The sequence below is a fragment of the Lethenteron reissneri genome, chromosome 37, assembly GCF_015708825.2.
Source record: "Lethenteron reissneri isolate LAM-NWPU_2019-01 chromosome 37, ASM1570882v1, whole genome shotgun sequence".
Lineage (NCBI taxonomy): Eukaryota > Metazoa > Chordata > Hyperoartia > Petromyzontiformes > Petromyzontidae > Lethenteron > Lethenteron reissneri.
Window position 1 is genome coordinate 11,491,040 of NC_083815.1, and position 72,089 is coordinate 11,563,128.

The 72,089-nt window shown below is 46.0% G+C and overlaps 1 protein-coding gene across 1 annotated transcript; it reads right to left on the reverse strand.

Moving 5' to 3' along the window:
• Positions 1–17,646: 17,646 nt before the first annotated feature.
• On the reverse strand, positions 17,647–47,284 carry LOC133351475 (uncharacterized oxidoreductase YjmC-like). The gene is made up of 11 exons (XM_061566706.1): positions 47,196–47,284; positions 36,461–36,609; positions 35,556–35,744; positions 33,152–33,213; positions 31,678–31,726; positions 28,031–28,134; positions 27,383–27,518; positions 25,629–25,747; positions 22,989–23,084; positions 22,376–22,486; positions 17,647–19,882 (listed from the first exon to the last, which is right to left on the reverse strand). The coding sequence occupies exons 1-11, from the start codon at positions 47,201–47,203 to the stop codon at positions 19,823–19,825; spliced, it is 1,083 nt and encodes a 360-aa protein (XP_061422690.1). The 5' UTR covers positions 47,204–47,284; the 3' UTR covers positions 17,647–19,822.
• Positions 47,285–72,089: the final 24,805 nt, after the last annotated feature.

The following is a 72,089-nucleotide window of genomic DNA, read 5'->3' on the forward strand; positions in this document are numbered from 1 at the left end:
AAAGTCATCAATAATGTCACCTTCAAACCTCAACCCTCTTAATACCCGAGTACATTGCCATGAACAGAGACGAGCTTTCCCTTAAAGAATGTTAAAATAACAATATCTCACGCTAAAGGTCCATTACTTCAACACTCTTTAAACCATATTTTCACCAGTTAATTTTAAATGCGAACTGTTTATGGACGTGAAAAGCACGTGTGATTCACAAATACAAATTCAAATAATGACAGTACGTAATGAAGATGTTTTTGTTGGGTTAGATCACGTAAATATAAATGTGTCGTTAACCCACCACCACCCGACACAGCCAATTATCAAGGTTTGTCACGTAAACTAAACGTGCCAATTAGTGACTATTTAGGGAAAGCAATGTGGTGTAGAGTAAACCCAAGACATTTACAATTTGAGTACTGGGACGTTTCGCTGGTAATTACATCCAGCATCATCGGGTGATTTTTCCAGAATTGGCACGTTTTGTTGACGTGACAAACCTTACTAATTGGTTTGTGTCGGGAGGTGGCAGGTGAATGACGCATTTATACTGACGCGATCTCACCCAAAAAGACTCTTATTATGAACAATATTGGTCGCGAAAACCTACGTGTCAAACTGGCAGCGCAGATGTATGTCTCCCCCTTCTGCGTCGTTTCGCAAATACGTCGTCACTTTATTATAAACACCACTCGCCGATCTGTGTCACCTCAACCCACGCTTACGTCGCTGACAGCATCATCGTCCGTCCTTTCTCCTTATCCCTCGCCTCTCGGCCTCCACCACCACCCACGACCACTGCCCTGTTAATCGTTTTCATTGACGTCGTTTCCATATTCGCCGTCGCACCTTTCAGGAACGCATCCCCTGACATAAGCCACCGGGGTATTTATTTCTCTTCATCCTCACTTGAGTGCAGGCATTCGACTGAAGCCAAGGCCATCATGGAACTCTTCTGCGTTGTCACCATACACACCGAACCGGCAACGTGGAGCGCACAGTCGCACGGCCCGTCGCAATGAGACGCTGCGACCGCATTCGTTCGAAGGGGAGCGGACCGCACGTACAAAACCTCTTCCACCGAGCCGCCGCCCCGGTGACACAGCCCAGGCGCACGCTCGCTGCGAGTGGCCGTATGACGCGCCAACTGTCCGAGATCATAAAGCGTGCGACCGGAAAGGGAAAAGGGTACGGGATGACCTACCCAGATCGCTGCTGAAGGATGGTGACGGGGCCCGCGCTGCCGTCTTGGGTGCGAGCACTTTTGTCTGCTCCGCGCGGACGTTTCGAGCTCGGTGTGAGAGGTCTGCCACGTGTGGCACCTTCTCGCCGACAGGAGAGGGCCGCTCGCAAACGTGCACGAAGACGTTCCTCTCCGCAGATGTTCTTTCGTCTCATTCAGCCACCGAATGTTCACGATGGAATGCTTACCGTCACCCCAAATTGCCAAGATGTGAAGTCGAGGCATGGTTGCCACCTACTTCAGTGACACTTAATTTGCTAAAGACCTGGTGAATGTGATGCATTTAGAAGCGTACGTGTGGTACTTCAAGCTGTGGAGCCATCTATGCGGCGCCACGGTAGTGAGAAGTTAACTATCTCGCCTGACCCAGACGCCTGTATATTTGGAGTTTGCGTGTCTCTCTCTCTCCCCTGAGTCGCGTGGACTTTTCTCCGGGTCCTCCGGTTTTCCCCTCCACATTTATAATCAACATCACGCGTTTAGAGTATTTGGCTGCTATAAATGCCCGCATCGTAAGCCACTTGGTCAAGCTATCATTTGTGGACAGGTCGCTCCTGAAAAAGAGCTGTATATCTCAGTAGGCCATAGCTGGTCAACTAAAAATAGCAAATAGTCCGTCACGATAACATCCCACTCCATTGACCATATCGACGCCAGGAGCAGTGGTTCGGAGCTGATCTGGAGAGGTGGCAGCAAGGCACACACTTACCGAGTAAAAGAAACAATATTTTAGCTTCGTTCAAGAAGCGAAACCTTTCCGAAGCACACAACCACCAACACAGTTACTGCCTCCGCGTGCAGCGTCAGCGTGTCCTCTGCCCTCTCTGCTCTCTTACGTGTCGATGCAGTCCCACGTGTTTGGCCAGGAGAGATTCGCCGAGTCTCACGCCTGCTTTCCAGAGGCTTCTGCCATGATTTCGCAGTCAGGGTGGGGGGGGGGCTATGATTGCTGCGTAAATTACAATTGGGCAGTTTACGGGTCACTTTGCAAAGCTGGCAAAATTTTCACTGCGACGCACACACGCAAACATCTCACTCCTGCGAACGGCATCGCGGGGATCTTTAACACCTACGGTGAGGTAGACGTCTTTATGGTTAGTACTCCTGCTGTATTAAAACAAAAACTTAACTTTTTTTTATTCCACTGAGACACACAGCTCTTTTTCAGAAGCGACCTGGCCACAAGTGATAGCCCTACGAAGTGGTTTATCACGTGGGAATGTACAGCAGCCAAATACTTTAAACGCGTGATGTTGTTTCTAAATGTGCAGAGAAAACCCGGAGGACCCGGATAAAAATCCACGCGACCACGAGTTGAGAGACACGCAAACTCCAAATATACAGGCGTCAGGGTCGGGATCGAACCCACAACCTCCTGAATTCTAGATTTGAAGCTTTCGTGACTGCAAGGATTTATATTCTTAGGTTTTTTTCGGTAAAGTCACGTAGGTAAAAAATTGAAATAAAAATTAATAAAAGTAAAATAAAATAAAAAAATCACGACGTTTCGGAGGCAACACAAGCTTCCGTCTTCAGGTGGAACCGTCACAGCCACGACAGCTCCTGAATACCAGCCTCTGGATTAGGACTCTAAATCTCCGCAACGCGAGGCCAGGTTATCGGCACGTGTTGTGGAGGAGTTGTTTACAACCATCTGATTGCACAGCTTGAAATCGTCGCCATATGTATGTTAAACTTCTTTCGCACCACACGTAGCTAACCGTGCTAATCGGAGAGGTGGATAACCAACTGAACACGAAAAGCAGTTCTCAAGAAAGTCGAGTTTCCAATCTAGACTTGAACGTGCATAGCTCCGGCGGCTTCGGAAGGAAGAGCGTTCCAGACGGCCGCAGACGCGCGTCTGAAAGGTCGCTTCTGCGGCCGTCACTTTACACGAAGCTCCGCGTCTTCAGAGCAGCATGCCGTGACTTGTCTGCAGTGTGTGGGACATGTATCGCACGGCAAAAACACAAGCACCAGCGCGAACCTCTCTGTATTTGTGTTTCTAGTGCCACAACTGTGGGCCCGGTCTAACTTGACCTCTGTGTGTGTGGAACTGAAAGACATGGACTCTAATAAGACTGCCCACGGACCACACGCGTAGACATGTGCACGCGACTCGCGTGCGGCACGCGCGCCCTTTCTGTCAATATCGCTGCACGTGGCTAAAGTGGATGGGCAGAGATAGTCAAAGTTGCAGGGAGGAATGCCCCGTAGGTAGAGAAAGCAACAATGGGTCATGTGACGCAGCGAGAGAGAAGACGTACGATGCCTCCTGGTCCAGACCCCTGTGAGGGGTCGCTAGGGGCTAGGCTGAGACTTCCCCACTGTTGAATACAGACAGTTGGCGTCGTACAATGTGATCTCTCACTAGAAATAAGAAGCTGGTTTATTTTTAATCTAAGACGTGAAGGCGTTGGAACCACAGCTGGTCCTCTGTGGTATTTAGGAGACTGAGTGGACCAAGTCCAGTTTCTATTTGCGGTAGGAATTGGGCAGCATTGCAGCCACTTACCGCATGAAACCACGAGTAAGTAATTTATGAAAATATATCACAATGGAAGGAGACTGGTCAGGAATAATGATGCCCACGCGCGTGTAATTGCCAATGCAAGAGTTCAGTCACTGAATCCACTCAGCGCTGAAGCTGCATGCGAGATCTCATTCCGAGCACTTCGTTTTGCAGAACGAGTTTTTGTTGCGTGCTCAGGGACAGGAAAACCGCAATCAAAGTTATATTTGATAAGTGACACGCGTGTGTCTGCGTCTATACATCATAGCAGCACGTACTGTATGTACACCAACGCCCCGGCTCTCAATCTTTCCCAACGAGTAACGGGGGTTCGGCACCGTGCAAGGCAGTTCTGAATTTGTGCGGAATGGCTTCACAGTTGCAGCACCAACAACTCTACAGCAACGAACTCACTCTCTTTATTTTCGACCAGGTAAGGCACCTCCGATTTCCTCTCACCTCCAACAAGCACAGTTGGCTCCGTACGGTGCGAAAGAATATCAAGATACATACACTGAGCGTTAAATAGATGTTGGTTTTCAGAAGCGATCTGGCCACAACGCATAACTAAACAAAGTAGCATATTATAACGTGTAAATCTATTGCAACCAAATACTCGAAACGCATTTTTCTGAATGTGGAGGGGAAAACCGGAGGACCCAGAGAAAAAATTACACGCGACCGCGGGGAGAGAGACACTGCAAACTCCAAATATACAGCAGCAGGCGTCAGGGTCGGCATCGAACGCACGACCTCTTGTATACCAGGCGAGGTAGTTAACATCTCCTAGCCACCGTGTCGCCCCAGGGAGTAGAGGCGCCGTGCGTGTCACTGCGCCCGATTCCCTGCAGCCTGGCTCCACAATTGTGATTGGCTGGCGCGTGCGGATTGGATTACCCGCAGTGCCCTATACTCATCTCTCCCGACAACGTTGGAAAAAGGCACTCGTGAGTGGGGCAGTCGGGGTACCACAGAGAGTCTTGCAGGGCACGGATGAGTACTGGTGCATTCTAGATTTGAAGTTTTCGTGACTGCAAGGATCCATACTCTTTGGTCCTTTCGGTAAAGTCACGTAGGTGAAAAAAAATAATAATCGAAACGTCGTGATTTTATTTTATTTATGTTTTTTTTTCACCTACGTGACTTTACCGGAAGAACCAAAGAGAACGAGAGCTGGTGCTCGTTCATGCTTTTGGCAGCCCAGAGCCAGTGGTGGGAATTCCCCATTTCTATTGAGCTCGCGGGTTTTGTTTTAAATAATACCCCATCCCTGGTGAGCTTCGCGCACAGCTGGACTGCGCGTTTTCATTATCCCAGAGGGATGATGGTGGCTGAGTCTGTTCCAGAATGCGATTTGAACTCACGACCTTTCATTTTCCGTTTGGTATTCAGTGCCCTAATAAACAGCAGCAACTAAAAACAGACTGCACACGTAGGCACTGTGTGTGCAAAGGTGCGTATTTATATAATGACGACACCAAAGTTCACAAAACCCTCAAACACTCCGTTCTCGTGTCTACGCCGAAGTTAATTGTAGGGGATTAGCTACTAATTGAGAGGTGAATGTCGTGACAGTGATGTGCGTGTGTTGTGTTTGTGAGCGATAAATACTGCGATCTGTTCGTTGTGCAATATTCCTGAAGACCTCCGCGCGAGTTCACTGCAATGCTGACGCTTTTGTCTTCGTTTCATTGCCGCTGCGCTCATGCACCGCGGATCTCCTGTGTAGTATAGCCAGCCAACTGGCTAATCGGGATCATCCGCGTAACAAATCAAGTAAACTCAAACGCCGGCATATAGAACGAAGCGTCGGGTTGGCACGGGCTCAGCTTCGTCACGATATTCCACCGTATCGTGCACTGCCTGGAAGGCCACGTTGGCATTGCTCCACCTCGCGGCAGGCGGCACTGGAAGGGGGCCTGGTTTTCTGAGCATCACTCGTCGTGCATAAAAGTTCAACAATGTTTTCAATTAAATTAAAATTGTAAAAAAAAGACTATAATCAAGAAAAAAAACCGGCAAGCGAAATGTCGACAGAACTCTTCACCGGTCACGTGAAAGCACAGCAGGAGATGGTATCGGTTGTTGTTTATGGCTATATGAGCTAACATTTATACTTTTGTGAATAAATATACAAATAGGCGAAGGGCACACCAGAACCCTACTCCTTCCCAACAACTCCGCCCGAACGATAACATATTAACAATAAAAATAAATAAACTGTACCGAAATTCTATTTAACAAAAACAACCCAACTCATCATACGACAGTTATATGCGCAGACATGTAATTCATGCCACTCGCGCTCAAAGCTTTTCAACAAATTGGCAGAAGATCTACGCGGTATGGTGATAATGATGATGTTATTGATGTCCATTCTGGGTTTTCACAGATGCCCGGATGATTCGGCCCACAACGACCAGCAAAAGGGGCTTTACGCCACTAGTTAAAGGATTCGGCCAGAGATGGCTTTGGATTCAAGTAAATTCCACTGTTCATTATCTGTAGATCCGACACCATTACAGATGCATTCATGACGAGCGAGCCCACAGCCCTGTGCATTGATGTTCACAAGTCGTTCGCTGTCGCTATAAGAATACTGTGCAGACCTAATCCACGGGTGAAATGATTTGGCTTTGTCCACACTAATCTTGACTCAGCTGCTGTATTGAGGAGTCATTTACCTCTGCCCTGAGGAATGGCGCTCTGAAAGCACCTGTGCAGCACATCATTTGCAGGTGTTGGGTGAGGAGGGGAGTTCGGGTGCAGCCAATGTTTTTACAACTTTATTAACCCCGAGCCGGCTCAGGTATTCCTTCTTTTTTGCAATAACAAAATAAATAGCCGGCAATATTTTTTTCGTTAATGTTTGAAGTGCCTCTACCAGCTACGTATCATTGGCAAGCGTCTGTCGTGACTACGTTGTCAGAGAAGGCCGAAGTATGTGGGATTACACACAGGTGTCAAATGTAGTGTCGGTGTCTAGTTGTTGAGGCAACAGCACAATGGGCCCGTGTGTACATGTAAACAGTGCCCTGGGTCAATCTGATATAAAAACATATACACAGATTTGTTTTTTCTCTTCCCCCCGCTTTCTGTTCAAATTGGTAAAAATTACAGGGGTGGATGGAGAGCCCTTAAGGTTAAACGCCTTCACTGGAAGCACTGCACCCAGCAATTCCGTATCCCAAGTTTAATCCTGGATGTGTGATAATGCGTCTAATGCATTCCTAATGCATCCCTGTCTGTTACGGTAATTCGCTCGGCAGCAGATTAATATCAGTATACAACATGCATCAATTGGAACACCGACAGACTGGGCATTGCAAACCATTCGTTTTGCAGCTATACAGAATGCATCGGATATTCTACGTTCTATATGATTAGCAGTTGGCGTGGTTTCACAACAGCTGCAATGTCAGGGTGGGCATGTACACGAGCTGAATGCCATCTTTGTGTTATAGGAGTGACTCTAAGACAAATGTACAGGACTATGTAGATTTGAACTTCTTTCGCATCGTACGTAGCCAACCGTGCTTTTTGGAGGTGCGGGGGAACGGCAGCAAACTAAACACAAATTTTGATTTTAAAGTGCATCGCTACAGTGACTCCCTAATTCTGGAGTACAGCGCGTTCCAGGCGGCTGCAGAAGTGCATCTGAAAGCGTGCGATGTAGTGGCCGTCTTTGTTTAATTACTACCAGAGTGGAGCGGAGGTAATGTGGTTTGCTCGCTGCTCTATGAATCCACTGACCCGAGTTCAATTCCCGGGCCACGTCAGTGGAGAGGGGGGGGGGGCAGTGGCGAGCAGAGCTGTCCATGGGGGCGGGGGAGATGCGAGAATAATCTCACTATATGGGCCCCCCGAAGCCTTCTAACTAAACCGAAAGTATAGGCAGTCATCGAGATACGAACATCCGACTTAGCAACGTCCGCACTTACGAACGAACCACCGTAAGACGTTATTATTTATCCGACCATCCGACGAGCTAACGTTCGGTCGCACGAACCTTCGGTGGTACGACCGAATATAATTACGAGCGAACGATTCGCACGGTTGGATAGGTACGGTGCGAAAGAAGTTCAACATACATCGAACCGAACCGCGGAAATATACTTTTCAGCGGAGCGATCCTCTGCGAGATGTAACACGTGTGTGCGATTGTGGTGACTCATTACTCCCCTTTGCGACAAGCAAGTCAGTATCAATACTCAAGTGAAGTGTTTTACTGTTAGGAACCTCCTGGTTACACCAGCCTACAGGGGATTATTGTGTCCGTCCGTCCGTCGTGCAGGGAGGGGCTGGGTGGGGAGGGAGGGGCTGGGTGGGGAGGGGAGGGTGGGGAGCGGCTGGGTGGGGAGGGTGGGGAGGGGCTGAGTGGGGAGGGACTGGATGGTGGGTGGGAGGGGTAGGGCTGGGTGGGGAGGGGCTGGTCACCCCGTGGTGCCCTTATAAAACTCAACGTTTAACCTACTCACGCCGGCTTGTGCCCGCCCTCACAGTCGGGCATATTTGCGGAATACACCACGCCGCCGTTGACCCTTGCCATTGACCGAGCAACCCAACGTTCCTACCAGCTCCCTCCGCAGGAATGTGTTTGTATAGTATGTTTAATTTACTATATAAGCATTTATTAAAGTATTACAATGAAAATGTACTTGTTAGCTATGAGTTTAACAAAGCTTCCCTTTTCTGTTCAACCGTAACACATTTTAGAACAATGACCGTGTGTACAATTAAATGTTGAGTACCGAGATAAAACAAATCGATTTACGACGGCTCTCAGGAACGTGATCCGTTCGTAAGTCAAGGACTGTCCGTGTTTCATCTCATGACACTGTGACGTCAAAGCGCGCCCCCCCCCCACCCCCAAAACGCAGGGCCCGGGGCAATCGCCCCGATTCGTCGTGTACCCCTCGGGACGGCTCTGGTGGTGAGTGAAATCGGCATTGGTTCTACATAGCCACCCCCACCCCTTCCCGCACCATCAACCTGCACTGACCAGCGTGGTGAAGTATGGTATGTAATCAAAATAATAATACAAACTCCCATGACCAACATTCTGTGGGGATGCCTTCATCCATTGGTGTATTGAGAAGGGCCAGAGTTTATAGTCTTGATTATTGCCAGTTTTTTTATTATTATTATTTCTATGGATGTGTGTGGAGGAGGAAATCTTTCACGGTGCATGACAGATTTTATTACGCGCTGAAACCCCCAATCTGCTTATCTGTGGAATGTCCAGAAGATGGCAGTACAGCAAATGGGTTCACAACAATCCTGTGCAAATTGGTTTAATGTTATTCTTCTCGTGTTTGCGTGGCGTTTCTCAAGGCGCTTGCATGCCTCCCTAACTTACAATGTACTTAAAAAACGTGTAATTGTTCAAAATGAGTCTTCATCCTGAGGCTTTCCTCATTAAAGACCTATGATAATTTTTGAAGCATATTAACTTTGTGATACCGCATTGGCGTGAGTGCACAAGCACAAATAAATTTCGATTTAAAGCTTTCGTGACTGCAGGGATTCATCTTCTTGGTTCTTTCGGTAAAGTCACGTAGAAGGGAAGTAATATTATTATATTATTTTATTGTGTTTTATTTTTATTATTTTATTACTTCCCTTCTACGTGACTTTATCGAAAGAACCAAGAAGAAGCACAAATAACACTTAAAACTCACATACGTCAATAACACCGTGGTCTTAAAATGGATCAAATATACAATAGGCGGCGTTTTGGCCCGAATGACTATGAAGAGAGCCAATTTCCCAAAACGTTGCCAATTAGTTAAAATGTATACATGTCTAAATATGTACGATTATATATTTTCCCTTCTAATGCCACAGTGTTATTGACGAATGCGTTTGTTTCCTTTTTATGGAAAGGGAGCATACTCCACCATGGGCATGTGGATTTTTCGTATCACAGATCTCACAACATAATTGTGTTTTTTATTGTCACAGTTCCTATAAGCACGGGCCTGAAAGGCCCCGAAATGCCAAGAGGCCAGTAACAAACAGCGCTAGCGAAGGTGTAATAGATCATGTAGATCATGTAACACAATGGCAATAATACGGGACAATAATAGAAATATATCTCAATGCTCATTTGAGCAGGGAATCACATTGACTTGACTCCGTAGCAGAGTTACAGGGGGTTTGCCCTGAAATGGGATGCAAGGGCCCTGTGACGTGAAAAACAACTGTTAAAATATTTATATTTATTTTACCAGGTAAGGCCCACTGAGCTTGAGAGAAAGTGGCTTATCGCGTGGAAATTTTCGCGGCAAAATACTCTAAGCGTATGTGGAGGGAAAACCCGGAGAGAAATCCACGCGACCACGGAGAGAAAGACATGCAAATTACAAAATATACAACAGGCGTCAAGGTAGAAATGGAACCCACGACTTCCTGTATACCAGGCGAGGTTGTTAACATCTCGCCAACGTGGCACCGCGGCGCCCCTTTAATGTTTCCCAGCAGAATTAGTTTAAGTGGCAAACCGGAGAATGAGTGACGACTCCTCTTACTGTGGTTCATGAGGCACAGCGTCTTAATTCACGGTGCTGCTTTATGTTTTCATGGCGAGCGATGGACATTGTCATTCCCCATCATCATCCGCGGCAACGCTTTGTGAGTTTCTGTTGTTTTCTGGGGTTTGTGCTGGTCGACCCACATAGTGGCTTGTGCCTGCGCTATCTGGCAACCGAGCTGCATTTGAACGTATTGGCCGTACACCATTGGAGCGAGATAAAAAAAGACCAATATTTTCGCAATAACTATTTATTTTCTCGTGATTCGTAACCCCAGTCAGAAAATCTTGCGTAATGGTGGTGGTGCGTCAAAATCAGTTCTCGTGATGTCGAAGCAGTCGGAAAACGAATGTTACGAGCAGCTAAACATGAAGCTTCACAGTCTGTTGCCGTATCGCAGCACCGAGCCTGATGACGATTGGCTGCTCCGTGTTCCAAAGGCAGATCTGACTCCTCGTGCCCTGAGACTTGGTCACACGGTTCCTCGATTCATCTCTGGAATAATTTCTTGGCGGACGGTCGCATCAAAACATTTGGACTCGTGGTGGCACCACACGCTCGAATGGGAAGGCAGCTGCTGAATGGAAGGCAACTTCTGATGGAGAGTCTGCGGTTCACTCGAGGGCAGCAGCGACATCGTGAGAGTGGTTTATGAGGACCGGTGGGTTATGGTCCGCCGTTGTACCGCCAATACGTCCATTTGTTCTACAGCTATGCCTTCTGATAGGACTCGGAAAGTCAAAGCCTGTACAGATTTTTATAATGTCAATCCTGCTGGAAAGCGTTGGTCCAGAAAGCCCGCAGGGTGATGGGTTAAATTATTGTTGTGTTTTTGTGTGCAGACAATTTAAGTTTTTTTTTTATATGTGATTCAGCACGATAGTATAGAATGAGTTTGTTTGGGATGTTAGAAACTCAGCATCAACACGTTTGGAACGGCTATTTAATACACACAATGGACAGGAATGACAAGATCAACGGGCTTACATAATGCGCATGCATAATGTGCGTTGACTCATTAATCCCCCCCCCCCCCACCCCACATTGTGCAAGAGCGCAGAAGCGTGGTCACCACATCTCCGCCTCTACATAAGGAACGAAACAGGTGGAATTCTCCACAAATCTAGCTGTCGCCTGATTACGCTAGTTGTAATTATTGGCGAAACGTCGTACTCAGATTGTAAATGTTGTGGCTTGGCTCTCCAACACACCGGTGTGCTGTACTAGTGACGAATTGGCCACGTTCTGTTTACGTGACAAACCTTACTAGTTGGCTGTGTCGGGTGGTGGCGGGCTATAACGACACATTCATATATTTACGCGATATAACCCAAAAAAAACTATTTTATGGATCAACACGTTTGCAGGGTATTGGAGAATTATGGTGTGGGTGTATACAGTATTTAAATGACCCAACGCTACTGAAACATTATCTTCACAATGTCGATAAAGACGACTTCAGAAGGCCTCTGTGCCTTGAGGTGTTCATATCTTCACCCTCAGTTGAAATTTTGTTCTGATGTGTCAGAAATAACACTGGTAGAGTTTCTGCAATATATATATTTTACACCATACAATAGAATGTTCATAATATGACGAGAATCGTGACACCAATTTGCCACAATTGTATAATTTTATTTAGCATTGTTATTGTTTATTTGCTTCCCGGATGAAGAGAGATTACTTAAATATACTGTTTTTCAATCACTGCAACTTTATAGTCAAGAGAATAATGCTCGTAGAGTAATACCCCGATTAATGTCTTCCCCCCGTTTTACGTCGTTTCGCAAACACGTCGTGACGTTGTGATTAACACCGCCACTTGATCTGCGTCGCCTCAAGCCACACTTACGTCGCTGACAGCATCGTGGTGCGTCCTTTCTCGTCGCCGTCAGTGTGAATTGATGAATGAACTAAGGAAATTACGACAGAGACAAGCAGGCACAATGTCTCCATATACCGCCACAAATGTATTTAGATATACACCATCAGATTGGAGAGGTGACCGAGTGGTTCTGAGGTCCACAGTGGCTAGGAGATGTTAACTTCCTCGCCTGGTATGCAGGAGGTCGTGAGTTTGATCCCGACCCTGATGCATGGATTTTTTGGAGTTTTAATGTTTCTCTCCCCGTGGTTGCATGGACTTTTCTCCAATTCCTCTGGTGTTCTCTCTCTCCATAATTGCAAACGCGCGTTTAGAGCATTTAGCCGCGATAAATTTCCACGTGACAAGCCACTTTGCCGAAGTTCTCGTTTGGGACCAGGTCACTTCTGAAAAAGAGCCACATAGCTCAGTGGGCCTTACCTGGTAAAATAAAACATCGTTTATAGATTAAAAATAGTTGATGGATCCGAGAACTCAGTCAGTACTGCTGCCATCCTGAGTGTGAATCAGGCCAGTGAGCTGATGATCTCACCCCGCTCGAAAAAAGATACAAGCTAAGCCTCTTCTTGGTTCTTTCGGTAAAGTCACGTAAAAGGGAAATAATAAAATAATAATAAAAACATCATAAAATAAAAATAAAAGAAAATTATAAAAAATAAAATACAATTATTTTATTATGTTTTATTTTTATTATTTTATTATTTCCCTTTTACGTGACTTTACCGAAAGAACCAAGAAGATGAATCTCTGCAGTGACGAAAGCTTTAAATCGAAATTTAAACTAAGCCTCATTGTGTTACATTCATGTTTTACACTTGGTACGGTTAAATCCTATCTCCGAGCATTATAAATATAATTTTGACTGTTAAATGACAAACGTTTTTTTTCCTCCAGCGGGGTGCGTGTGAAAGTGCTGCCCCCTCGTGTGCTGATGAGACATTGCCAAAACCGGCCCAGAGTTTGCTTGTATTGAACCATCGTTGCTGCAATAGTTGCATTCCTAGATTGTCATGATACTTTAGCGATGTGTTCAACTAAACGTTCACGTGCTATGTAGAGGGACAGATATATGAAACGAAGCTTCTTAATCTTTTTTACTTGTAATCTCCACAATAAAAAAATAAGTATTGTGTTACATGTATTACTGTATACAAGTATGCGTTCAATTAGTACCCATATCGAACAAAGAGGCTCCTTGCCCCGACACGTTTGGCAGTTCACCACCATTGCTTCAAGCGACATTGGCTCTGCTGATGAGACACGACATGTCGGAGACTGCTTGTGTTGAACTTACAATGCTGTGGGTTGTTCAATCGCAGAAGGCCACGCATCTGATGGGATGCGTACAAAACGCTTCGACAAATGAAGCGACTGTTGTGTCAACTTATTTATGGTGTGGATAAAATGGGCACTTGAGATTTCATATACAGTTGTGATATCTCCTTCCGAGAGGTGTTTTGTAACACGAGGCGATGATGATGATGATGACGTTATTCTGCTCTGTGAGCGTTCTGAATGGATTATTCATCTCGTGATAGTTAAATGTTAATTTGAAGCTTTCGTGACCGCAGGAATTACTCTTTGGTTCTTTCGGTAAAGTCACGTATGAAGAAAAAAATAAAATTAATAATAGAACACGACGTTTCGATTGCAACACAAGCAACCGTCATCAGGTGAGCACTGTGTGTCTGTGTCTCTCTCTCACAGTCCCTCTCTCTGTTTGTCTCTCTCTCTGTGTTTGTCGTTCTCCGTGTCTGTGTTTGTCTCTCTCTCTGTGTTTGCCTTTCTCCGTGTCTGTGTTTGTCTCTCTCTCTATGACCACCACAACCAAGTGGCTTTTCTTTCGTGTTGTGCGCGGTGCTTTTAGCGCCACAGCGCGTGTATTTGTAGTGTTAATTGCATTTGTTTGCTGGTGACTGTGTTTCATATCGAAATTCGCCTCCAGTGCTGTTGCTTCTGGCGGCAATAAAAGTTGTTTAAAAGTCTGTAGATGTGTCTCTCTCCGAGCTTGCATTTACATACAGTGCTCACCTGATGACGGTTGCTTGTGTTGCAATCGAAACGTCGTGTTCTATTATTCTTTTTTTCTACGTGACTTTACCGAAAGAACCAAAGAATAGTTAAATATGTTTGGGGGAAGAAATAACATAACGATCAATCAGATTGGTCTGAGTAATGTCATATTAAAGTGTGTCCCATCCTCAAAGTAAGTGTAGTGTTATTTATATTCATAATGACAATTATTTTTTTTATTAAGTGTCCTTTTCGCCCAGGCTTTTCGGAGTGCTTTAGACAAGAGAAGTGACGTACATCAACAACAGACGCCGTTCGCCACTTAGTGGCGTTGGCGGAACTCCAACGGCTGGATGTGGATTAGGGGTTACGATGTTTTATGCGTATGGATTGGATGACCTATAACTAAACCACCCGGTATGTGCTCGATTTCACGAGGCCTTGAAGCTCGGCAGAGTTGAGCGTGGATATGGCCTGGATCTATGACTGATGGGTTGTCAGCACGCACAAACGACGGTGCCGTAAACATTGTGAGCAGGAAAGGACTGCAGACAAACTCCATTGTTGCTCTGCAGTCCCCCCCTCCATCTGCACCAACGCACTACTGACCAGCGTGGTCAAGTATGGTCATATGTACCTCATGATCCGCACTACTTTGGGAGGCCCTCATCCAGTAGTGGATTGATAAATACTGGGCTGTTTATGTTCATCTGGATTAGGGGTTGCAGTGTGGGGTAAGTATCAGCATTTGGGCCTAATGGTGGGGGTTATGACTGGGGTTTATGTTTCATGGATAAGGAGTAAGTGAGATCGTGTGCAAGTAATTGGGCCAATGAGCAAGTGAGTGGCACGTGGTTGTGAGTGGGCAAACATCAATTGAATGATTTGAGTGAGCAGGTGGTTGTGAGTGGGCAAACATCAATTGAATGATTTGAGTGAGCAGGTGGTTGTGAGTGGGCAAAAATCAATTGAATGATTTGAGTGAGCAGGTGAATGAGTGGCCGAATTAGCACGTGCAAGGGGACAATTGAGTGAGTGGTGAGTGGGTGGGTGATCGAGAGGGTTGCTAAGTGTGTTCCGCGGTGCAAACCCTCCAGATCAGCTCCGAGTCACTGCTGCTACCATCATTATGGACATGACACTGGAGTGGGATGTGATCGTGATGGATTATAAACTATATATATATATTTTTATTTTACCAGCTATAGAGCTCTTTTACCAGCTATAGAGCTCTTTTTCAGCGAAGTGGCTTATCATGTGTAAATGTAAAGCAGCAAAATATTTTAAACGCATGTTAATTCTAAATGTGGAAAGAAAAAACCGGATAGCATGGAGAAAAATCCACGCGACCACGGGGAGGACACGCACACTCCAAATACGGCAGGCGTCAGGGTCAGAATCGAACCCACGACCTCCTGTATACCGGGCGAGGTATTTAACATCTCGCAACTGTGGCGCCCTGGTCCGGGTGCCAGTTGACCAGATGGGGAACCATCGTGGATGAGGTGGCCTCTGTCAAGCCCCACATTGCTGTGTAGGGGGTCTGTGGGGGCCAATCGCATCACACCACCATACCATCTCTCCAAACATATCACACGGAACCATCACACCACACCACCGCACGCTCTCTACACACAATCACACCGTCTCTCCACAAAATCACGTCCATGCACAGGTCCCACTCAGGAAGGGACTTGAAACCGAGATTTAAACGTATAATGATTATTTATTTATCCGCAAATTCGTAACCCCCAGTCAGAAAATTTTACGCGGTGGTGCGTCAAAATCAGTTCTCGTGATGTCGAAGCAGTCGGTAGACGAATGTTAAAGGCAGATAAACACGAAGCTTCACACCTTAATTTTGGAGCTTTCGTGACTGCAGGAATTATTCTTTGTTTTTTTCGGTAAAGTCACGTATAAAAATAAAATAATAAATTAAATAATAGCATACGACGTTTCGATTGCAACACAAGCAATCATCATCAGGTATAATGAAATAGCGACATAGAATATAACCAGAAAACTATAGACAGACATATAAGCAGACAGATATCACCAAGATACATAGAGAGAGCAACCCAGGTACAGAGAGAGGTGATCGTCTCTGTGGGGTGGCCTTAAATAGACAGAGGGGGGGCGGAGGCAGAGAGAGGGAGGGGGTAGGGAAAACATTTACATGTCAATGAGTACGAAGGGAGGGGAGTAAGGTAAGCAGGCTTAGAGGGAGACAGAACACACTAAATTAAATAACCTAGCAAAGTATCGAAATGTTATGTAAAACGACACAGAGAGTCTCTGTGTCGTTTTAGATAACATTTCGATACTTTGACACAGAGACTCTCTGTGTCGTTTTACATAACATTTCGATACTTTGACACAGAGACTCTCTGTGTCGTTTTACATAACATTTCGATACTTTGCTAGGTTATTTAATTTAGTGTGTTCTGTCTCCCTCTAAGCCTGCTTACCTTACTCCCCTCCCTTCGTACTCATTGACATGTAAATGTTTTCCCTACCCCCTCCCTCTCTCTGCCTCCGCCCCCCTCTGTCTATTTAAGGCCACCCCACAGAGACGATCACCTCTCTCTGTACCTGGGTTGCTCTCTCTATGTATCTTGGTGATATCTGTCTGCTTATATGTCTGTCCTATAGTTTTCTGGTTATATTCTATGTCGCTATTTCATTATATCTGATGATGATTGCTTGTGTTGCAATCGAAACGTCGTATGCTATTATTTAATTTATTATTTTATTTTTATACGTGACTTTACCGAAAAAACCAAAGAATTATTCCTGCAGTCACGAAAGCTCCAAAATTAAGATCGAACCACTTCTACGGGGAAGTTCCAAGTTTACCTTTTTCTCTCTCTCTGGGGTTCTTGTTCTCTCTCTCTGCCTGTATATTTAGTGTAATTTTCTCTGTCTACACTCGTTTTGTATCGTTCTTAGGTTCTGCTCTGTCTGTGTGTCTCCGTTCCTCTTTTTTATGTTTTGTCTTTCTTTGGAATTTTCACACTTAAATTCTAACTTAGCAATCTTTGAAATACGTAATCGACCAGGCAATGCGTTAATTGTGTGTTGACCGACTCTCTGTGTCGTTTTACATAACATTTCGATACTTTGCTAGGTTATTTAATTTAGTGTGTTCTGTCTCCCTCTAAGCCTGCTTACCTTACTCCCCTCCCTTCGTACTCATTGACATGTAAATGTTTTCCCTACCCCCTCCCTCTCTCTGCCTCCGCCCCCCTCTGTCTATTTAAGGCCACCCCACAGAGACGATCACCTCTCTCTGTACCTGGGTTGCTCTCTCTATGTATCTTGGTGATATCTGTCTGCTTATATGTCTGTCTATAGTTTTCTGGTTATATTCTATGTCGCTATTTCATTATACCTGATGATGATTGCTTGTGTTGCAATCGAAACGTCGTATGCTATTATTTAATTTATTATTTTATTTTTATACGTGACTTTACCGAAAAAACCAAAGAACGAAGCTTCACAGTCTGTTGCCGTAATGCAGCACCGAGCCTGATGACGATTGGCTGCTCCGTGTCCCAAAGGCAGATTTGACTCTCGTGCCCTGAGACTTGGCCGGACCGTTCCTCGATTCATCTCCGCAATCATTTCGTGTTATCAAAAGATTATGACTCGTGGTGTCACCACACGTTCAAATGGGAAAGCAGTAGCTGAATCGAAGGCAAATTCTGATGGGGAGTCTGCGGCTCACTCAAAGGCAGTAGCGACGTCGTCACTCTGTTTTACGAGGACTGGTGTATTATGCTGCACCTGTGTACCGCCAATACGTATTTTTTTTATCAAATGAAGAGGGTCTGACGTCGGGCAGTCAAATGATCTACATCTGTGAGCTGATTCAAGTTGATATCCCAGTTGCCCACAAGGGGACGCTGCGATTAGGTGTGTCTAGATTTTCGTGTAACACCATTTTAAACAATCGGAAATTCTGCGGCAACCAATGCCAGTGATGATTGTTGGCAACGATTGCTCTACAAGTGCCGAAGTGGATCATGGTCTTATAGAGCGAGTATGGGGTCAGTGGGGTCTATCGGTGTCTGTGGGGATATAAAGGGGTCTTCTTCTTGCGTACGGCTGATGGAGATGCAGAGCAACAACTACTATTTCACATTCAGGTGGTCAAGACAAATAACCACAACATATAAAGGTAATAGAAATAAAATAATAATTTTATTTCTACTATCTGTTTTCTTTTTATTATTTCATAATTTATTTTATAGACTAAATATATTTATTAAATAAATACAAATCTTTTCGTTACTTATTTTTACCGAAAAATGAATCCTTGCAGTCACGAAAGCTTCAACTCTAGAACTACAACAGTAGCCAGCGTAGTAGTGGCGCTGTGATGCCTCAGTACTTGTGGACCGGGCATTTCATCGTTATGCGTGTTATGGTTAGTTCTGGATTACCACGGTCGCACACTGGCGACTTTTTACTTTTACATTTGTGCATCAGGTATCCGCGTCTGCCATGATTTGTGCGGATGCGGTTGAGGGTGGACCACGAGGTTCGTTGAAGATAAAAACCAGGGATCTTCTGTCTTGGGTCTTTCACGAGGTGTTGGCTTGTGAGTTTTTTTGAACGCCATTCAGTCATTGAAAAGGATAAACAGCGTTGACTACCCCACAAAGTCGTAGTAATATTTGTCAATCCCAGAGGGATGATTGCCCAAGTCACAACCTTCAATTTGCGAGCAGCTCACTACCTCTGAACAACTTTGGTGGTTCATGTCGTCAGATAATAATAAACTGATAGTTCTATGCTGCAGCAATTAAGCCAATTACAATGCGATTGCTCATTAAACTGAAAGTAAATCTATTATAATTCCATACTGAAATTGTTATACTGCTGTATGTCATCTTAAAACATAATCCAATACTATATTGTTAATTTTAGCAACAGAATATGAAGATGCCTACCACAATACTTTTTAATTTCCAATGTACATAACTACAACATATAAATTGTTTCTTCACACTTAAAGTTGAGCGTATTTAGTGTTCATTTCATTTCTAAATGTACACTTTTTTTTACGAAGAAACAGTGTTAACAAGATACAATCTTCAGAGTAGCACCAGGCATTGGGTTTGTTCACCGTTAAGAGATTATCAAATGTATCATTGGATCGAATAAGATTTTATGAAGCATTTTGACAAGGGCTCTCCACAGTGGGTTTTTTTATTGTAATTTTTACAACAATAATGACGCTGGCTCTTCAGCCTCTTCGGTTCCTGAAAAAGCTTCTAAGGACACGGAGCCAAACGTGGGACGTCGTGCCGAACGACGCGCTGTGCCAACAGCGGAAACATCCCGAGGGGGGCTGCAGTGTACAACCACAGCACGACTCGCCTCTTGCCGTACTGCATGACATTAAAACGCAGCGGATGTCTGTAAAACCCAAAAAAGTCGTCGACTTGTCCAAAGCACAAATTGAATGCCAACCTAAGCACTTCCACTATCACACCCCCCCCCCCCCCCCCCATTTAGTAGAAACGTACAACGCATTCCTACGTTCATCAACACCCACATTGCGGAACCAGACGATAGCGAATGATTTAAAGCTCTTTGCGTACAATCCCACTTTTGTGTCCGATGCACTTTGTTATTCATTTGTCCATCACTGACACTGGCAGGGGTGCAACGCCCAGCTCTTTCGCCACATTGTTCTGCAAGAATAAAAAGAACATTTCACACGATTATGGCGGTACCAACTACCACCAGCAGCTCCTCTGTGTGTGTGTAACCTTGGCCATGAACACCAAATTGTGGACCACAGAACTTCCCACTGCCACGAATATATACATTTGAAGATGGTGCATCTGCAATGCAACGACTCTCAGACAGAGCGATCGAACGGCTTTGTGGCTGAGTGGCAAAGCATGTGGCTCACAGTAGCTTGTGAGTTCAAATTCTGTTTGGGAGTTGACTCATTATTCATCTGGGGTCTATATAATGAGTCGCGCTTTGTGTGGAAGTCAAAAAGTGTTCGCTCTATGGAGAAACTTGCCCCTGTCATTATGATGGGGAATGTCCCCCCATTGGTGCAAAGGCTATCAACAGGAGATGAGCACCGATACTTCGAAGCTCATATGAGCAGGAAATTCCTGGGATTTTTACTGCAGTATTTAATGCAGTATTTACTTTGTCACTACCAGGGTCCTGTTTCATCAAACACCGACATTTTTCCACCTTTCCTAAACTAAAGCAAAAAAAAACATGGAAAAGGAAAAATCACCTGAGGGGTTTCCCCCACTCTAAAGGTAAATCTTCTTATTTCGTACGGCTGATGTAGATGCAGAGCAACAGCTACAATTTAACTTTCAGGTGGTTCAAGTCACATGACCGCATCAGGCGCAGCGGAGTGTATCGCTGTGATGTCTGCTTCGTATTTGTGGATCGGGGATTGAGTCGTATTACGTTGTACGGTCTGTTCTGGATAATCGTAGTCACACGCTGAAGCGTTTTTAATTTTCCATTTGTGCATCAGGTATCTGCATCTACTGCCATCGTTTGTGCAGTGGATGCGTTTTAGGGTGGACCATGAGCTTCGTGGAAGATCAAAGCCAGAGAACTACGTTGGGTCTTTCACAAGGTAAACAAGAAACCTCTATCTTAAATTTGGAGCTTTCGTGACTGCAGGAATTACTCTTTGGTTCTTTCGGTAAAGTCACATATAAAGATAAAATAATACATTTATTATTTTATCTTTTTTACAAAGAGTAAGAAACCTCTTCTGGACTTACATTGAGTCACGCTCGGCTAGATTCCCTCCACCATTGTATCACTACCAACGATACCCACCTGACGTGGTGGACACCACGTGACACGGATACTCAGTAAGTATAAATAGGCCCACATCGCCAGCGGGGTCGGCTACAACGTCACCTGCCTGTGCCAACGCTCCTCTACTGTCGCATCCACTGCCTCCCAAAAACCAACCCCTCGCCCACATCGCGGGAGGTGGTAACAGGTAAAGTCCAGGATTGCCAGACAGGGCGAAGTATGGTGGGTGGTTCGACCACCTGGGCCGCTTCGTTAACCAAGAAGGCCTGTCTGGACTCACCTGGAAACGTGCTGGCTATTCAGGCAGAAGAATAGCCTCAAGACCTCCTGGTGCCACCCTCGATCACACCATTAGCATTTACTAGACGACGTGATTGTCAGGAAGCTTGACAGCACAGACGTCCGCATCACTCGTGCCATGATCAATGCAGACGATTGCTGGACTGACCACAGACTAATTCGATCAGTGATGACTCTCAATCTAAACCACAAACACATCAACTGACCAAAGCTACAGAGGAAAAGAGTCACGGTAACCAGACTAAAAGATCCAGCAGTATAGGCCCGACTGAAAGAACTAGCTTAAAGACTCAGCACCAACCAGGCTTCAGGAAATGTTCATGAGTACTGGACACAACTGAAGACGGCATTTATAACCAGCTGTGAAAACACCATTGGCTACACAAGAAGAAAAAAACTGTGACTGGTTTGATGACAACGACCAGGAAATCGCAGGCCTCATTGACAAGAAGCGGAAAGCATTCATCGCCTGGCAACAACACAAACAGTCTAGCCAGAAAAATACAATCATAAGGAGGCCAAATCGGAAGTACAAACTAAAATCCTTGAACTGGAGAACAACTGGTTCAGACACAAAGCAGAAGAAATAAACATCTCGCAGATTCCAATAACCCACGTGAATTTTTTAAAACAACCAAAGTCTTATATGGACCATCAAAACAGGGCCTTGCACCACTTCAGTCTAAAGATGGGACAGAAATCTTCAAAGACAAAAATGCAATCATCTCCCGCTGGCAGGAACACTTCAGCACTCTTTTAAACTGCAACGCTGTTGTAGACGCTTCTATATTCAGTGAGTTTCCGCAACACTGAGGATTTAGCTGGAGAACCAACGATGCCACTGGATGCTTCTAGATGCTACTTACACACCTCAGTCTTTGTTCAGCTTGCGTACGCATTTCACGTGTTATTACGGGCTGTGCTTTACCCCTATATTGTATATTATTTGTAATAACCCGATTTTTCCCATAACGTGGTGTTCTTCAGGAATGCAACTACCACCGCGTTGTAGGAGAACAGACTGTAGGAATGACAGGGCGCTATGCGTGTGGTGCTGCTGTCTGTGGCCTTGGTACCATGTGGCTCACGACGTGCACAGAGTAGGGGATGCCGCCCTTGCCCTCGCACTCGGCGATGTGCTGGCGCTCCGGGTCGCCAGGCACCAGCACGCTGGTGGCCCCAGGCGCCTGCCAGCAAGTACAGCACACACATGGAATATCAACGGAGGGCAGAGGTTGGGTCCAGTAATGACAAGAAATATATGCGACTGGACAGATGGGCAGTGGCGGTGCCGGTGGTGACTATGCACGCCTGAAATCCGGTGCCGTGGAGGCGATGAGGGGTTGGAGGATCACACGAGGTGTTGTGAAATCCCCTTCCCATGGGCGTCGCACGGTTTGAAGTGTATTACGTTGAGCTTCTTTCACACCGTACGTAGCCGACCATGCTAAACAGAGGTGTGGTCGCGTGGACTTTTCTCCAGGTCCCCTAGTTTTTCCCTCCACATTTAGAATCAACGAGTATTTGACTGCTATAAATGTCCACATGATAAGCCACTTAGGTGAGCTATCATTTGTGGCCAGGTCGCTTCTGGAAAAGAGCTACATAGCTCAGTGGGCCTTACCTGCTAAAATAAAATAAATTAGTTTGTTTGTTGTGTCATTTCCGAAATGGCAAGTGACCTCGTACCGGCGGCAAGTGGCGGTGGATGCTCAAGAGGTCAGCCATGCGAGACTCGAAGCCTGGCGCAAAGCAGCTGAGATTGACGGCGACGAAACACTGCCCCTGCACAGGTGAGCACACACACGTAAGCATACACAGGTGAGCACAAACAGGTGAGCACAACAACAACCGCCATTCGCCACTAAGTGGTGGTGACGTCACCACGACGCTTTTGCCAGGCAATGTACACCTTGAGGCCCCGTGAAGTGTCGAATGCCCGCTGGCAGGAGGTCACGGGGCAGACCCAGGTGCCACGGGTCGACTGACTGAGATGACTGGCTGATGCACCACTTGTGCCCCCTACTGTGCCAACTTGCTCTGCTTTAGCCACCCGGCGCTCCGCTCGTTGTTGTGAGCGTCGATCCTCCGCCCTCCGTTGTTGTTGGAGGGCGACTGCCTCCAACTGCCCAGCAGCGTCTTTCACGAGCCTCCTCCACAGAGGCCTTGACACCGCTGGTACCAGTCATTGGCAAGTCCACTCAGCTCCACATCCTCCTGTACCACATCACTCCATCTCTTCTCTAGCCTGTGACACGCCCGTTTAGCCCCCTTTATCCGGCCGAATAAAAGCTGTTTAGGCATGCGGTGACTAGGCATGCGGGCTACATGACCCAGCCAACGCAGCCTTGCCTGCCAGAGGAGCTTACCGAGGGGACTTTGCCCAGATCTTTCAAGCATTTGTGAGCTCCTCGTACAATCCAGCCTGGTTAAACCCAGGATGGATCGTAGGCAGGCCAGCCTAAATGTTTCCAATCGGCGAAGATGCTCCATGGGGGTCCATGTTTCGCAATCGTAGATAAGGGAGGGAATGACTGTGGCCAAGAAGACATGAAGCATCGTGAGGAGCGACAGACCAGGTAGCTTCCACACAGCGTTACGCAACCGATGAAAAGATAATGTTGCTTGACTGATTCCGAGTGAGACCTCTGCTGTCAAACCGGAGCCGGTCATGAGCACACTGCCAAGGTATGGGAAACTCTCCACTCTCTCCACAACTGCCCCATCACCGATTGGGAGTTGTGGGGGTGGAGTGCCCGATGGTACAAAATACCCAGGCAGGTGCTTAGTTTTGGTGGGGGTGATGGTAAGGCCCCACCTCTTAGTGGCACGCTCCAGTTTCAGCAGCAGCGCCTCCAACTCCTCCTCTGAGTGAGTGGAAATTACCAGATCATCGGCATACATAACGTGGTTGACCAATAGGGAGCCATCCCTTGACCGCACCCGGGCATCGATCACCCTCCCATTGTATCTGTACCAGATGGAAATTCCTCTGGTACAGCCATCAAAGGCTTCACGAGCTACGTGGTCGAAAAATATGTTAAATAATTTGGGAGTCAGAGGACATCCCTGTCGCACCCCAAGGTGAACAGGGAATGGCTCCGACTCCCGGCCACGTAATTTTACCCGGGCCCACTCACCATTATGAAGGTCCTTAATGATCGTGAGCAGAGGGTCAGGGACTCTGAAAACACGAAGAACAACCCAGAGCCCAGGCCAGCTGATGGTATCATAGGGCTTGACCAGGTCAATAAAGCAAAGATGTCAGTCTTGTTGGAATTCCCTACACCACTGCTGTAGCAAACGGACATAAAATATGGCATCTGTGTAGGACCACCCTTTCCTGAAACCACATTGAGCCTCCGCAAGCCTCTCCTCAGCGTGCCTAGCAAGGCGATGTTGAATAATCCTTGTCAGGACCTTTCCCGGCACACTGAGGAGTGAGATGCCCCTGTAGTTATTATAGTCTGTGCGGTCCCCCTTCTTAAAGAGGGGGACCACAAGGGCATCCTTCCAATCCTGCGGAACACGTCCAGTGGTCCAGAATGTTGTTATGATGTCATGTAGGGCAGCCTCTGCACAAACGCCACCCTCCCTCAAATTGCGTTTGGGAGATTATCTTTGCCCGGTGCATTTCCTGGTCTCAGACTCTGATTGCCTTCAGTACTTCCTCAACAGATGGCACCTCAGCCAGCCACTCACAAGGGGAGACTTCCTCCTCCAATATTTGAGGCACCGCAGTCTCAGCAGGGTTATCCCCACTTTGTCCCACGATGTTTTCCATGTCGAGGGATTTTCCTTCCCTCAGAACTTCACAGAAATGCTCAGCAAATCTGCAAACCTGTTCCTGGGGGTCGGAGATTGGATCACCGTTTTTTGCCCTAATGATGGTAATAGGTGTGGCGCTGCAGGTTACTTTTTAATGGTGTTAAATAGGGATTTGTAATAATGAGCCATTGAGGCAGACTCCATCTCCTCAGCAACCCGCGACCACCACCCATCCTTGCAGCGCCTCACGCCTCTCCAAACCTCCGAGTGAAGGCTGCGGTAAGCCTCCTCATTCTCTGACATGGAATGCTGTAGACGATTAGAGTGGGCCAGTCGCTTTTTCTCAGCCATCCTGAACACATTCTCTGTCAGCCAGCGTCTCTGTGAAGGTCTGGACTGTGTACCCAAAGCAGCCATTGCAGCTGCCTGAGTCACATTCCTAAACCTCGCCCATTTACCCTCGACATCTGCAGGAGTGGGGGACGATACCAACGCCAGCAGCAAACGATGATGAAATTCTCGCTTGCAACATTCATCAGTGAACAGTTTTGAGACACCTACGAGGTCGGCCACGCGGTTGGTCTCCCTCCAGGTGCGGACATTCTTGCTGTAGGTAGCACCAGCCATGATGCCGCAGAAGACCTCCACCATCATGCCCAGGCCGTAGCCCTTGTAGCCTCCTGGCGTCACCAACAGGACGGGAGAGAGACTCTCATTGGATTACAGTAGAATCCCTCTTAACGACGGTAATTGGTTCCACAAAATCCGTTATTAAGTGATTTGGTCGTTAAGCGCGGATAGGAAATACACGTTAAAGGCTTAATTCGTTCCGAAAGCATTGAAAGTTATAGCCTTTTTCACCCCAAAAAAGCACTTTATAACATTTAAACAATGTATATCAATACCTAAAGATACTAACAACATTATGAACACATAATATTTAGATAAACATGGTTAAACAATGCATTAATTCATATTTACTGTACCTACAACAGCCCGTCATTAACTGGGGAATGGTCGGTAAGCGAACACATTTGGCTCTATGGAGGTACTACACTACTCTACACTACACTATACACTACACCACTATAAACTAAACATTGGGCTCTATAGAGACACTACACTACTCTACACTCCACTATACACTACACCACTATAAACTACACATTGGGCTCTATGGAGGCACATCGTTAAGATATTAGTCGTTAAGAAGGGTGGTTGTTAAGAGGGGTTCTACTCTACACTACCATACACTACACTACCATACACTACACTACCATACACTACACTACTATACACTACACTATACACTACACTACTATACACTACACATTTGGCTCTATGGAGGCCCGCCCGTAAATGATTAGTCATTAACAGGGGTGGTCGTTAATAGGGGTTCTACTGTAGTGGGGGGAAAAAGCTCAACGCAATCATCAATACCACTGTGTATGGCTTTAAAAAATGACATAATAGGCAACGTTTGAGGCAATGGCCCCTCTTCATGTGCTATGAAGGGTCATTGTTCAAAACGTCACCTCTTATATATAACAATTCAAATATATAATGTGCATTCCATTCTAGGATCCCAATGCGCAATGCATGGAAAGCAGTGAAACAAAAAACAGAACCAGGGCCACCGATCAAACTAGAGAGGGAAGACCATTTTAAAGAGATGGGTTTTCAAACCAGATTTAAACATATCTACCGATTTCCTGATTTCAAGTGGCAAGGCGTTCCATAGCATGGGTGCCACACTAACAAAAGCCCGATCACCAAAAGAGCACAACCTAGAGACCTGGGAGTGCTGAGCAGTCGGAGATCAGAACACCTTATGGACCTTGATGGAATATATAAATGTATTAGTAATGTGGGATGGGCCCTTTTAAAACCCTATAGGTTGATAGCAGTATCTTATATATGGGGGAAGTGACCAGCATGGTAAGGTATGGCTGTCAACCCCCGTGACTCGCGGTGCAATGTGGCTCGCTCGCGTTATAATAAATAGTAAATAATATAAGCTAAACCACAGTCCGCGGTAACACGTGAGATGTGTACGCAGGCTGAACAAAGACTGAGGTGAATGGGTAGCATCCAGAAGCATCCAGCAGCATCCCGCCTCGTATGATGCTACGCCAAGGCAGCCCTACCACCGCTTATTCCTACTCGCGCGACATAGTTTGGTTCACTCAATCGCGTTATAGCTGATTCGCATCCGCGTGATAAAAAAAAAAACACGTTCCCTGGTACATTCATCGCGTTATATACAATTCGCGTTGCGAAAATAACATGCGGCGTTATGGGAGAACAGACTGCACCTGTGGCTTCGGTTCCTCCCAGGGCCAGAAGGCCTCCTCCGTCCAGCACCTTCTGCGGGTCCTGCGTGACGGCGCCCTTCGCGTCGCAGCCCCAGCCCTCGGGAATCGTCTGCTGGTTGCGCGCATGCAACTCGACCTGCGCGCACGCGTGTGTGGGTCCCGAAACAGCCCGGGGGTGGAACCGGCAGAGATTTACGTGAACATCGCCACGTCCCCTCCCTCTTGTGATAATTTCATCTTGGTAACCTATAGCGAGCCGCTGTGACAGGTTCATGGAGTTGGCCAGATATGTACAAAAAGGTCCACAGAGCTTGGGCAATTTGTTGGCACCTGCCCTGACCGCCTTGGCACTTGTCGGTGGTCTGCCGCGCCTCTTTAGCAAAAACTCGCGCGTGCTACAAATGTCGTACATCAGCGTTTTGAAATGCAAGTGGCTCATTTTCCACCGCCGTGTAAAATGACGACAGAAGAGATTGGTGCCAGGAAGATGTGGCCGCTACTGGAGCATATTGGCACAAGGCAGGGGAAATTTTGGAAACAAATGACGAAATGGGCAGTGGGACACCTAACAGGCTATCCGCCTGTGGATCGTGACGACGATGATGATGATATAATATTATTCTTGCGAGCGCGTGGTGGTGCGGTTACCTTGCCCAGTGCAACGGCTGACGTGGCCATGTCCAGCACGAAGCTGTCGTCCTTCCCAGCTGGTGCCGCCACGCTGATGGGGTTTGTTCCCAGAGTGCACTGCAATGGGGTGGCACCCGAACAAGGGAGAATGTCAAGGCCAGAGACATACACGCACACGAGAGCCCCTGCCGACGTAAACGCTACGTGGCCAATTGCGGAGACAATGATTATATATATTTTAAAAAACAGAATTTGTTTTCTCTGTAAGTTGTGCTCCTCGCAATGTTGAAAATGTCGATTTTTATGACGCGATTTTATTTAACTCACTCTGTTGTTGTCGTATCCTGAAATCTTGTAACTAAATTTTAACCCACTTCCCAATGTGGTATCGACCGCAAACTTGGTATACTTATGTCATTACTGATGACAATATTATATTATATCATTAAAAATAAAAATAAAACTTTTTTTACATGCTTTTATTTAACTCACTCTGTCTGTTGTCGTATCCTCAAATCTTGTAACTAAATTTTAACCCACTTCCCAATGTGGTATCGACTGCAAACTTGGTATACTTATGTCATACTGATGACAATACTATATTCTATCATAAAATATATTTTTAAACATTCTGTTATATATGCTATGTTTCGGCTTGGGTCAAATTGTCCACGCTCAACTGACGTTAGCTGTAAATCACCACGGCCCCTTACGCTATGGCAAGCTTCGGGGCCACTTCCTGGAGTCGTGGAGTTCTGCCATTACTTGTACGGTACATTTAATTAAAGCGTGTTTAAAAAAAGTTGCTTTTAAATACTACTTATTGTTGTTGAAATCTTCAAATTGTGATATTGATTGGCTACGTGACGTTTGAATAGAATTGTTGAAGACAAAAACGCGCTGATAAATGGAATCGTAAATAATCTAGCACGATTTGACTTAAAGTGTTGACATTCATTGAAACACATTATATGGTGTTATTCATTGTTGAAGCTGTTTAAATTGTCATCATCATTTTTTCATGCCTATACATTTGCAACCAAACCAAATGCACAGTTGCCCTGTTTATTGTATTAAATATCACTTGAACATTCTCCATGCAAATGTTAAAACAAGACAGGTACACCCACCAATTTCTCTAAAATGGGGGAAACGCCAAACACTAAAGATTCAAAGCACTGAAATTTTGCATTAGACAGCGGCATATAGACGTATGAATACCATTGACACCTGTACATTTACACATGAGATGTATACTTCATGCAGATATGGCAGGAGAGTAGTGTTTATAACTGAGGTGTAACATTCTAGAACAATTAGGGGAGGGGGTCATTTAGATCAAAGAAAAATGTCAAACTCATTAAGGTAGCGGCACAGATACACCCATTTTACACTTGCACATCCGAGCTGAGCCAGCAAGGGCCCCCCCCCACATTGGCATAGGTGGTTTTCTACTGGCAATCTGCCATGCCGAGCCAGAACGAAATCGTGATTCAAGAACCTCACCAGACGTCCGATTTTAGCTCGGGGACAAACAGGGCCAGTGGCGAAGCTGATGAAGCATTCAAAAAATGCATTATTTTATTTTACCAGGCAAGGCCCACTGAGCTAGAAATCTTTCTGATTGAGAGGGGGTCAAATACTTATTTCCCTCATTAAAATGCAAATCAATTTATAACATTTTTCACATGCGTTTTTCTGGATGATTTTGTTGTTATTCTGTCTCTCACTGTTCAAATAAACCTACCATTAAAATTATAGACTGATCATTTCTTTGTCAGTGGGCAAACGTACAAAATCAGTAGGGGATCAAATACTTTTTTCCCTCACTGTAGTTAATCTTCAGAAGTGACCTGGCCATCACAAATGACAGCTCAACGAAGTGGCTTATTACGTGGAAATTTACAGCAGCCAAATACTCTAAATGCATGTTTCTAAATGTGGAGGGAAAAACCGAGGACCTGAAATAAAATACACGCGACCACAGGGAAAGCATGCAAACTCTAAATATACAGCAGGTGTCAGGGTTGGGATCGAACCACCAATCTCCTGCATACCAGGCGAGGTAGTTAACATCTCGCCAACGTGTGTCCTCAGTACACTGTAAGGGCACGGTATCACAGTGTCATCTACACGCAACTCAACTTCTTCTCTATCGCAAGTGATGTTAGCGGCACAGCTCGGCTCGGCTTCTGCAGTGGAAAAAAATTTACTTTTCTCCTCCAGATCCATGCCGGGCCGGCTCGTCACTGCCCCGACACAAACTGGGGCAAGAAGCCTGGCAAAACAAGGGCATGGAGCAGAGCAGCCCACGGTGGGAGACAGCCCCAGGAAACGACAACAAATCACCGAAAGTAGCCAGGAAGGCCCCCGGGCAAGCTGGGGCAGGAGCGGCAACCGAGCGACATCACAGTCCCGAGAGACGGCAAGCGGAGGCAGAGAAGCGGCAGGAGGAGGCGGCAGGCGGCAGGAGGCCCTCTGCTGGCCTCGGCTCAGGAGCGGGCTGTGGCAGCGAGGCAGCGGTCACACACAGGTAAACAAGTACTTGTTGTTCTCATGGGCTGATTTCTATACGAACCACTAATCCAGCAATATACGGTGTTTCTCTAACGGTTTTATCCATTGTGAGATACTATGAGACGGCATTTTCACGAACTTAATAGCTCATTGGCTTCCTCCAGCATAAATACATATTCGGATTCTGATAAACTTTCTCTATCAATTAAATTAACTTTTATTTTAAGGTGCCTTTGTGATACCAAGCTTCCTGTATATTAATTATAATTCTCCAATAAAATGTAAAAACCATGGCAGAATAATATATATGCCAATCTGAAACCATACATTTGGCGAAGCTTTGTGAATATTCGTTTGTGAATGCCAAGCTGAACAAGTGACTGTTAAAACTTTTTTTAAGCTCGTCAACTTCTCAGCTGTTCCCTCTTTTGGACGAGGTAGGGAGTCCCACGATGGTCGGGGCCATATAAGAAGCAGTGTCGGATCATCCTAGTAGCAAGAGTAGCTACACATGCTACGGGCCCCGCACTTTCAAGAGCCCCGCGCTAAATGCTTTCAAGCTATCAATTACGGTTCAGTGATTCTGCACTTGCTCTACTACTATAGTACTATACTGCCTTCAACTTTTACGAACGACTGGGTGTTTAAGGTTAGCTATTTGTCGTATTATCTGGCTGTATAGAAAATGAAAAAAATACAATTACTGTACTACTGAAGTTAAAAATGTGTGTTTTAATATCTAAGTGTTTGTTTCTATTTAGGGTCCCTTCATAACATATGATACATGCCCCGCACTAGCTTCATCCGGCATTGATAAGAAGTACAGGAATGGGCCACATGTGTTTGTGATTCATTCAACCACACCGCTCAAAACTACCGTCCGATTAATAACTTTTACGAACACATTGGCCTATGTAAATATTAGTGCCATTTTAATGTTCAAATCCTTCAAAATCTACGTTAAATTTCCAGCGGGACTTGTTCGCACACTTCACATGTGTGAACACATGAATGCCTCGACGTGTTGTGCAGGCAAACAGCGTGAATGTTTGTTTGTGTGTGCCGCTGCTTGTGCAAAGGGGAGTGATCTGGCTTTAGGAGTTGGTGCGTTAACGAGGCACGTCGCTTGGCACGAGACTTACTTCCATTCCCTCTCGTTGGCACAACCAGCGGAGAGGTGTTCGTGAAGCTCATTCCCTAGAACAAACAAGCAAAACATGTCGCGTTTAAATATCTTAATGAATTTCATTCATGTCAACGCTACTGGACATCTGCGAAGAAGAGCTTTATAGCTCATCGGATTCCTCCAGTGTTCATATTCTGATTCTGTATATCTGCACGAAATAATGACCGTGCCACTTACTATTAGCGCGTCAACCATATTTTGGAATTAACAAATTACGTGTTTTTAAAACTGACCACGTAAAGCACGGTTATGAGAATTAACCGAGAAATCGAATTTTAATGACAACTCATTACACGGTAAGCTCTGATTCCGATCTCGCAATGGGGCATCAGTTATCGCTTATTTGATGGCTATGAGCTATTTTGTGGAAATTCCACCTTCTTGTGGTGGAGACCAGTCCGTAGTATCATTACTGTTGACTTCCTGCAGAGCGTTACTCATCATCATCGGCTCGGTCGGGTGACAGGCTGAGTGCGACTGACCATGTGTAATGTCCCAGTTCCAACAGAATCGGTCACACAAGTGACATAGGAGCTCACGAGGCAGCTGGGGTGAGCTGATGGAGGATGTTTAAGATGGTGTGGGCGATGCTTGGAGTTGATTAACCTGGGAGCCAGTGGAGGGGTTTGGGGACTGATGTGATTGGCACTGTTGTGTGTGCCTGGACGTAGGGAGGCTGTATGCGGCATTATACCCATTACAGAATGACGAGTACTCATATTGACTTCCTGCACGGTATACACCTTAGATGATTTGTTTTGTAATGTTACTGTTTTAACAAACTTATATTTCTAACACGCCGTGTTAATAATGAACAATAAGCTCCCCACTTTCTGTCCCCCCCCCCCCGGCCCCTCCCCCTTCATTCCCACCCTCCTCCCGTGTTATGTTAGTTATCTTCTCCCCTTACCCCCCCCCCCCCCCATAAAAAAAACTTTCACTTCTCTGCTAGAGCCGCCCCCCCCCCCCCACCTGGGTAGGGCACTGAGCCCAATCCCCCCCCCCCCCCCCCCGCTTCACTACGCCGCGCCGATCTCGGCCTTTTGTTCGTGGAATTCCTGCACCCCCCCCCCCACCCTTCTTCTGTGATCGGTGCTCTGCTGAGTTGAAATACAATCTATTTAAATAAAGATGAAAAATAACAGGGTTGGGCCTTCAGGTTGGAGCGGCACGACGTCCGGGGCTCTCGGCACGTGGGGCGACGTGACGAGCGACACTCGGGATAAGCCGGTGGGGGGGGGTGGAACAAAACAATGTGGGAGCTAGGAGAATGAAGATTGTAATATTTCGGACTACCTCTTGAGGGAAATCTTTGTTTTACCAGAAGTTAATTATCAAAGTTTCTACTATCCACACACACGCACAGTGAACGTTGTGAGATGTTGATTAATCGTATTTTAAAAGCTGAAGACCGTGGAAATAACAGCAAGATTTACCATCATGCCTTGCTCCAGCGCTTGCATGGAGTAGAAGCCAGCGATTCCATAATGATTTGAACCTGGGGAAATAGAAGCACAATAACTGTATTCACATTCTGCATTTGAACATAATAAAAGTTTACAATTGAATGATGTCGGTTGGATGATCAAACATCTGCAAAATATTCTAGATTTGGAGCTTTCGTGACTGCAAGGATTCATATTGTTAGGTTTTTTTTTCGGTAAAGTCACGTAGGTAAAACATTAAAATTAATAAAAGTAAAATAAAATAAAAATCACGACGTTTCGGAGGCAACACAAACTATCACGTTACCATACATAGCACACGTGACCAAAAAGATCTCCAAAATTCTAAACAAACATAAGATCCAAGTCCGATTCAGTACAGTGCATAAAATCCGTGATCTGATTCCATCTGTGAAGGATGTCGTTCCTGACTTACAGTATCCTGGAGTCTACAAATTGAGTTGCATTTGTGGTGATTGCTACATTGGAGAAACGAAACGTCATGTTGCTGATCGTGTCCGCGAGCACAAGTCAGATCTGAAACACGGCAGAACTGATTCTTCGGCCGTTGCCGATCATTGCTACAACTCGGTGGGCTCTCATGAAATTGTCTTTTCCGAGACCAAGGTTCTCTGCAAACCTGCTGGCTACCATCAAAGGTTTGTACACGAAGCCATACAAATATACAAACACAGACATAATTTCAACCGTGATGATGGTTACAAACTGAGTAATCATTGGAAAGATGTGATTAACCATGCAAAAAAGATTTAACTACACTTATTTGGCCAATCTTATTTGACAGACAACTATTACAGGTTATTGATAGAGAGCTAGGCTTGTTTTACCATGTTTAGTTGTTTCTTTTTTCACACTATTGTTATGTAGGCCAGGCTGAGTCACAAACCATACCTCTCGATAACAAAGGCTCACCCTCTTAAGCCTCACCTTACCATATGAATAAAAAGTGTGCCGTACTTGGCCCTTCCCCCCTCTCCAACCATTATATATACGGAGTGGTAGCTCTTGCAATCTCTCATTTACTTGATACAGCTGTCGTGGCTGTGACGGTTCCACCTGAAGACGGAAGCTTGTGTTGCCTCCGAAACGTCGTGATTTTTATTTTTATTTTATTTTACTTTTATTAATTTTAATGTTTTACCTACGTGACTTTACCGAAAAAAAAACCTAAGAATATGAATCTGCAAAATAATTATAAATACTCTTCAGCGAGGGTATTAATGTTAACATTTCCACGTGCAGGAAAATGAATAAATGTGTAATAGGGGGGTGGGGGGAAGGAAACACTTTGTGAACATTGTAAACCATTTCTCTTTCAGGATAATACAACCAGCGTGAGTTGTAAACTGCAGCCGGCTCTCACGTAACGCCCCCCCCCCCCCCCACATAGCGCGAATTAGCAGTGACGCGATTCATCTTTAAGGAGCGTACTTCACACTTACGCTGTGCGTTACATCGTCACGTGCTCGAGAAACAAAATAAACCCAAAAGTTGTCAAATGAACATTTTCTAAATAAAAACAATGATTTCAACAATAACATTTCAAAGTAAATAAAATATTTCTGATGGGCGTCACCGCGTGATGGCAGTGTCACCGTCTGGGTGTTGCCGTCAGCAGTCAACACATCAGCCTCCAGCCATCACCGTCGTCTCCCCCTTACTCCTCCTTCCATCACCAATCAGTGCTACGTTTGTTGTCCTTACCAGGCACCTCCGATTAGCACGGTTGGCGACGTATGGTGCGAAAGAAGTTCAATGCATTCATCGTAGATCTGTGCCGCCTTTGAATCACGTGTGATGCTGCAAGCTGCCCATGGAAGCATTCGAGAAGCCCTAAATATACTCCTTATTAAGTATTGCTTTATAAGTAGTAATCTATTTAATCTTAATTATGATTCTTTTATTCTCTTCGGTTTTTTCGGTAAAGTCACGTGGGTAAAAATTAAAATAGAAATAATAATAGAAATAAAAAAAATATTTTTTAAACATTTTTTCTATTATTATTTCTATTATTTTTATTTTTACCTACGTGACTTTACCGAAAAAACCTAAGAGTATGAATCCTTGCAGTCACGAAAGCTTCAAATCTAGGAATCTTTTATTATTTAACTCAAGTATTTTTTGGAATTTTCATAATATTAGTCAGTATTAAATGAACACGTATTTTGTAAATCCAGGGCTAAAATAATTCAGTGAAATGAGTCTTCATTTTTCTTTGGAACCCCCCCACCGTCTAACGTGTACAATGTCAGGGACGCATGTCACGCATTATGCGAGGGACACCTGCACATGGAAATCGGTAAAGTGTTTATATTTTTGTCAATAGTCAACAGATGTATTCCATCCACAGTCAACCGCGCCGATGCTGCCTTACCCCGGGCCACCACCCATCCAACGCCACTCTCCTTGGCCTTCTTGATGGCCAGGTCCATGCAGAAGCTGCCCACAACCGGCCCAAGCAAATTGTTTCCATTCACGAGGGCGGTGGCTGCGGTTTCCTTCTCAATCGTTGGTTCCCCATCCTTCTCGCAGATGCCCGACTTGATGTCCTTCACGTACATGTCTACACAGAGAGAAGTGCAATGGCAAAGCAGCCTGGAGGTGACGATATGGCCATGTCAGTGACCCGTGTGAATGTCGCCAAATCTTGCTTTAGCGCTTCTTTATCAAGTCACGCACAACTTTTCATGCATGGGAATATTTTTTACTGCTTTTTTTGGTGGCAATTTGCGAAGAAGCTCCCAGCACATGGCCCGAAACGTCGGACATCGTGCTGAATAGCACGCGGTACCACCCGACAACACATAGAACTATGCAGCAGCACAACCGCGAAAACGTGTTCAGTCGTACTGACACACCGCTTTGGTAGTACAATGAGATGGTTAAGACGATAAACATTTTTTTGATATTTTACCAGGTAAGGCCCACTGAGCTATATAGATATTTTTCAAAAGTGACCTGGCTATCATAAATAATAGCCCAATGAAGTGGCTTATCATGTGGAAATGTAAAGCAGCTAAACACTCCAAATGTATGTTGTACGTTGATTCTAAACGTGGAGAGAAAAACCGGAGGACTCGGGAGAAAAATCCACACGACCACGGGGAGAGAGACACGCAAACTCCAAATATAAAGGTGTCGTGGTCGAACCCATGACCTCCTGCATATCAGGCGAGGTAGTTAACGTCTCGCCACCGTGACACTGCGTTGCTAAGGGACTTCACGCTACGGATGATCTGTAGCCGGTGGCCCCCGGCGTGCACGCGTAGGAGACTCTACCCATGCGGTTGAGGCCGTGGCTGTAGTGGCCGCGGTAGTCGCCCTCCACCAGCACGTCGGCCAGGGCCTTGGCATGCGCCGGCTTTGTCTTGACGGCCACCATGCATTGCTGAATGAACGTCTTCACGTCCGCTTTGGGAATCAGACACCTGCACCGCGCACAGATCACGCAGAGCCCAGTCGCACACACAACAACAACAACCACTGTTCGCAAACTAAGTGTGGTGGTGACATATGCACCACGTCGCCTAACGAATTACTGACTGAGATGACTGGCAGTCGCATGCACACACACATACAAAGGCACGGTTTCAAGCGACGTGGAGCAACAACCGAGTAAATTTAATGCAAACGTTCCCCTCTTCAAACTGACGTTTCGGCATTGGTTCTTATCGAACTGTCATTGACTCCTTTGTCATTGCACGATTCCATCAGCATCCATTCAGGACAAACAAACTCTGGATCCGTTCTGACATGCAGTGTTTAATGAGCAGATTCAAGCAGCGTCCTATCAGCAGGCCCTACAGTGCTGACACTGTAGGGCCTAAAGGGTCCAGAAGCGGCCCAGAGTTTACTTGTACGGAATCCACCCCTATTCACCCTAGAAGGGCCAACTGATTGCGTAATAAATACTTTTATTTTTTTATGATATATGAAAGACAAATATTGTCTGCTCATATATTTTGCTACATACATTCAGCACAACGATGTTCATAGTTATTTTATATTACCGTTGTTATTGTTGAGTGTTCGGTTAATAGATTTTATTTTTAAAGGTACATAAACCTTGCCTCTCATATTCCTGCAACGTCCACCGTTTGTATTTATCTTTGACACGGCGTGTTGCACTGCTATCCGCAATGTTCTGAATGGAACTTATTTTTACAACTGGAAATATAATTCAGAGAATAAAATAACATGTTTACCATGCGTTCTGGTTGAGCCCCGCAGAATATGCGGTCGCCTTATCAAGGGTCAATTACATCAACACGTGCATAATTCTGTGAACATATTACAAGGCCTGGAAAGGTTCACGATGCATGATATATCATTCACATTCATATTATGTGTGGAAAATCATACCCAAAATAACGATATCGTTGGTGATGTTGCATTTGCAGTTCTGAGTTCATTTATTTGTCTCACGGATGGTCTAGTTATGCAAGTTTCCTGGCTATTTTACAAGAGACATCTGTGGTGTGTGAGTCCCAAATAAAAAAGAAAATCCAACACCCAAAATAACAAAATAAATATTCAATGTCTCCGTTAAATATTCATCTCTGGGGAAGGAAGGAGGGAGGGGGGATAGAAGGTGGAAATGAAGGAGTACGGAGGGAGGAGTAACTTCCACGCGCGTGGTGAACTTAACAACCAGTCAAAGTCACGCAGAATTGAGCAATGGAAATGAATGGAGATAGATTAAAGCAACTTTCAATCATACTCTTAGTTTTTTCGGTAAAGTCACGTAGGTAAAAAATGAAATGAAAATTAATAAAAATAAAAGAATAAAAATCACGACGTTTCGGAGGCAACACAAGCTTCCGTCTTCAGGTGAAACTGTCACAGCAAACTATCTGAAGACGGAAGCTTGTGTTGCCTCCGAAACGTCGTGATTTTTATTCTTTTATTTGTATTAATTTTCATTTCATTTTTTACCTACGTGACTTTACCGAAAAAACTAAGAGCATGATTCCTTGCAGTCACGAAAGCTTCAAATCTACAATCAACTTTCAATCATCGAATGTTTGCAAGGTGAAAGCATATACACGTTTCCATTGTTTGTTGTGTCCACCAAATATAGAATTACGTTTCAACTTGTGACACGCCACACGGTATCCACTCGCCCCCGAAGAGAGATAACGACTCGCAGACAAGCGGGAAGGTAGCCAGGCAGTAGCGCCACATTCCTCCTCCAAGCTCTGCAGTCCTCAATTTATTGCGGTGTTATTGGCCAGTTACATGGATGTTGACATGTGAGAGAAAACCAGAGCACCCAGAGAACACCCCATGCGTGTGGGGGGAAAGATTATACCCCCATAGAGACGGAACTCGTCGAGTCTACGTCCGTGTCCTACCTTCTCCCGGCAAACCAGGGTATGGCAACGCCTTGATGCCCACGGGAAGGGAGTTGGGCAGCATTTGTGTGACCCACCAACCCTCGCTGCCTCCACAGTGCTGGATTACAGGTCACGAGCATAGCCACCACTAAACATGATAGTATTATAGTATGTCATTGATGTCATTGATTTTCACGATCATTTACTCTCCTATCCCGAGGCAGGCCTTTGTTGCCTGCCACATATGAACGTAAGGAGAAGTCCTTTGGGCAATTTTAACAGTTAAGTTAGACGTGGCCAATACAGGACAAATATACAGTGTGTACGCGCCAATGCGATGTGGGATCTGTTGAGAAAGATTTAAAACACAGCATTGGCACCAACAACTGTATTTGCCAGTGACTTGCTTTGCTTTCAATTATTTAATGAGAGTGCCCGGGGCATAGCTACCATCACATAACCAAGTTGTTTTGTCGTTTTCTACGTACGGTTTATATTTCAGTAACGCTTGCCAGCAACAGTACAGGACCACAGTTTGCTGTGTAGGTTATACTGGAGTAGCATTGTGCATGAGGTGGAGAGAGGGCCCAGTGGTTGGCACGGCGCACTAAAACAATCTACCACCTGAGTTCGATTCCTAGCCATGGCTAACAATGAGTTCATAATAAAAGTTTTACAGGTTAGATCGCGGAAATATGAATATGTCGTTAAGCCAGCACCACCCGATACAGCTAATTAGTGATGCCATCACCTGTATGTATACTTCGTTTAAGACTGAAACAGGAAGACTTCTTCACAATTCTGCCAAATCGCCTGATGAAGCTGGTTGCAATCACCAACAAAACGTCGTGCTCGAGTTGTTAATGTTGTGGGTTTAATCTCTAATGCACAGATGTGCTCAAGTACAGTCGTAACTAATTGGCACGTTTTGTTGACGTGACAAACCTCACTGATTGGCTGCGTCAGGCGGTGGTGGTGGTGGGTCAACAGCACATTTATACTTACGCGATCTGACCCATGAAACCTTTATTGTGAATAGCATTGGTGGCGAAAGCCTACGCGTTCAACTATCCATCAGTGTTGAGTGATATCTCAACTGTCGATGGGGCCTCACCTTAACCACAACCCGCATTGACCAACGTGGTACAAAAAAAATGGGCAAAGCACAGCACCCATCAATGACATCATTGCGTGGGACGACTTCATCCACAGCAGTGGACTGAAAAAAAGGGACTGTAAAACAGTTCGATGTAATAACATCCCATAAGAAACAAATCAAAATGAGTTGTGTCAGGCAAAATGTACTCATACTCATTCCATTCATAGCGTGCCAAATACATGCTGTGAAGGTTTTATAGATTTCATTTTATCGTCAGCGGTGGTGGCACCAGGGCTGCACATTTTATGAGCAGCTCTCAGCCGCCAGATCAAAAGTTTGACTTCACAAATTGTAGAATCGTTACATGAAACGCCCACATTTTTAAATGCATGCGCTATAGTTAAGTGCCCCAGGCTACGAAAGGAACAGTGGGTACTGCCAGCCAGCCTGCCAGAATGCCTCAATGGAAATCTTGGTTTGTGGCTTATTTGGTTAACAATTATTTCAAGTACAGACATATCTGAAGCATTTCCACCCAAACCAATCCAATGGCACTGTGACATTGAAACAGCCCAAGTGTAGCCGTGATTAAGTATGCGCTTGTGCAGCGCTCAGCTCCAACTGACAGCCATGAGGCAACGATGGAAATTCCACATTCATATGGACGGAACCAGTGCCTACGTATAACAGGCGTGTTTTACTTTCTACAAGTCTCAGAGGAATGCTGATGAAGATGTTTTGAGTTGTTATTTTTACGGAGCTTGTTTACCCAGGAAGGTATCCGTGAGTCTTCGTACTCTTTTACTTGAGGGTGATGCCGAATGTTCGCTGATGCTGCTGTGTGTAATATCCCAAATGAGTTATTTACAGGTCATTTTGAAGGTGTTTTTTTTAAATGTGGTACATGATGCAAGCACAAATTGGCCCACCCTTGCGAATGGTGTCACGGGATATTTAATGTCCACTGTGAAGCAAGATGACGTGTATGTTTACGGTTTATACACCCGCAGTAATAACCAGGGTGGCCGATAGACTCCAACTGTGAAGCTTTGCAACAAGCAGTGAACGTGCTAGGCCATGAGCCTCAGCAGGGATATGAACTCGTTGTGTTTTGATTGAGAGTTGGGTCTCTGTGACACAACATATACAGTACGTGTACTGTCATTCGCACACCTTATTGTGCATAGGTACAAATGATCGGATTGTTCATTTATTTCCTCAAAGCCGAATTACATTCACAATATTGTCGTGCAGAGGCATCATTGCATCATATGACACTTGCGAAGATATTTGTTTTTACTGTACAACTTACGCAATCAATGTACGCTCCGCGTTGTGGTATTTTAAGTGTTGTTGTTGTGGCACTTTATAAGAATGATGGGAAAACGTGCCATACGACGATGAGCGCGCTGGCCACCAATCTACAAGGGTTCCATTCATACGGAGATTGGTTTTCATTTCTGCGAATCCCAGCATCACCCCCGCATCGGCGAGCAGCCGTCCCATGAATGCCAGGACCGACAACGATCGCGGCGGGGCCCTCTGTGACGAGGGCGGCCAACGATGGTGGGCTCCGTTTAAGACTTTCGCAATGCTGCCCGTGCTCAAAGAGAAACGTGGAAAGCGACGAAAGGAGCCGGGGGGGGGGGGGTTGGTTTTTTATGAACGTTTTGAGCACCGTGCCTTCTGCAGAGCGGAGAGAGCTGCCACAATGATATTGTAGTCCGAGGCAATACTTAAAACTGCTTCTTATTATACATTGCCTCGACACACTAAATGCTAAAACATATCAGTTGGTTTAATCAGAATATTGATTTTTACAGGAGGAATCCGATGAGCTATGAAGCTCTTTTTTACGGATGTCCAGAACGTCACAACAACAAAAACAATACAAAACACGATAGGAGTGCCATGTACAGGAAAGGTAAACAAATCATCCAAACACAAACAAATACAACTAAACCACTCCCATCATAACAGGCAAAATCTACTGATGGTATTAACTCATTTTTCAGAACGATGTGGCCACAAATGATAGCTCAACAAAGTGGCTTGTCATTAGGACATTTATAGCAGCAAAATAACCTAAATAATCTCAATGCATGCTTCTAAATGTAGAGGGAAACCCAGAGGACCCGGAGAATAAATCCACGTGGCCATGGGGAGAGACATGCAAACTCCAAATATATAGCAGGCGTCAGGGTTTGGATCGATCCCCCGACCTCCTGCATATCAGGCGAGAAAGGTAACATCACACACCACTGCGGCACGCCATTAAATAAGTAAATACATTGTACTAGTTCAAATTGCATCATCAATTTGTTCGAGCCCTGCAGGGTGAACAATGTCCAACGTATATATATGTATATACTGTATGCATATAAAACATAAAACAAGAAAATGTTACGTCTACAAATTACACAAACGATTAGATTGATTTGGTTTGTGCTAAATGAGTCTCTGGTGACACGGTAGTTCGGTTTCCGATCACGGCCAAAAGCAGTGACGATTATCTGAACCGGTCCTGGGCCTCCGCTAGGTCGACTCAGCCTCGAGTAAGTACCTGGTGCAGTGTGTAAAAACGTCGCCATCTGGGGAGACAAAGGCAGTCGGGCGTGGTGCTGACCACCCACTCACTCGTCCACCGTGTCGGCCTTAATAGGTGCTCACTGACAGCGCTTGCCCCAAAAGTATGTGAAGGGGATCTTTGTCTTGGTATTCGTGATACACAGAGGGTAAGGTTTTGGAGATGGAAGACACCCTGGAGACGCAAAATAGTTAATGGGATTGATTCCCGTTTAATCGTGCCAACAGTGATTGACCTGCCGGAGAGAAATAAGACCTCCATCTTAACACTTCCTGTTGTATTGCCGGAAAGGGTTAAACCTATCCTGATTTTTCATACTTGGATACTGACAAAAAAAGCCCCATGATTTAGCTGCTCACCCCGAGCTATGAATGCTCTGATGCGTGCGGCATTGTCTTCGTCGTGTTCACCTTTTGGCATTCTCTGGTCTGACACTGGTGGTGAGACTAGGGCATAAGGAAAGCTGTCTCTTGTGTTGGCTAATCAGCTTCAAAGACAATGCATATATTATATCAGAGCATGTTTGTTTGCATGTTCACCACAAGTATGTGTGGCTCGTGCAGACATGATTCCTTGCAAAAGGTTTCTATTTGGTGTTTGAACATCTTAACACCTGTTGTATTGCCAGAAAGGGTAACACCTATTCTTGTTTTCATACTCCAGGCTTGTATTACGGATGGACATCACACGATGGTGTCTTGACGAGGAAAGCGGAGCGCAAGCGCGATAATAACGCGACACACGTCACACGGATATGCGGTTGGTTCCAGGGCCATCAGGTCTAAGGCCGCTGAAACCTATTCATCGCCAGCTCTGGCATTCAAATTCGGCGTATCGTGTCCAACAAAACCTCTCAATGCCAGACTTGGAAAGAGAGTGAACGTCACCCACTGTCAGGGTGCGTGGTACACTGAAGCGATTGGTGAACCTCTGAGCACAGGTCTGTTAGTTCTACAACTTGCTCTGCTCGTGGCAACCTGGCACTCCCTCGTTTTCGAATGTTGCCTTTACATGAAATTATTAATACATCAAAATCACATTATTTATTTTCGTATATTTCATGGATAAACCCTTCAACAGCCATAAATATTTTAGCCACCCAAAGAATACATTTACCTGTTTGCCTATGGTTAACGCACGTCGGCATATCACTACGTGGGCTTGTCTGATGAAAACCGAATGATTGCACGCGGACGTGAGCGGTCATTGGTAAGAGATTATACAACTTCGCATGGTGCTGAGCGATAGTTGCTCAGCTGGCAAACTGCTGGGCGGACGGCACCACGTGGGCAGGTAGAGTGAGAACGTGACGTCATCCTTGACTGTCAACCCGCTCGCACCTCCTTCTGTTCGCCCCCTGATTGGTTGCTCACAACACTCCTCTACAGAGGTCGAACTCGATGCACACTCTTTGTGTGATGAGTTTTACAATAAGATGGCACTTCCTTTATAGATTTAATAGCAACAACTTTGTACCCGAGGCACCATGACCCCACGGTGGCGAGATATTAACTACCTGGCCTGGTATACAGGTGGTCGTGTTTTCGATCTCGACCCTGACGGCTGCTGTATATTTAGAGTTTGCATGTCTGTCTCCATGTGGTCGCGTGGATTTTTCTCCGGGTTCTCCGATTTTGCCCTCCACATTTATAATCATGCGTAGTATTTGGCTGTTATACATTTCCACGTGATAAGCCACTTCGTTGAGATATTGTTTCGCTTCTGAAACAGAGCTGCATAGCTCAGTGGGCCTTACCTGGTAAAATTAAACAAAAAGTACTCGTAAACAGGAGAGTCAAGAATGCAACGTGTGGGGAAATAAACAAGTAACGGAAAAGAAAAAGATTGAAAATGAACGAAAAATAGGACCACAGGGTCAGGTGAGGTGGCGATGGGGAGGAAGAGGCCACATGAGGGCCTCCGACGCTGTTGAACAAAGTCGCGTATCCACAGCGGGCGGCGGGGAGGGGCGAGGGATTCATGGTGGGGCTGGCCCCACACACAAGTCACGTGGTTTACAGGAGTTTTGATCTGATTTAGAGAACGATGTGTAGATGAGAGGGGAGGGATTCATGGTGGGGCTGGCCCCACACACGTCACGTGGTTTACAGGAGGCTTGAGCTGAGATATAGCAATGTGTAGATGAGAGGGGAGGGATTCATGGTGGGGCTGGCCACACACACAAGTCACGTGGTTTACATGAGTTTTGAGCTGATTTAGAGAACGATGTGTAGATGAGAGGGGAGGGATTCATGGTGGGGCTGGCCACACACACAAGTCACGTGGTTTACATGAGTTTTGAGCTGATTTAGAGAACGATGTGTAGATGAGAGGGGAGGGATTCATGGTGGGGCTGGCCACACACACAAGTCACGTGGTTTACATGAGTTTTGAGCTGATTTAGAGAACGATGTGTAGATGAGAGGGGAGGGATTCAGAGTGGGGCTGGCTGGTGATGTCCAGGAGGCTTGAGCTGATTTGCATCGAGAGATATTGCGCTAGTTATCTTGTAGTGTCCTTGAGGAGCAGCCGTTCGCCACATCGAGCTTTCGCCTGCCCTCGGCCGACTCGGCGGCGGCGCTCTCGAAGTGGCAACGCCAGGGTGCGGCTCAGCCAGCGGTCGGGAACCTGCGGCTACGGGGCCGCGTGCGGCTCTTGAAGGACTGGGGCATCGTGGCGTCGTTCATTAAGGACCATCACCGTCTCGTATTCACCACAGTGCATTGCGGCTCTTGAAACATCGAGTTGTTTTTACTTACCAAATATAAAAAAAAATTGCTCTTCTTGTTGTTTTGGTTAAAGCGACTGCGTTAGGGACAAGTGAAGGACACGCTTGGTTGATCTACCAGGGGCCCGAACTGCCCCATCCCATCATAACTCCCGGTGAAGCGAAAATAAAACTCAATCTCGCCTCTCGCGTGTTTTTTAAGTGCCGCCCGCAGACCCAGGGCGCCGCTTCACGCACGCAGAGGCACCACCAGCTGCCTGCCCCCCCTCCTGTAACGCAATTAGCGAGGACAGCGTAAGGGGCGCGTCGCCTCGTTCTCCATCTCTCTCGTGCTAATAATAGCATCGCAGTCAAACGGCCGCTCAACTGAGCCACACACAGCCCCTGGCCTGGCCCGTGCTGTTCTTGTTTTTGTTGTTGTTGCGTGGCAATCAAAATAAGAAGATAAATGTGTTTTTGAATTTGGAGAAAAAAAAAAGCCCCTCAATGTTTCCAGAGCCGCAATGCACCGTGTGGTGAATACGAGACGGTGTTCCTTGTACGTACTGTGTGTTCAACTTTTTTCGCACCGTACGTAGCCAACCGCGCTAATCCGGAGGTGCGAACAACCACGCGAATCTGAGGTCCCTTAATAAATAACGTCACGAAAGCAGTCCTTGACGAGACGCGTGCGGTTCCGGAGCGGTGGTTAGCGCCCTGCGCTCCTGCGCTATATGGTGAACCCAGACACCTGAGCCATGGCGAACATTCGTGGCAAGTGCCATGTTGAGCCAGCAGCCCTGATCTCCCATCATCATCCACACCGCACTTTAGCCATCCCCGCACTGACCAGCGTGGTGAAGTTTGGTCATACACTCTCCACGGCCGACGTGGCTTGTGGAATCTTATCCAGCGGTGGTTTAATGAAGAGGTGAATCTGATTAATTTGATGAGGATTGTGAGATTCGATACCCACACAGACACATATTCACGCGTGTTAATTGTTGCACAAGTCTGCAAAATATCTCGGGTCCATGCTCGACTCTTGATGACGCTCTGCACACTGATGATTACGGCTGGCCATCAGACAAAGACGGTCACCACATCGCACGCTTTCCAATGCGCTTCTGCGGCCACCTGGAACGCTCTTCCTTCCGATATTAGGAAGCCACTGGAGCAGCTATGCACTTTTAAGTGTGTATTGAAAACTAATTTCTTTAGAACTGCGATTTTGTGTTTAGTTTGGTGTCCTTCCCTCCAGACTTAAGACGATTGGCTACGTACGGTGCAAAAGAACAAAAAACTAAATATGTACCTACGTACAGTTACTCTCGACACCTGCAACTGTGAGGGTAAAATCATCCTTAGACAATTGTCTCACTCTCCTGATGTACACAAACTCAGCAACGTCTCCGTCAATGGGCGCCACCGTGGCGAGATGCTAACTACCTCGCCTGGTATACATCGTGGGTTCGTTCCCGACCCTGACGCCTGTTGTATATTTTGAGTTTCCATGTCTCTTTCTCCCCGTGGTCGCGTACATTTTTTTCGGGGTCCTCCCTTCACATTTAGAATGAACATCACGCGTTTTATGTATTTGCCTGCTATACATTTCCACATTATAAACGACTTCGTTGGGCTAATATTTGTGGCCAGGTCGTTTTTGAAAAGGAGCAATATAGATCAGTCAGCCTTAGCTTGTAAAATAAAATAATATTTAGTCTAATTTTATTTTCGTTCGTGCTATCCATGAAACATGTATGGTCCCCATCTTGTTTGCACATTTAACTTTTTACATCCTTCTTTAAAAAAAATACAGATTTGTGTTGCTGTAATTTTCTCTAGAGGGTGTTTGTAATATCCGGGATTTACACCCATACAGAACAGACCAGGGCATCTAACAATGCATTATTCTAAGTCTCATTGTCTTTAATAATATCCTATTTTTCAATTATTACATCCCATGTTGTGAATCATATTATTTGGCAGTGTTGTGCTTGTGTTTATCACTATGACACATCTTCCATCTACTCTTAACACCGCTGCCGAAAGAGTTAACATTCTAACGACTACTATTTTAGTCCATTCTCAGTAGGCACAACAATACGCCTTGCTTACGTCGTATCCTATCTTAGACCAAACATATTCCGTTTTTCCTATAATACAGAATTCAATTGTACGTTGAAATCACACCAAAGCCGCGGATGAACAACGCCAACTTTCAAACACGGCATGATAACAGCACAGCGTTAAAACACGGCCAAGCGGTGCATAACCAGACTTACCTGGACATGGCTGTTATTTAATCTGTCAATCAGGCGCTTGGGCTGAGAGGGAGAGAAGCTCACGCAGCTGCTCATATCCACCTCGTCTCGTCACCTCCCACCCACGGAGCCTCCTCCTCCTCCACCACCACCTCCCCCGCGCACAGGACGCGTGCTGCTTGAGCCGGATCCGGGCTCATCGATAAGCACCGGTACGACCTCGCCACGCTGTGCCACACGCAGGCACCGGCGTTGGGGAGTGTTTGACCACCGCTCTACATTTCCACGAGATAAGCCATCTTCGTTCCCCTATCACGGGGGTTGGCCACCCTCGGCTCCGGAGCCGCGTGCGACTCTTTAAAGGACTGCCTCGTGACGTCATCTCGTATTCATCATCACGCGCATCTTCCCTGACCCTCTGCTCCCGTCTTTATATTCCTTTTCAATAAATTTGCTCTCATTTCCAATTATATACCTTCTCTCTTCCCTTTCCGTTTCCATGTTCTTATTCCATTCATTCCAGTAAATCCTTGACTCTACTCCTCTTCCCGTGGTGTGTTGTGGTTCAAGACTTGCGAGTTCGTAAAATGTTGCTGTACTAAGCTGAATGGGCCTCACATAGTCAGGGCTCTACAACACGTCCGGCCACTTTTGAGTCGTGACATAACCAACACGGTGGCAGACGGTGGCAGATGGCATTGTTACAACAAGGCTCGATTATTGGAACTCACTACTCTACGCGACGTCTGGCAAAACCATCAGCAAGCTGCAGTGTGTACAACATTCTTTGTCACGTGTCGTGACGGGCACTGCATGCTCCGACCATGTCCGTCCAGTGGTCACCGAGCTGCAACGGCTTCCGGTTGCTGAACGAATACATCGTCAGGTCGCGCTCATTATACACAAAATGCTCGCCACAGATGAAGCACAATACCTTGCTAATCTCGTCAAGGAGCATAAACCATCACGTGAACTCTGGTCACCCTCGCAGCGGCCTTTGGCTAGCCATCGAACAAAGACAGTCACTGCATCGCGCGCGTTCAGATGCGCTTTTGCGGCCGTCTGGAACACTCTTCCTTCTGATATTAGGAAGCCACTGGAGCTATGCACTTTTAAATCGAGTTTTAAAACTCATTTTATTATAAATGTGTTTATGTTTAGTTCGTTGTCCTTCCGATTAACACGGTTGGCTACGTAAGGCGTGAAAGAAGTTCAACATACATATTGGTAGCGATAGATACATATACATTAAAATATGATAATTAGAAAGTGGAAGCCCATATCTTCTTGGTTCTTCACCTGTTCTTCACCTGAAGACGGCAAGCAGCCGTCTTCAGGTGAAGACGGCTGCTTGCGTTGTAGCCAAAACGTCGTGAGAATTATTTGATTTTATTATGTTTTATTTTTATTATTTTATTACTTCCCTTCTACGTGACTTTACCGAAAGAACCAAGAAGATGAATCCCTGCAGTCACGAAAGCTTTAAATCGAAATGGAAGCCCATACTAGAGTTTATCCTGCTTTATCATATACTGTTGGAAAGCATTGCTTCACAAAGGAATATCTGCACTGATGGGATTAAAACGTCCTTTTATTTTGATGGTGGAACACACCCCTCATTAGCACTATTACTCACAACCCAAACAGCAAACAGAATATTGCTATGGTTCTGACAGATTGCTTGCGTATATAATTACGCGCGTTATGTGCCAGTGCCAACGCAATATCTGCCCAGACAGGTAATAGTCTTGCATAAGGCAGGGATGATGCGTGTGTTCGCGCTTCACTTTATATCAGCCTTAGGAGATGCAATGCTGCATGCATTACATTCGTAACGTTGTGTCTGTATCTGGTTTATATAAGACTTCCAAAGATCCCTTGTATAGACCTTGACAGACTTGGGATGAGTGCTGTCATCGAGCACCTATGAAGGCCGGCACGGCACACGGGGAGGTCAGTGGCCAACACCACGCCCGGACGCCTTTGTCTCCACAGTGCTCACGTTTACATACTGCACTAGGTACTAATTTAAGGCTGAGTCAATATAGGGGGGGCCACGTTATTAAACTAAATTGTATTTGTTTACCAGGTATGGTCCATTGAGCTATATGGCTCTTTTCAGAAGTGACCCGGCCACAAATGATAGCTCAGCGAAGTCTTTTATCACGTGCAAATTTAAAGCAGCCATATACTCTTAGACACATGTTTATACATGTGGAGGGTAAAACGTGAGGAGCTGGAGAAAAATTCCCACGACCAGGGGGAGAGAGAAACGCAAACTCCAAATGTACAGCAGGCGTCAGGTTCGAGATCAAACACACGACCTCCTGCACACCAGGCGAAGGAGTTAGCATCTCACCACCGTGGCACCCCATCACTCCAGGTCAATCTTGCAAATAAGCATTATCCTGGTCTCTTGATTTCTCCCCTGGTAAAAAAAAAAATCTACTTGAAGTCATCTAATCCCACTGGAGGCATTAGGCATTAGCAAAATAAGTGAAAGCCCAGGGCTACAAGCAGCTGAAGGAGCCACGGATTGATGTATACGTCTTGGTACATCTAACATTAGCTCAACTGCAAGATTTCGGGTCCTACAAGCCCTCATCTCATAGGTCCTGCAGAGGGTTCAGGGTACTTATATGAAAAAGTCAATTCTAAGCTACTCTCATGAAGACACTAATAGGCAATAAAGCCAATAATATTCCGGAATATTTATGTTATTTAAAAAACTTGATCATTTTACAAAATCTCGTTATGGATCTCAGTGTCCGCGTAATTTTCCATCTTTGTCCAGACACGAAGCCCTCTGTGCCGAAACCGTGATGGCTTTGCGAGATCCAACACGCGAGTTTGCCGCAATATTGGCCGTGACCAAACACGCCAGAAGCGAGGAAGCTTCCAATTGTCTGCAGTTCTTGTCCTTGGTGACTCCAAAAGCGAGACGGTTACGTTCCTGCACTTAAATCAATATACAAAGTATTAACCATTCTGAACGCTATGACACGTTAGAAAACAGTCCCCGAGTGACTTTAACTCATAGGACAAGAATGTTTGGTACACTACTGATCACAGCATTTTTTAAATATCATCCAGCAGTGGATTTAAGCACCAAAAAAACTCGAGTACTAATGTAAATGGACAGAGCACGTCTCTCCCTCAGGGCAGCAGTGGAGATAGCACGGCTCTCCCTCAGGGCAGCAGTGGACGCAGCACGGCTCTGCCTCAATCTGACTCACCCGTTGAGCTGCATGCGATTGTGTGTGAGTGAGCCGTGTGTGAGTGGATAGACCAGGGGTCGGCAACCAAAATAACAAGAAGAGCCATTTCTTTCCAATTCGGTACAAAATTCAGTATTTCAAGAGCCGCAACGCATCTGAGTACAACTGTACTCACGTACATATCGTCAAGAAGCAGCCCGTAAAGAGCCGCATGCGGCTCCGGAGCCGTAGGTTGCCGACCCCTGGGATAGACCGTCAGCTTTCCGTGGCTGCGTCTCCGGCGCAGTGGCCGTGATGTTGCTGCTTCTCGGCCCTCCGAGGTGCACCACAACAACACAACGTGGGCAGCTCGCGGTCACGTGATGCACTGCAACCAATCCGGGGGGCGTACATGTTTTGGAGGGGCGCACCTCTGGTTGGCTGCTTGCTCGCGGTCACGTGACGCACTTCAACCAATCCGGGGGCGTCAATCACAGTCACAGAAGGACAGATCTGGGCGATTATATTTTTACATACCAAAATGACCACAAAGCAATGTTTATTTTTTTAATGGTTGTTTCTTACCTTGTCTTCTTCCTTTCTCTGCTAAAGTGACTTGATCTTTGAAGAAGAAGAAGAGCTGACTTTCTATTAAGTTTCACAGGAGAAACACCACCGTTCAAATGTGTTCGCAGTCTTGTGGGAAGATGCGTCGTAAATTATTTGACGTCGTAAATCGAGCCACGGTGCCTTTGTATAACGTCGTAAAATGTGAGTTTAAATCGGACCGTCGTAAAGGGGTCCTGGTTGTAATGTTTCCCGAATTTTAAAATCAACGTTTGTATCGACATTTTGAAATACATAAAATAAAAATGTAATTGAATATGAATGTTTCACGAATTTTATGCGCTCAAAAAATGGGCTTTAAAACCCAAAATCCGGACAGAGTAGCATACACACTCGCACTTGCTCCATGCTAGTACGGAGCAAGCAGTGGTCATTGCAATCGTGAAAAATAATTCCAATAACATCAATGAACCATTCACGGTAATTGTATTTATTTTACAAACCCGCGGCTACGTGGAGGGGCGATCAACCAGCAGTGCATTGCCAAAAGGGCTCTCTCTCTCTGCACGTGGCGTGTTTGCTGCAATGTACATTGCACACGCTCCATCCGCATTGCACGCAACCATCCGCATTGCACGCAACCCCGATAACCGTAGCTGAGTATGAAAAATAATAGATTTTACCCTTTCCGGCAATAAAACAGGTGTTAAGATGTTCCGTCACCAAATAGATACCTTTGCAAGCCATCAAGTCTGCATTAACACATGTACTTGTGGTGAACATGCAAACAAACATGCTCTGATAATATTCGAATTGTCTTTGATACTGGGATTGTTTGCATGTTCACCACAAGTACATGTGGTTAATGCAGACTTGATTCCTTGCGAAATTATTTGGTTCTAGATTTGAAGTTTTCGTGACTGCAAGGATCCATACTCTTTGTTTTTTTCGGTAAAGTCACGTAGGTAAAAAACAAACTAAATAAGATTAAAGTGAAAACAACTAAATTAAAACAAATCACGACGTTTCGAAGGTAACATAAGTCTCTGTCATCAGGTGGCTGCTCCAGCAAAATGACTGTAGCGTATGAAGAGAGCTACTTCTGAGACGCACGTTTATATGGGATACTAGAGGGGGGAGGAGCCAAGTGGCCGAGGAGGGAATTTGGTGTTGGAACATCTTAACAGCTCCTGTTTTATTTCCGGAAAGGGTTAAACCTAATTCTCAATTTTCATACTTTGATACTGTCAAAAAGGTCTCCCATTATATAACTGTAGCCAAGGCTTCATTGCAGCCGAAGCTCTTCGGTGGCGTGAGCTCCGGAAAACAGCACCGACCCCCTTCCCATCCCCCAACCACCCAAACCCTCGGGGCCGGAGCGAAGGGAGTTGGGGGGCAGAGGGGGGGGGGGTCTCATGGGTCCGTTGTTGGGGTGGTGCGGGGCAAGGGGGGTATACATGCATGTATGTTGAACTTCTTTCGCACCGTACGTATGCAACTGCGCTAATCGGAAGCTGCTGCAAATGTTCCACGAGGAATGAAGTCCACAAAATCAGAGTGAAGAACGGCAGCCGAATGCCGCTCGCAAGTGCCACTTGATAAGATGAAAAAACACATTGTTTAGTTGTATTTGTGTATATATTAGGAACAATGAGATAATAGCTCAGTGGGCTTTAGATGATTAAAAAAGGTTAGTTTATATATATAGATATATATTTCGATTTAAAGCTTTCGTGACTTCACCGAAAGATCCAAGAACATAGATATATGTGTTTACCTTTGCTGTACTTTGCACTCTCGTGTGTTTTCAATTTGTATTGTTGTGACATTCTGTCCTACCTCGACTGGACAAAGAGCTTCACAGCTCGTCGGATATCTCCAGGACAATGAAATCGTCCGATTCTGATCTGAGACGCCGCGTGACGTGGCGCCCGGCCAACCTCAGCCGCCGAGGAGGTGAGCCGTGGCCCAGCGGTGAGCGCTCCGTGCGTGGCTCGCGACTCAGCCGATGGTTGGCTACGTTACGGTGCGAAAGAAGTTCAACATACTGTCCGTACGCGCGGCAACTCTACTCCGGCAGAGCACACCGGAGAGAGAGAGGGAGGGAGAGCTTACGGGCGAGAGGGAGGCCATTGCGTCCGTCAAGTTCGCGAGAGCAGGAAAACGCAAGCGAGCTGTCTGCAAAACGGCCGGAAATCCAGTTGCCGGCAATGTCCCCAATGCTCTGTGGTCTGCCAATAGGGGGCGATGCTGCTTTGGATGATCCCAATTGAGTAGAACAAACGTGGCTCATTTGGATCATCAGCAACAGCAGAAGCCGTCGTAGTTAATACAATGTTATACACAGTTTACATGGTGCTATTAACCTTGCGTAAGTTAAATTTCGATTTAAAGCTTTCGTGACTGCAGGGATTCATCTTCTTGGTTCTTTCGGTAAAGTCACGTAGAAGGGAGAAAATAAAATAAAAAAAATAAAACATAATAAAATAATTCTCACGACGTTTCGGCCACAACGCAAGCAGCCGTCCTCAGGTGAAGACCAGGTCTGTCGGGGAGACAGCGTCTGTTCTCTAATCATCTTTCTGCCTCGTCAGTGGAATCCCGAGAGTGTATTTGTCCATCCTTCTTTGCGCCCTTTTCCGTAAAATGGTCCGTGTTGTTGGTCACGATGTCTCTGAATTAAATTAAATACTTTCTTGTTGCGGTAATTTCATTACGTGCTTAGTGTTTTACACCTAATAATTGCACTTCTCGAGACGAGTGCATCCCCACGTGAGACTCTTGCAGCGAGCAAGTGCTCCACGGTGCCCTCGCACGACTCCGCAAAACCAGATCACAGAGCCACTCTCACAAAATCCCACCACTCGGCGCCTCTTCATCCACATTACGGACATGGGCACGCACATAGCGCTGCCCTCCTCACGCCACTGGGGTGGCTATCGAGCGCGTAGGCGGTGCAACTGCACGGGGGCCAAAAGGTGGGAAGGGTGCTCAAGGCGCCGGGCTGCAAAGAGAAGGGAATGCACGAAGGAGGTCCCCTCGTTCCACCAGGGCCCATACCTCGCATAGCTCAACCGATTTAAATCTATCAGAGCTGGAATATTCCGAGCTTACGCTGACACCGTAAACGCGCTACACTTGAATTACTTGTTTGAACCTGGGCGGCCGAAACCTGGATTAGAACCCAGGGGTGGAGCAGTTCGGGTACGAAGCGTACCCGAACTGCTCCAATATTCTACAGCACCCAGATTCATCCGGCCAGGCCCGGTTGCCAGCTGTTTGACAGCGGCGCTTTATGTCCGCACACCCGGCTTGTGCCTGCTGACTGGGCGCAGAGTGCGAGACGAGGGTGAGACGAGGCAGCAACATCCCAGCCCCACTAATACAGCCAGCCTGCTGCCACTGCTGCCCATTGTAGGCACACAGTGCTGTTGCCCAGTGTTACAACACACCTCTGATAATGCCTATTGTACAGTGCTGCTGCCCATTGTAAATACACAGAGCTACTGCTGCCCATTGCTCCTACACAGTGCTACTGCTGCCCATTGTTACTACAGTTCTAATTCTGCCCAATGTTACTGCACAGAGCTGCTCCTGCCCATTGCTCCTACACAGTGCTACTGCTGCTTATTGTTACTACAGTTCTAATTCTGCCCATTGTTACTGCACAGTGCTGCTGCTGACCATTGTTACTATACAGTGCTGTTGCCCATTGTTACTGCACAGTGCTGCTGCCCATTGTTACTGCACAGTGCTGCTGCCCATTGTTACTGCGCAGAGCTGCTGCTGCCCATTGTTACTATACAATGCTGTTGCCCATTGTTACTATACAGTGCTGCTGCCCATTGTTACTATACAATGCTGCTGCCCATTGTTACTGCGCAGAGCTGCTGCTGCCCATTGTTACTATACAATGCTGTTGCCCATTGTTACTATACAGTGCTGCTGCCCATTGTTACTATACAGTGCTGCTGCCCATTGTTACTGCACAGAGCTGCTGCTGCCCATTGTTACTATACAGTGCTGTTGCCCATTGTTACTACACAGTGCTGCTGCCCATTGTTACTGCACAGAGCTGCTGCTGCCCATTGTTACTATACAGTGCTGTTGCCCATTGTTACTGCACAGAGCTGCTGCTGCCCATTGTTACTATACAATGCTGTTGCCCATTGTTACTATACAGTGCTGCTGCCCATTGTTACTATACAGTGCTGCTGCCCATTGTTACTGCACAGAGCTGCTGCTGCCCATTGTTACTATACAGTGCTGTTGCCCATTGTTACTACACAGTGCTGCTGCCCATTGTTACTGCACAGAGCTGCTGCTGCCCATTGTTACTATACAGTGCTGTTGCCCATTGTTACTGCACAGAGCTGCTGCTGCCCATTGTTACTATACAATGCTGTTGCCCATTGTTACTATACAGTGCTGTTGCCCATTGTTACTATACAGTGCTGCTGCCCATTGTTACTATACAGTGCTGCTGCCCATTGTTACTATACAGTGCTGTTGCCCATTGTTACTATACAATGCTGTTGCCCATTGTTACTATACAGTGCTGTTGCCCATTGTTACTATACAATGCTGTTGCCCATTGTTACTATACAGTGCTGTTGCCCATTGTTACAATACAGTGCTGTTGCCCATTGTTACTATACAGTGCTGTTGCCCATTGTTACTATACAGTGCTGTTGCCCATTGTTACTATACAGTGCTGTTGCCCATTGTTACTATACAGTGCTGTTGCCCATTGTTACTATACAGTGCTGTTGCCCATTGTTACTATACAATGCTGTTGCCCATTGTTACTATACAGTGCTGTTTCCCATTGTTACTATACAGTGCTGTTTCCCATTGTTACTATACAATGCAGCTGCCCATTGTTACTACACAGTGCTGCTGATGCCCAATGTTTCTACAAAGACAAAGATCCAGCACTTATGAAGAACGGAACGGGGAACGGCACACGAGGGGGTGGGTGGCCAGCACCACGCCCGACCGCCTTTTGTCTCCCCAGTGGCAAAGTTTATTTACACACCGCACTAGGTACTCATTCGGGGCTGAGTCGACCTAGGGGTGGCCCAGGATCGTTTCCGATAATCGTCACCGTGGTGTTGGTGGCCGTGAGCGAGAAAAACGAAGTCGGAACGCCGAGTTCGGAACGCATGGGGCGTGACACAGCATCTGTGCCAAGAACAGCCTTAAGCGGTCTTAATGTATCATTTGCACGTTAAGCACGACCATGGGCACAAAGTGTGCACGAGCACATTCATACATGAACTTGCGGAATGCATTTGTTTAATCGCCAAACATTGGCAACCTTATCCACGTGAATGAAACCAAATGTCAACTTCATCGTGTTCAAGACACGACAATGGTCAGGCATCTCTATTAAGCCATTGATACTGGGATGTAATGATACAACAAACTTGCAGATCTTCCACTGCTGGATGTTTGAGCATACTTAACCACGCTGGTCATTGCGCGTGAGTGAAGCGGGGAGGTTCTTCAGATATCATTTGTCACTGATGAATAGATCGCAGCTGACCACGTTGCCCGATAGTGCAGTGCAGTGGCGGCTCCTGCAAAATCTCTCAGGGGGGGCAAATGTCTGGATGATTGATAAGGATAAGGTCCACCCATGCAATGGATAAATTAACAGCTTAAGCATGTAAAGGCAACTTCACTTCTTTAATATTAATGAAAAATAAAGTGACTCTTACAATACATCTTGTTTGTTTCTATACTCACTATTAAAACAAACCACTCAAGTTTCTTTTATTAAAGATTCCACTAGGTGGCCACGAATTATATTGTTGGATGAAACGTGCTTACGTATGATGACGTTAGCACGTATGATGACGTAAGCACGTTAGGGCGAGCCCTCCCAGAAGCCATAGAGAATGCATTGGAGCGCCCGCCGTTCGAAAAAAAACATCTTTGAATGTAAGTCTATGGGGCCACTCGGGGCGATTCTCAGCCGGAGTGAAATCGCCCAAAAAGAGGCGGTACTCCACAGAACGTGACATGACGCTGATTGGACTATATCCAGAGGCTGCAGTGACGGCTAGCGTGACTCTGGTTGAATGACATTGGTGGTGCGTCGCCCAATCGCCCAAATGAAGAAACCGCCCCTGGTGCAGTGCTAAGCTGCGATCATCGCACAATATGAAGTGTAATTGTCAATGCTTGTTTACGTGTGCGCTCGCGCGGATGTGTTCAACGTGTCATGCAATTGTTATAGTAATCCTTGCATTAGTAAAGGGAGTGTCTGTTACTCAATAGCTGTTATTGGGTAACTTCACACGCCAATTTGAAAACCGGTAATCAGAAAACTTTATTTTTATTTTATTATGACCAGGCCTCACTGTATCTCTCTGCCCTCTATGAAAACTATTTTTTTTTATTTTACCAGGTAAGACCCACTTAGCTATACATCTATTTTTCAGAAGCGACCTGGCCATCAGAAATATGAAGAAGGGACATTCCCCGAAACGTCGCCTATTGTTGAGGATCCTGCTGTTCAGTGGCATTAGTCACTGCGGTGCTTGGGCGTGTATTGTTGGGGATTGGTTTGTGTGAAATGCCACACCACCGTGATTGTGAGGGAGCCCTGAGGCTCCTGCCCTTGACAAACACGCAGACCCGGCCGTGGCACAACGCCATCGCAGAGTGCGGGGCAGGGCGCTGGACAGCAGAGGGCAGTGCACGCTACACTTCCACGTGCTTACACCTACGTGCAGTATGGTCAAGTAACCCCCTACCACGCCAACCAACCCCCATGATAGCCACGCGACCTGCACGAGGTGCATTGACAAAGGGCCCCTGCATATAAGTAGATATGAGGCTGACTGGAATATGAATTGGTTGAAAGAAAAAAACGAGTGAAGTTAAACATTAAAAACTTCGTGTTTGCGAGCTGTTTTGTTGATCGCTCATCACTTGTGTTAAAAATGCACGCGGTACACAGCTCTTCAAGCCATCACGCATCCTCTCGCAGCGGCTCTTGGGCTAACCATCGAACAAAGACGGTCAATGCATCGTGCACTTTGAGATGCTCTTCTGCGTCCGTCTGGCATCCTCTTCCTTCCGATAAAAAGAAGCAACTGGAGCTATGCACTTTTAACTAATTTCTTAGAACTGCTTTCTGTATTTAGTTTTGCTGGCCTTCCCTCACACCTCCAAATAGCATGGTTGGCTATGTAGAGTGAGAAATAATTCAACATACATACACGTTGCTCAACACGTTAATCAGGGTAACGGTTGGTGGCAGATTGTACGTTTTATCTGCAAAATATATAGGTGATATCCATTTTACAACTAGAAACGTTTTTTCCAGTGGCAGTACCACAGGAAGGGGAATAGAGTCAAGGGTGTGCCATAAGAAAATGGAATGGGATGACGAGAACGAATGGGAAATAAGAGGAAATTAAATGGAAAAATTGAACCAAAGGTATTAGGAAACACGAAGGTATGAAGAGACAATTGAATTAGCCAACCATGGACGACAAATTAAACACAAAAAGCAGTTCTAAACAACGGAGTTTTCAATTGAGATTTAAAAGTGCATTGCTCGATGCTGCATTGAGCAGCGTCTGTTTTCACAAGGGGTAGGGACAGGGGAGGGATTGAGAGTGGGAGTGGCCACACAGAAGCCACGTGATTTATGGGAGGCTTGAGCTGATGAATATGTAGTGTCAACGGAGTGGGAGACAGGATTCTTGAGGAGGCACCTTCTTTATTTGACACCTTCAGGTTTACAGGTTCGCCCTCGCTTCTCTCAAGTCGTATAGCCTAGCCTAGACACAACCCTGACCGTAAATACGGCAGTAACGAAGGCGGCGAAGACGACAGCAATGACGAGACGAGTCCACTTCCCAGAACCGGCAGCCACGAGCTTTCGCTCTCCGCTGTTTTTATCCTACTCAGCGCGGCCTGGCTCTGCTCTGGCCACGCCTCCCTTCTCGAACCCACTAGCGGGTTGCAGGGGCTTCCAGACAGGACCTCTGTGACCCTTGCTCCAGTTACTTTGCCCTGCCGACACACCCGCGTAAGTGCTCACCGGCGCGTGTACTGCTCGTTCACCGCAGTTGCCACTGCTGGACAACAGACGGCGCTATGACACTACAAATATGTAGAGGTGCATTCAAAGCACTGAACATCAGCAGGAAAAGAAGATGAAGCAAAGGTTTGCAAGAGAATGCCAACAGTGGCAGACGGTGCTAAATCATCAATGTGGGTGGACAGCTTTTGGCTTCATGCTTTGGTGTTGAGTTTGAAGACAGTGGAGGTGCATGCAGAGGATGGCAGGGTAAGGTAAGCGACTCGTAAGTACGGTAGAACTGGGATGAATTGAGAATTTGGATAGATTCCTTGACCAATCGGATAACACGAATCATAGTTGTGAGAGAGACAAAAAGTATTTCCTCTGGTCCTACGTGTACCGCTGGACGGGAGCTAACGTGTGATGTGAATGCACTACGTATGGCTTGGTAAGGGTTTTCCTGGCTATTTTGTTTTCTTTTACGGCCACAGTGCTTCTTTTGACTTTTACTCGTGCACCAGCAGCATCTACAGATCGTTTTTTTAGCTGTGACATCACTTGTTCACTTTAAAAAAATGCGGGGTCACATTCCAAAAAATATGTACACGCGTGTGAGCTGAATATTGTATCTTACAAACAAAACGGGGTATGTTTATATTCTTGGTTCTTTCGGTAAAGTCACGTAGAAGGGAAATAATAAAATAATAAAATAATAAAAATATAAAATAAATATTATTTCCCTTCTACGTGACTTTACCGAAAGAACCAAGAATATGAATCCCTACAGTCACGAAAGCTTTAAATCAAAATTTAGGGTCCGTTTATCTTACATTAAACTTTGTTTTGACACGTGCTATGTAGAATGGCCACCGATAGTTTTTGCGTAAAGGCTGCACAACGTTTATTGACAAATGTGTTGAGTTTTTACTGGCAAAAAGGTCCCATGATGGAGTTGCTCACCCCGATCTATAAATGCTCGGATACGTGTGGCCTTGTCCTGTTTGCCTTTCGGCGTTTTCTGGTCTGACATTGGTGGCGAGACTAGGCCATAAAGAAGACTGTCTCTGGTGTAGGCCAATCAGTTTCTAAGACAATGCATCTTTTATCAGAGCATGTTTGTTTGCCTGTTCACCACATGTAGTGTATGTGGTTAATGTAGACTGGATTCCTTGCAAAACGGTATCGATTTAGTGTTTGAACCCCTTAACACCTCCCGTTTAATTATTACACGCTTTTATTTAACTCACTGTTGTTGTTGTCGTATCCTCAAATCTTGTAACTCAATTTTAACCCACTTCCCAATGTGGTATCGACTGCAAATTTGGTATACGTATGTCATACTGATGACAATACTATACTCTATAAAATAAAATGAATATGTTTTAACATTTGTATATGTTAAGTTTCGGCTTGGGTCTAATTGTCCACGCTCAACTCACGTTGCCAGTAAATCACCACAGGCCACTTCCTGGAGTCGTGGAGTTCTGCCATTACGAGTACGGTACATTTAATTAAAGCGTGTTTAAAAAAATATTTTTTTATAATACTTATTCCCAGAAAGGATTAAACATGTTCTTGTTTTTCATACTCCAAAGGCATTGTATTTGCACATCGCTTGCCATTCATTTCCCCCAACGCCCTGACCGACATTCCTGCGCAGCAGAGGCAGCGCCTGTGCCCGGTCTCCAACTCGTCTGGAGCGGTAGCGCAGTCGACGGTGCCCAGGTCACTCTTGCAAATGAGACTTCTATCGATCATCGATTATCCAGCGGCTGGGGGGGGGGGAGCTGGATAATCAACATCTAATTCTTATCTAAAACAGCTTATGTTTGCACATTCTTGAATGAAGTAATGTATTAAGGCAGGGGTCCTCAAACTACGGCCCGCGGGCCACATGCGGCCCACCGAGGGCATTTATCCGGCCCATGGTCACTTATTGGGCTGCGCTTGTGAGCACTAATTGGGCAGCACTGGTAAGCACTGATTGAGCTGCGGTGACGAGCACTGATTTGGCTGCGTTGGTGAGCACTGATTGAGCTGCGGCGGTGGGCAATGATTGAGCTGCGGCGGTGGGCACTCATTGGGCTGCGCTGGTGAATGGTTCAATGGGCCAATTGACTGGACTTGCCCCCCAGGCCTAAGGCTGCCAGCCCTCCCCTGGCTGCGCTTGACTGGCTCTCCCTCCCTCAGCTCCCTCATTTGCCCCTCGGCTCCACTCCCAGTGATATTCCTGTGTGCTGAGTAAATGATAGAGGTGTAATAACAGAGTGATCTCTGATCTCTGGAGGGGCTGCCTGCTGTTTTCCCGTGCTGGTCAGCGACAGACAGCCGAGGAGTAGGAAACCAAATTTAAATGGCAGTAAGTGCATTTATATTCTGATTGTTATTCAATTATATGAGGTTATATGTTGTATGTTGTGTAAGCCCCGGTTCATACTGTTGCGATCTCTGAGCAGTGCGAGTTCAGCCATATGCTTGTATGGCTGAACTTGCATTAGATTCAGAAGAAACAAGTAAACCCGTAAAAACAAAGTTTTTCACTCTAAATCCTTTATATGCGTGGCGGCTAGAGTTCTCTCGTCCTCTGGCTTGAGATGGCTGCAATCTATGGGTCAGATGATTGTCTGCCAGTATTAAGCAATTGGTAATTAAATATTTAATTAGTTTTCCCTAAACAGTGTACAATTTTTGAAAAAAAAAATCGCGAAAATTAATTGTCACACACAACGAGTCTGTGTGGAAAATGTCAGCTCGATTGGATCACGGGAAGTGGGTTAAAAAACGAGCGAAAGATTTGCACGGTCCTAAGCAAGCAAGCGAACTGAATATAAAGGATTTAAAAATATATTCGCCTGTGGAGGACGCGGGGATCGATCCCGCGACCTTTGGCATGGGAAGCGAGGGCGCTACTAACTGCGCTACTCCACCACGGCCTGTGGAGGGGTTACGCTCTGGGCTCTTGCACTGTGATGTTCAGCCAAAGCCATGAATGCGTTCTATTTAAATATATGTAAAATCATTTTTTTTGCCTAAAAAGTGTCAAATTTTGGGAATTTTTTTTCACGAACAACAATTGTCTGGCACAACGAGTCTGTGTGGAAAATGTCAGCTCGATTGGATCACGGGAAGTGGGTTAAAAAACGACCGAAAGATTTGCACGGTCCTAAGCAAGCAAGCAAGCACGCGAACTTAATATAAAGGATTTAAAAAGGCACATGTGCCTTCTTTTTTCCTGCAGTGGAATCGGATCGCATGGGTCTTCTCCCCCATGCGATCAGATTCCTATGCGAGTTCGCAGATCGCACTGCGATCTGTGAACAAAACTGCAGGTGTAATTAACTTTTTAATGGCACCCGCACCAGTGTGAGCCTGGGGTAAAAGCGGAGTTCCCCCAATCAGACTGCATTGATGGGCAGTGCAGTCTGTATGTCTTTGTGTGGGCAAAGTTATTGCTGGTATATTGTTTTTGTAGCGCTGTATATATATTGGTATTTTACTAATAGCAATTTGGACTCCCTAGGAAACAATGATGTCAAGAAAGAGAAAAATTGACTCGGAGTGTAGGATATTCAAAAAACAGTGGACTTATTGATACTTTTTCATGCAGTACAAGGAAAGAGCTGTGTGTCTGATATGCCAAAATATAGTGTCTGTGTTCAAAGAATACAATTTACGTCGACACTATGAAACTCAACATAAAGATAAATATGATTGTTTGGTCGGAGAAGTGAGAAAAGATAAAATATTAAAACTGAAAAATACATTAACAACTCAGCAAAATACTTTTGTGAAGCAGAAGCAGCTAAATATTTCATCACTGCGAGCAAGTTTTCAAGTTGCCAAGCTAATAGCGTGCACTGGCAGACCATTCGTGGAGGGAGAATTTGTTAAAGAATGCCTTCTTTCTGTTGCCAAAGAGATGTGTCCAGAGAAGGCCGATTTATTTAGTACAGTGAGTCTTTCAGGACCTACAATTACACGGAGGATTGAAGAAATGGGAGACAATTTCCATCAGCATTTGCAAAACTCAACAAAAAAACTTTCCTATTTTTCCTTGGCACTCGACAAAAGCAATGATGTTCGTGATTCTGCACAACTTCTAATTTTTATTCGTGGGACGAATGACTATTTCGAAGTCACAGAAGAGCTTGCTGCACTGCAAAGCATCAAAGGAACAACTACAGGAGAGGATATCTATGAAAAGGTTTGCCAAACTTGGAATGGTTTGGAGCTGAACTGGGCTAAACTAGCCAGTGTGACAACTGATGGTGCTCCTAGCATGGTGGAGTCTAAGAAAGGAGTAATTGCTCGCATTAACCAAGAGATGGACAAACATAACCATTCTCATCCAATAGCCATACACTGTCTCATCCACCAACAAGCGCTGTGTAGTAAATCACTGAAGTGGGACTCTGTTAACTTCATTAGAGCTCATGCACTAAACCACAGACAATTTCAGGAATTTCTGTCTGAGCTAAATGTTGACTATGAAGATGTTCTGTACCACACAGAAGTCCATTGGCTGAGTCGAGGGAGAGTTTTGAAACGTTTCTATGACTTACTTCCACAGATTACAGCTTTTCCCCACAACTCAAAATCTGTTAGCGGAAAAACCATTGGTTGCATTCCCAAACAAAACATGTGGGGATTCACTGGAAAAATTGCAAAAGGAGTTCCAATTTAGATTTCAAGAGCTTCATCTCCATGAACAGGACATACAGCTTTTCCGTAACCCATTTTCTATTGACATTGAAAATGTGGATACAATTTACCAAATGGAACTGGCTGAACTGCAGAATTGTGACTCTCTGAAAGACGCATTCAAGTCAAGCAGCCTTCATAATTTCTATGCATTTCTCCCCTCTGAGACATATCCTCATCTCAGGAACCATGTGTAGTGGGTTCAATTTAGGCGCACACACTTCTTGGGAGGCAACACTCATTTATTAATTAACACAACGTTTACTCAACAGTTACTCTTACTCTACACATAGGGTGGTGACCACCGACCTACACTAGCTAACACACAATTGTATTTTAGCCGCTCCAGCGTGACCCAGCCAGGTGGCTGCTGGCAGTCCGCTCACTCTAGGTCTTCTCTTCTGGCATCTTCACGAGGTGTCTTCATTCTTCTCAGGAACAGCCCTGCTCTGCCTTCACACCACCCTTATATCTCGTCTCTCTGGCGTGGCCGGCTCCGCCCAGGCCACGCCTCCCTTCCCAGGCCACGCCTCACTTCCCAGGCCACGCCTCACTTCCCCCACCTCTGGGAAGGTCCGGATCCCTCCAGCACGTGACCCCCCAGGCACCCCCTTGGGGCCCCCAGCCCTCGTACGGGCCAACACAGTAGTGACCGTTCTGTCACTACATCACCCCCCCCCCCTGTATAAACACACAGCCGTCCCCGGCTGTAACACAACTGTGAACATCGAAAAGGTGTGCCTCCGAACCAGCAACATCAATAAATGACCGGCGACCAATAAGAAATACAATCACGTAATATATACAGAATCGACGAGGGTAAAAGGGAACCGCATAGAAAACGGGGAATTAACAACAAATATACATGAAAACTGGCTAACCCACTTACGCTACAGCACAGCCCCCCCCCCCCCCCCCCGTTAGAATCACGCATGCAATGACAGTCACCCGTTAGCACCCCCCCGCCTTTCCGACGTGGCGTCACAACCAGTAGCACGCGTCGGCCATATCGGGGGGGGGGGAATTTCCATGTTACCACCCCACCGCCTTTCCGACGTGGCGTCACAACCAGTAGCACGCGTCGGCCATATCGGGGGGGGGAATTTCCATGTTACCACCCCACCGCCTTTCCGACGCGGCGTCACAACCAGTAGCACACGTCGGCCATATCGGTGGGATTTTAACCCAGTCTCTCTCCAAGACTCGCATCGCAGCATATAGCTGTACCGACCGAGCTGAGACGACCCAGTCTCTCTCCCAGACTCGCATCGCAGCATATAGCTGTACCGACCGAGCTGAGACGACCCATCGTTCACTCAGTGCACAACATGCACCCTAACAACTGAGGGAAACAGTCTCAACGTAACAGGCCAACTCCACCCGAACCTTACGAATCTCCAGCCCACTGATTCAACGCGCCTCAGAGGGTCTCAACCTCCGAGCCGTCAGGTCAAGCTGTCAGCCATAGCATGACGGGACCACCCTCCCTGAGCCATGTGAGCGCACAGCCCACAAGGCTAGACAAGCCACAGAGTGTCTCGATCTCCGGGCTGTCAGGTGAAGCCGTCAGACACAGCATGACGGGACCACACTCCCTGAGCCATGTGAGCACACAGCCCACTAGGCTAGACATGCCACGGAGTGTTTCAATCTCCGGGCTGTCAGGTCAAGCCGTCAGCCATTGCATGACGGGACCACACTCTCCGAGCCATGTGAGCACACAGCCCACTAGGCTAGACATACCACGGAGTGTTTCAATCTCCGGGCTGTCAGGTCAAGCCGTCAGCCATTGCATGACGGGACCACACTCTCCGAGCCATGTGAGCACACAGCCCACTAGGCTAGACATACCACGGAGTGTTTCAATTTCCGGGCTGTCAGGTCAAGCCGTCAGCCATTGCATGACGGGACCACAACGTTCATGTTAGACACGCAACACTCACTGGGCCATCCTGGTCAGGATCTGCGGCCCAAGATAAGTGACAGCCAGCACCACAATTCCAAATCCCTGGCAGCATGTCACCATCGCAATTTAACACCATCACAACACATACAATTTGAATTATGATCCCCCACAGAACTGATCCAATGCCGAACAGGTACGCACAATTTGTGACGATCCCGAATATTCAATGGTCACAACAATACACCTCACATCCCGTATCCGTACACATCATCTCCGAGACTCGCATTGCAGCAATGCAGCTGTACCAACCGAGTGGAGAGAGCAACGCAATTTGACGGCAATTAACGGAAACGCACCCCCGATCCATGTAGAACACAAGGAGCATTCCCGCACAAAAGACATCATCTATGCAACAACGGACAGGAACCAACCAGTGAGTTTGAAACAAACCGAACCTGTAATTTCAAAATCCCCTTCAACATTAACCATGGGACTCAGGGCATTCGAATTAAAAAAAACTATACACAAACGCCAAGAATCGCCGAATTGATTAATACAGTATATGCAGTATACGAAGTTCGTACAGTCAATCATTTGGCGCAATGTTCCATCCAGTCCCCACATGGCAACACACACAATCAATACTCCAGACAATCCGTACATAGTAAATAATCACCAGCAAGTACCCAACAGTCCATACACTGTTAACAATTTCAAGCAAAGCTCCATACGGTCTGTACATTGGCAACAATGACGATCAAAGTTTCTGACAGTTACAAGTGACAATCACGAGCGAAACTCCATACAGTATACACAATAACAATGGCGATTTCGCAACACAACGATGTAACAACACGAGTCATTAACACGGCAACATACAGGATATCAACGGAGCTCGGGACACCAACAACGAATTAATCATTAACTACCCCCAGAAGATACCGATCTCGACGCCGCAATTAACAACAAACACTGGTCGCCGCGTCAATTTCTCACGCACACAACCGGACGAACACGTTCCGCAACCCAGCGAGTAAAAAAAAACACCCGCGATCGCAACCCGGCACACGCAAGATGGGTGAAGTTATTATTATTATTTTTATTGGGGCCGGGTGCTTGTCAAGTCACAACTCGCCTGGCAAACTGTGAATAGCGGAGGGCGGCAAGATGGAGCACTGGAACGGCCCGAAGAATCTTTGATGGTGAACACGGCCTGCTCTTGCGAACCCATCCACCTCTCGCGCTCGAGCAGAAGGCTGGAACTCCCCCTCTGCAGGCGTTGATGTCGGCGGGAGCGGCATTTCGGCAGCAGGAGCGGTGTTTTGGCGGGAACAGCGCCCCGACCAGCCGCCGAAATGGCGGGAACGGCGTTTTGGCGGGAACAGCGCACCGACCAGCCGCCGAAATGGCGGGAACGACGTTTTGGCGGGAACAGCGCCCCGACCAGCCGCCGAAATGGCGGGAACGGCGTTTTGGCGGGAACAGCGCCCCGACCAGCCGCCGAAATGGCGGGCCCACCGCGTGGCCCGCATGCCCGGGCCTCCCCCGCCAGCCACCGCAGCGACGATGGTGTCCTCTCACCGCGGCTCCGTCGCTCCGTTCCCGATGGCGACGAAGCAGCAGTGCGATGCCAGTCCCACCGCTCCGCGTGCAGCGCCATCTCTCTCTCTCTGTCACCGGGGCTGCCATCCCCGGGGCTGTCCGAAGGACGGTCGTCACACCATCCCCGTCGTACGAAGACGTCCAGATGAGTTTTGTATTTGTTTTTCGTGTGCCCATTTTACTTCCCTAGGATAACACCTAGCAATATTTATTTTTCCACAACTGACGCCAAATGTAGTGGGTTCAATTTAGGCGCACACACTTCTTGGGAGGCAACACTCATTTATTAATTAACACAACGTTTACTCAACAGTTACTCTTACTCTACACATAGGGTGGTGACCACCGACCTACACTAGCTAACACACAATTGTATTTTAGCCGCTCCAGCGTGACCCAGCCAGGTGGCTGCTGGCAGTCCGCTCACTCTAGGTCTTCTCTTCTGGCATCTTCACGAGGTGTCTTCATTCTTCTCAGGAACAGCCCTGCTCTGCCTTCACACCACCCTTATATCTCGTCTCTCTGGCGTGGCCGGCTCCGCCCAGGCCACGCCTCCCTTCCCAGGCCACGCCTCACTTCCCAGGCCACGCCTCACTTCCCCCACCTCTGGGAAGGTCCGGATCCCTCCAGCACGTGACCCCCCAGGCACCCCCTTGGGGCCCCCAGCCCTCGTACGGGCCAACACAGTAGTGACCGTTCTGTCACTACACATGCACTCAAAATGGCAACCATCTTTGGCAGCGCTTATGTCTGTGAACAAACTTTTTCCAGAATGACACATTTGAAATCTCCAACCAGATCTAGACTAACGGATGCACACTCGCATCACTTGTTACGACTAGCAGTGACAAATATGGAACCGGACATTGACCATCTCATTAGCCAAAAGCAGGCCCATAGTTCCCATTGAAATACTGGCAAGTTTGTTGATTTAATTTTACTTGTTCTTCATTTTAAATATTGTATTTGTTCCAGTTTTGTTTCTTCACTTCAAAATAAGATATATGCAGTGTGCATAGGAATTTGTTCATATTTTTTTTAACTATAGTCCGGCCCTCCAACGGTCTGAGGGACAGTGAACTGGCCCCCTGTTTAAAAAGTTTGAGGACCCCTGGTTTATCACATCCTTCCAATGATTGCTACGCCTGAATCCATCTTCTCGGTTGAAATTGTCTCTGTGTTTGTATATCTGGATAGCCTCATGAACGAATCTCTTCTGGCTTAGCAATCATTGGATGTGATAAACCATTTCGGGTCTTAATTGTGTTCACGCTTACGGTGACTTTCAGACCGCATTCCATTCTCCTTCTCTCCCCCCTCCTCCGTTCCGAGCATAGATGGACTCGTCCGTCTGAACGACCGCTAGTTGCTGTCCGTGGTGCTGACGTTAAGAAAAAAACGCCATTTTTTTTCAAATTTTCTTGCTGTGGTTTTCACACCTGATGTTGATTGCTTGTGTTGCAATCGAAACGTCGTGAGAATTTTATTGTTTTATTATTTTATTATTTCCCTTCTACGTAACTTTACCGAAAGAGCCAAGAATATGAATCCCTGCAGTCATGAAAACTTTAAATCAAAATTTAATTGCACCATTACTATAAATTCCCTAACATCAGAATCAGAATCTTTATTTAGGCTGGAGGGATCCGATGAGCTATGAAGCTCTTCTTTACAGATGTCCAGTACGGGCGGGTTACATGTAATTGCGGTATTGCTATCAATATCAGCAGGAACTCGCGAAACTTCGGCGAGGATTTGAGCAGTCCTCGATTTACGAAGGGAATCTGTTCTAACGACATACAAAGAGAAAGACAAAGATCCCCCGTGTAGCTTTGATAGACTGTCGGGGCAAGTGCTGTTAGTGAGCACCTATGAAGGCCGGCACGACACACAAGAGGGTGGGTGGCCAGAACCACGGATGGACCGCCTTTGTCTCCCAAATGGCAATGTTTACTGGTACTCATTTTAGGCCGAGTCAACCTCGGGGAGGCTCATAACCGGTTCAGATAAGCGTCACTGGGTTTGGTCCCTGGGTTCGTATCGCAGCGTAGCGCTAACCACTACACTCCCGCTCCTGACACACAGATACACACACACACGCGTGCGCGTACACACTCTCAACACACACACACTCCCAGCAGTGATGTGAGGACTCTCAGCTCGAGTAGTTGGGTGGTTAGTTTCGCCAGTGCGAGTAGGCGTATGCAAGTTGTATTGAAAGTTTTTTCTTCACGGAATGTGTTCTCTGTGTTGTCGTAAGTGGGGCTTTCGTCCACTGAGTGTCAGTTGGACCAATGAACGGGCCCCAGGAACAGAACCCATTCATAAGGCACAACTGGCCGTAAAGTGTTATTTCAGTTTCATTTATTAGGTATAGCCCTGTGAGCCATGAGGCTCTTGACTCGGGTGCAACCGCAACAAACAACAGAAACATAAGGTAAAAAACAGTAAATCTTCCAGAAAAAAGCGCCGTACATCAACGTTGTGTGCAAATATCCCAATGGGATGCAAGTCGAACAAGTACAACCATAAGACAATTTAGATAAAGTTATCAGGCTAAATCCGTACTTCAACAAACAAACATGACTTAACCATACCTTTTCGAATATCACCAAAACAAAGATATAAAAATAATGTAACAGTGATCATGGGAACTGTGATTCAAGTTTAACAATAAACGATATACATAACACGTACAACCAAACTTTGCAGCCATAGCTGGCAGCATGAGTCACTCCATAACAGCAGGAGTATCAGTAGGAGCATCAAAAAATTTAAATTCACCTTTAAAGATCAGCACACTATAATTGAAACTCAAGATCATACTTTGCAGTGGACATCCGGAGCGGTGCATTTGATTTCAGGCCACTCTGCATCGCAGTGGCAGCGGGAGGTGTACAGTTCCTCAAGAGCAGTTTTGAGTGCAGGTCTCACAGGTAATGATCCAAGTTGCAGTTTATTGGCGATAGCATTCCAGACCCTGGAGGCATCAACAGCAAAGGACCTTCCTCCAGTATTTGTACGGCAATAAGGAATGTGAAGCTGGCAAATGAGCGAAGACCTTAGGTCACATTTGTTCTTCGAAACAGTGAGGAGATCCAGCAGGTTGTTTGCTGATTTTTTTTAAAGTACATCGTGAATAAATACGATCTGATGCACACGCCGTCGATCATTAAGAGATGTAATGTTTGACCCAATGTAGAGATCGCAGTGGTGGGTCCTATATGGGCAGTTTAATGCAAATCTTAAGGCCGAGTGATAAATTGGGTCAAGCTTCTTCAGTACAGTACTGGGGGCTGATTTATATACGATGTCACAGTAATCAAGTAGATGAAGTATGGTAGCTTTGATTAACATAGGGGGAAGCAATGCTTGTGTCGAAACAGAAAACCCATTTTTTATTTTGTCTTTTTACCAATATAATCAATGTGATCTTGAAAATTCAGTTTTGAATCAAAGATGACCCCAAGATACTTACAGATCTTGACTTAAGGTATTTGATAATTATTTAAGGAATGTAATTGTGGAAAAATTACTTCCCGTTTTAGTCCTGGTGAGAAGCATAGCACCTTGGTTTTGGCGGTATTCAGGACTAGTTTAAGAGCAACTAGCATTATCCCCTCCCTTTGATGCTGCTAATCCTGCATAATGCACGGGCATAATATGACTTTGAAACCCCCCGCCCACCTCCTACGCATTTCACAAGTAGTGCTAATCACATACCTGCATTTCCCATAAATATGCTAAATTCCTCTTGATATGCAAATTATTTTGTCAAGGCGCCCTTCCCCCCCTTCCAACCCAGCTTAAATATACGCTCCAAGCCTGGTGGTGTTTCATTCATACGCTGTCTCCCCGACAGACCTGGTCTTCACCTGAGGACGGCTGCTTGCGTTGTGGCCGAAACGTCGTGAGAATTATTTTATTATGTTTTATTTTTATTATTTTATTACTTTCCTTCTACGTGACTTTACCGAAAGAACCAAGAAGATGAATCCCTGCAGCCACGAAAGCTTTAAATCGAAATTCAGTTACGTGTTACTTATTTATTGGATATTTACTTTTGTTACTTATTTACCGTTTTAAGTTCACTCATTTCCAGTTAGTTTGTTTTCTTTGTGCACGTTATGATTTTAATGTTAACAATTGATAGTGGAATGTATTACAAATGTAAACTTTGTATTAATATGATGGAATTAAGTTGTGGTAACGACGTTAAAGATATGAATGCATGCGGGTATTTGACGATGCGGGCTATCTGAAATTTGTTTTGCACAACACGCTATTCTGCGGGGTATATGCTTCTGCGGGTTATATGCGTATGTGGGCTATATGCGGGAAAATACGGTAATTTGGTAGTTCAAATTTTTTTTTTATGTCATCAACAGGGACAAAATTTAGATAGGTCGGTAGTTATTTGGATAATCTTAAGGGCCCTCTTTGTGAAGTGGACGAACATAGGAATGTTTCCATTCTAGAGGTAGCAATGCTTCTTTGATGAACAAGTTGAAAATATGGGCTAGAGGGTTGTATATTAGGTGACCAACAAAGACGGGAATACTATCCGCTCCAGTAGAGGAGGACCCTTTGAGGTAGGACAGTTGTTTTAGAACATTACTTTCGTGGATAGGCTGGAAACTAAATTCGTTGAATGTTTGGACAGGGGTGTAGGAAATTGCATGAGCAGGGGTGACTCCCAATACATTATCAAAAAGGTCACCAGCTTCAGAAAAATTAAGATAAAAATTGTCGACTATTTTTTGGGGCTCTGAAAAATAGTCCCCATTTCGGTTGCGCGCAATGGAAAGATTATCTGTGTTAGATGCCTTTTCGATATATTTTACTGTTTTCCAGAAGACCTTGGCATTGCCATGTGCTTCCAGGAGAGTGGAGGAAAA

Coding starts and splice junctions, on each gene's coding strand:
- LOC133351475 (XM_061566706.1), bottom strand. Junction 28,135..31,677: donor GGTTGTGCCAACGAGAGGGA/ATGGAAGTAAGT, acceptor GTGCCACCCCAT/TGCAGTGCACTCTGGGAACA. Junction 22,487..22,988: donor TCCACCGCCACTTGCCGCCG/GTACGAGGTCAC, acceptor ACTTGCTGGCAG/GCGCCTGGGGCCACCAGCGT.